The sequence below is a fragment of the Rhipicephalus microplus genome, chromosome X, assembly GCF_043290135.1.
Source record: "Rhipicephalus microplus isolate Deutch F79 chromosome X, USDA_Rmic, whole genome shotgun sequence".
Lineage (NCBI taxonomy): Eukaryota > Metazoa > Arthropoda > Arachnida > Ixodida > Ixodidae > Rhipicephalus > Rhipicephalus microplus.
This window is the reverse complement of record NC_134710.1, coordinates 347,112,503-347,183,210: the sequence shown is the minus strand read 5'-3', so window position 1 is coordinate 347,183,210 and position 70,708 is coordinate 347,112,503. Positions and strand designations below refer to the sequence as shown.

At 44.4% G+C, this 70,708-nt stretch overlaps 1 protein-coding gene across 1 annotated transcript; it reads left to right on the top strand.

Annotated features, from left to right (window-relative positions):
* The first annotated feature begins 18,030 nt into the window (after positions 1-18,030).
* LOC142776334 (cytochrome P450 4V2-like) lies at positions 18,031-68,999 on the top strand. Its single transcript, XM_075879838.1, has 11 exons — positions 18,031-18,580; positions 36,559-36,668; positions 37,410-37,498; positions 38,263-38,462; positions 40,461-40,530; positions 44,467-44,593; positions 44,681-44,869; positions 46,103-46,276; positions 48,943-49,009; positions 63,951-64,130; positions 68,731-68,999. The coding sequence occupies exons 1-11, from the start codon at positions 18,331-18,333 to the stop codon at positions 68,889-68,891; spliced, it is 1,617 nt and encodes a 538-aa protein (XP_075735953.1). The 5' UTR covers positions 18,031-18,330; the 3' UTR covers positions 68,892-68,999.
* Positions 69,000-70,708: the final 1,709 nt, after the last annotated feature.

Sequence of the window (70,708 nt, the reverse complement as noted above, 5' to 3'; positions counted from 1 at the left end):
GGCTTTTAGTACGCCGTAGTACCCGCGTACGCAACGAGCGTGAAGCGTGTTGCGGCTTCTGGTATATCAAAACAGAAGCACGTGTTGTTGACAGCCATTGTGAGCCAATGCAAGTGTTATAGCCAGATTATGGCCATATTTTAAGCCACAGAGCTGGTCGGTGCTTGCCTTCGATGCCGCCATTTTGCAAAACGAAGTCTCGCGCTGTCGCGAACTTGTTCGAGAGCGGCGCGATCAGCTCATACGTACGCACGCACGCATCTCATGCGTGCGTACGTAGCGGCTGCGTACGTAACGCGATACGTGCACGTTGCGGTCTGCGCATGCGCACTACGCTGAACGTGGCGTCCTTACGTACGCAACGCCGCCACGTACGCAGCGTACGCAGTACTAAAACTCTCTATTATTAGGAAAAGCCCTAAGGCAGACACACACACACACACACACACACACACACACACACACACAAAGCGAGCGAACAGACTACCTGGAAGGCATATCAGAGAAAGTCTCCTTCGAAGCATTGCTGGCTCAATAATTATGAGGCCATGTGTACGTTTTGAGCCGATCAGTAGCTCAAATGCAATGAAATAAGCATACACATGCATTAGAGTATATTCAAGCTGTTGGAAACTTACAATCCTTTCATGTAAATAGTTTTTCGTATGCTTGACTGTTTTTTTTTCTCTTTCTTTTGGGAAGTGCAATAAAGTTGTACAGCAACCACAGATTTAAACGACATGATTAAGGCAAAGCCACGCATGCACACACTTTTTATTTTGCCGTCTTCAGTGCGGATTCTATTAGTATAAATTCAAACCGTACCTATCTATGAGGCCCAAAATTATATTAGGAACCAAATTCGCCGCTGCATGAAGTTGTTATTGTGAGCAACAGCGCATACCAATTATTGCTAAAACATCTAGGTCGCCCTTGAAACCGTGAGTACCGTACAGACAGTGCCGCAAGTAAATTCTATTGAGACTCACGATAGGTCTTGTCATTTGCGCACAAGGCAGAAGAAAACTTATCTATTCCGCGAAATAACTGCCCTCGGAATACTGTTTCCACATCATTGCCGGGTAAAGCAACTTTTGACACTTAAGAGTTGCCTCAAAATATTCAGTGAATGAAAGTGCTTTCAAAACTGCTGACGTGTCCATGCGTACCAGTTAGTCCACCAGCGATATCCCGTAACAAATCTTGGTTATCGCGTATGAACCTATTCCATGTTTGCAAACGGTGGTCCCTTCGTAATACTGAGGCACTTGTAGCGGCGTCGTTGCACGCATGCTCTCTGCCCACCCAGCCCAAAGATCACCACCACCCTCTATGATCATGCGAAAACTGTCACGTGACCATAGATGGTGTTGGCGCGCTTTAGGTATGGCGGAGCCGACATGCCGCGACGTCGCTACAAGCGCCTCAGTCTGCAGGACCACTGTTTATCATCATGGAAGAAGTCTATAGACACATCGCCTTTCGGCCGCGTGTCTTTCTGGGTCATTATTCTGTTATATCGTGGGCTATGGAAAGTGGCTGCTCGACCTTTTGTTACAAATAATGCTGAAGCACGATGCCCGCTCTCAACGCAATAATATTTTTCTTCCATTGTTTTCTCCATTTTCTTTTTTCTTACGTCAATACTCAACCCGCTCATATTCCAGTTAGAAGCAGCAATATAATTTTCAAAACAAATAAGAAAAAAAAGGAACCTTGTCGACATTTCAACCTAAACGTTGTGACATGCATGCAGATTGCAGCTGGCTCATTTGTTACTCAAGTTCTATGTATATTGTTTCTAGTGCAGAATTAGCGAAATGCTGATTGAGCAGACACAAAACGGAGAGCCGAGGTCCGCAAGCTTGTGATAACATAGTTTGAATGTAATTAATTACCATGCCCGCGTCCTTGTTCATGCGTCGGTTGTTCTAAAGAAAATAGTGAGCGCCGCTAACGTTTACGCCAACATCAAGAACAATGGCGCAATTGCCTAGTCCAGCAGAACAGCGACTAGAAAATGGGTGTTTATCAACGCATACACACTCTTAGACAGAAAACCAGATAGAAGTGCCCAAGACAAGCGAAAAGCAAGCGTCTGATTTTATATATGAGTCATTTCACAGCAAGTGTACTCGGTCAATCTTCGACCATCTTCGATCATGCTGAAAAAAAGTTGGTCAGATATATGTCGACGTGACATATATTTATTGAAGTGTTATAATGTGCAAAAAAATGTGTTGCCTAGAAGGCACTTCAAACATTTGTCACTCAAGGGAATGTGTGGCACGCTAAATAATTTATATTATCTTTCTGGTTTCAGTAATTGCGGCGAAACAAGTTTTCGTTCATCTAAATGTACTACTCTTTCTTGATTTTAGTTTATTCATTTTGGTTTGAACTTTCTTTGTCGCCTTAGAAAATATTTTCAATAGGCTGCATGTTTGGCGATTTTTACGAAAAACGCAATTTTTTGCCACTAATGTGTTTATATTCTCTGTTTTACATCTTCAATCTTAAATTATTTAAATGCATTAAAAGCAAATGAAGCAAAAACATTGACAAAACATTGTGACTAAGCTGGCAAAAACAGCATTTTGGTTCATATTGTGGCTTAAGTTTCGCAATGTAGTGGCCCAAGTAAAAATATGGCTTATGCACTGTTGCATAGTATATTGTATCAGTAAGACCCCCAGAAAGTTTGAAAAGAGTGGGTTTTGTTGCAAGAAGAGAATTTTGTTTTCATATTAACAACCATGATGTACTACTAAGTTTGCCTTCGCCTAGTCTTCACTGCAGAGAACGCCAGCGTGAGGTTTCAGCGAGGGCTTTTCGGCAGCAAATATTGCATGTACTTCAACTGATCGTAACTTATTTTAGTAATACTTCAGTACAAAACGTCAAAAAAGGGCAATAATGGCAGCTTTCTAGAACGGTATCTTCGCCCTTTGGCCATCAAAGCGCTGGTTATACTGAACCACTGCTTAGCTCTAAGAGGCAGCAATATAATGCAGTCAATGGCCTGCAGTAAAGTATTGGACCGTTGTGTATAGATTCTCAGAATTAGTGCACATGCTTCCAATAGTCAATAATGACGTAATTTAGGTGTTGGTTACTCGGGATTTGTGTATTATATTTCTACTTCGGAACGCCCATGTAAAAGGAATATGTTAACTGACGGAAACACAGAGCGTAGTGCAAGAATTGAATACACGTATGTGAATTTTTTTTTACGTGAGCGCAGACATTATATATTTATGAGCCCAGACTAAATGTCTCTTTGAATGTTTTCAGTATATCTGAAAAAATAGCTTAGATAAGCGGAGCTTAGGCACTGGGCTTATTGAGGTAATGTACCATTGTTCTATTAACCGTCGAATGACCTCAGTACCCGAGTTTATTGCTTCACGAATTTATTCGAAAATTATCCGTATTGCATCGAACACGAGCGGTGTTACAGGGATTTGTCGTGCGCTTTAAACGTTTTCTCATCCAGTACCTGCGAGTGCGCTGGCAGTTGCGTATATCAAGGAATGACACAGGTAAAAGAAGTAACGTCAGCGCGTCATGACATTGAGCATGATTGATGAAATGCGATTGCTCTCCCCTGGTGTGACTTCAGTGCACAAATGTGGCTATTGCGTATTGTTAGCAGAATATAAAGCACGGTGCCGGCACGGTGCGGCACCACGTTAGAAGGAGCGCATCTAATCCAAAATGCGCTCTTGGTTAGGAGGCGCCGGCAGCTGCCGGTATTTAGCAGTGGATTCAAACCGATGTGACACTGAAGCTTTTCACAATTATTGAATACATGTTCGCGTTTCTTAATGAGATTAGACACACATTTGGCTTCGGTTTACAACAGTGCTTATTTCATATGCCACACATTGTGCCTCGCATAATGATGGTTGTGGAAGAGTGCAATGAGTGGTTAAATGCGTCTCGCATTGTGTTGATCAGTGCTTGTTCTCGATTGATTGATATCTGGGGTTTGATGTCCTAAAACCACCGTAAAATATGAGAGACGCCGTATTAGAGGCCTGTGGGAATTTCGAACACTTGGGGTTATTTAACGTGCACCCGAACCTGAGCACATGGGCCTACATCATTTTCGCCTCCATCAAAAATGCAGCCGCCACAGCCGGTAATTCATCCCGCGACCGGTGGGTCAGAAGCCGAGTACAGTGCTTGTTCTCTAACCAGAGGCGGTAAGAGACGTTGCAGCCAAGGCCAATTTGCCGCTGGAGTAACTCCCGCCAAAAGTGTGTCTTCACCTTGGCAAACGAGCTTCTGCAATCATCACATTAAGGCCACAACACCCTGTTGTTGCAAGCGTTTGGCATCGGGAGCTGATTCGACAGCGTGGTTTGCAGCATTCACCAGCCACAGGCACTTGCATTACTGTTCGCAATTTAGCCCAGCTTGATAGGCTACCGGATCATCGGTACGCAGTTGCTGCCGGCCCGTGGCCTCCCCGGTCTGTCCTAGACGCGAAGAAGCTCTTTGACAAGCCTGTGTAACGTTTTCCTTCCGTGAGTCTACTTGAATTAGTCGCAACGTGCTCCCCTCGGCGCAGGTGTTGAAGCGGTGCCAAGGAAGCCTCACCATAGTTGTGCTGAAATCACGCTCCCCTTGCAGGGCGCGCTGACGTCACTCTCTCTGTCGCCGGCGATGAGCTCACCGCAGCTCCCGCGGCTACCGCTACCGCCGCTCGTTACACTATGCCGACCTGTCGGTTCACGCGCAATAAACCTGACACGCCAGCCATCGCTTCAAACGAAGCACAGACCGCAGCACCCGCGTTAGTGCCGTTCGGCCCGTGACGCCGCCCGTGCGCAACGCTGCTGCTTCGCATTTCATCAGGGTTCCCTTTGGGAAGATGGTGTGAATTTTTTGTGTCCAGACTGAACCTTCGGCCCGGTGAATGCGAGCTCACCTACGTTTCCGCTGCTTATGCCCTTCTAGAGTTATCCATTTCATACCCATGCGGAAGGTTTCAGAAGAAACTGATGCGCGCGTGTTGGGCGCCCCGACTGCGGCGGGATGAACGACGTCACTCGCAACGTCACTCGCAGTTTCCGGCGTGCTTGGGTATGACACTGTAAACGGCACAACTGATATGTACACGGCCAATGTAGACAGCTCATGACACCACTGCTGGACTTTTCTTTGTTTATCTTAACCCTATACAGCTTTCCCTGTAAAAGACAATCTGTTTGCTATTGCTGATTGATTGATATGTAGGGTTTGTTTAACGTCCTGAAACCAGCATATGACTTTGAGAGATGCCGTAGTGGAGGGCTCCGGAAATTTCGACCACCTGTGATTCTTTAACGTGGGCTGAAAACCGAGCACAAGGGCCTACAGCATTTTCACCTCCATCAAAAATGCAGCCGGGATTCGCAATCTTAGAACGCAAAAAAAAATGTCCAAATGGGCTGTAGTTCCACATCACATTGAATCAAGATCGCACAAGGACTTCACAGGAGAGGGCAGCAATCCAGGGTTACAAAGTACGGCTCTGGTGGGCGAGGCTGGCTGTTGCGCTCTGGACAACATAAGCATGCTTTGAGCGTGCAAACAGATGGAGAAGCAGCCGGCGTTCTTGCGAGGAATGAACGAGATTTCAATGCCTTGCAGGATCGACAGTTTTGTTGGAGTCGCATTTTTCGTCGTGAGTGATACAAACGCCGTGCATGCAGTTTGCGTGCCCGTTGATCGCGGCTGATTGGGCACTGCTTGTGTTCCTGCAGAGTAGAAGCGGTTGTTTTGTGGTGTTAAGGGAGTTTTCTATGGCGATGGCGCAGATGTTCAGACCGAAAGCGCAATCTTGGACGCTGGTGCAGAAAAGTTCCTTGGCTTTTCTTTTTGAAGATGGCTCAAATGCGGAATTAGTCTTTTCTGTAGCGGTCATTGTGGTGGTGGTGGCGTTGGTCGTTGTTCACGACATTCTTTAGGCCGCAAGTATGCTTACGATGTGTCTTCAGTTCTTCGTTGTCCTTGTTGGTGTGGTCGTTTTAGCTGCTGGGCCTCTTCTTGTTGATTTTGATGGCATTGCTGATGTTGCACTATCTGACGAGGTGAACTTCCTTTAGAAACATGAGCCTGCTTTTCTTTGTAGGTTCATGTCACCAGCAAATAGTTGATACTTGTTAGGGTGTCGCAGTTCATGTCAGGCAATGAAGATAGTGTGCCAAAATTGACAGAAAAATCTGCTGGGGCTCTTGCAACGACATTCCCAATGGGCGTTCCTGGCACAGGGCAGTGCTTGAGAGTTGATCCTGAGGTGAGTGGAAACTCGACGGCTACACTGCGAATGGATTGGTTTGGTCAGATTTTACTTGGGGCTGTTTCTCTGTGTCCGAAACTTTGGAGATAAGCTGTTCTGATGCATGAATGTGGACGGTTGGCCCTGGGCTTGGCTGAGTATATTCGGAGTTCCGCAGCTCTATCCCGACCGTAGTGCGTGTGGGCGGGACGAAATAGCCAAGTGATGGAAAACAAGAAGGTGGGCCAAGTGTGCGAAATGGGGGTAAGCTGCTCCAATGCGTCAAGACCGATTTTCACTCTTCGAGTCGTCATGGTGTTGTTTGGTACTTTCCCCGTGCGTCAGCTGGTCTACCGTGAACAAGGTGTCCTTATGACACAAATAGCGACAGTAAGGAGCACCTGAGGAGCCACATGATAGAAAACCAAGTGGTTGTTCACGTATGAATGGCATCAGGTGAAAGAGCAATGTATCGTTTCTTGTGCTGGAGCGATGACTTTGGAAATGCAGACTTTCGTGCAGAAGAGAGGCGCGCTGGATGGTTGGGTATCTCAACTATGAACTGCCTTAAGATACTTTTTTAATGTAGAGATTCTACTCTTTTGCGTTTTTCAGGAACCCTTCTACATAGTTGTGTGTATTGCCCTTTATTTTCTCTGCCATTTCATCACACTCCATGTGTCGTTGATTCTTTTCATTTTGCACTGATTTCTTTTTATCTGTGTGTTTGTGCTCTACTTATATGATTTTAGTAAAGCTGTATTGTACTGTTCAATTTATTGGTTTATTTTTGCGTGCCCCTTTGGAAACATCTTATGGTTGTTCCTGAGCACGTCAAATAAAGTATTACATTTATTATTAGTAATATTGTTATTATTTGCATATACTGATTTGATATATGGTATAACAATTTTTGCATTTTTCTCGGAGCGCTAGAAAACACGCACCAGCAATTTGCTTCAAAATATTCTAAAAACTGTTGCTGTTGCTAAAAACGTCGGTAGTAAAGTAAGTGGCAACACTCTTTTTTAGGATTCAGGTTTTTACGTGTTTAAGGATTTGATTACAAAAATAGTTGTTCTAAGTTGCAACTGGAGTGATGACTTTAAAGTGCCATATGTTGCACGTTGACCGCTAAAATAAAACAAATATTTACTGCAATTTCTTACCAGGTATGATCAAGCGTGTAGAAGTGCACAAAATCCCAAAATTTTTAATGAAGAGTATTTTCAGCTAGTTCAAAAACGCAAATAAAAAATTACTCTCTGAGCTGTAAAATCACAGGCTGTGGTTTTCTTGTATGTCATATGTGCTCTTGGTCCGTCCTTTGTTCTCCTTCCCTAGTTACTACATCTAAAAAAGCAATGGTAATATTCATTTAGCCTGTTCGCTTGCAAAAAAAAACAAAGATAGTTTTTGTGACATTATGTCTTAGTCTCGCTCTCTCTGTGTCTGAAATAAATCACTTATGATAATAATTCACATGACTCAACTATGTGCCTGAAATAAATCATTTAGTTTGGTGTGTAGCGACACCACGGACCCGAGCTAACGGGGGAGTTTCTACTCCCTCCCACGCCTAGTCGTGCGTGGCTTTGCCGTGTCCGGGGAAAAGGGGATCCTGGGGGTTGAGCCGACGCTGGGTGATTGGACCTTGAAGGCCCCCCGGCAGAGGCAACACACCCCTTTGGCCCCGGCTTCACGTAGACGGCACCCCTGGGCTGACCCACCCAGGGGAAATCGGCAGTCGCCTTTTCCTATCTCTCTCTCCCTACATCTTCGTCTTTTGTTCTCACTTTACATCTTTCCTGTCTTCTCCTCACTTCATTTTACTTCCAATTTTTCCTGGCGGCAAGGGTTAACCTAGTGTAAATATCCAACCTTGGGTAGATATATTAGGTTATAGCGGCCATGTACAGCTGGCGCCTGCGCCTCCTTCGCGTCTCGCAGCGTCCCCTTGTTGGGCTCGGTGGTGGGTGGCTGGCATGGCCACCGAATAAGCTATCAAATTTATGGGAACCCCTAGCCCTCTTACAACTAATCGCCCCTCTAAGAGGTGGCGCACCGATGCAATTTTTGAGTTTGTTCCAAACAAAAAAGACAACTTCCCCAAATACCACATAATTCACTGTGAAAGTACAGAAAAGAAAGCTAGAACTATTTCACCTTTCCTTGTGTCCAAATGTCTCATAGAAACGCTGGGCGCAGGCTACAAGGCCACAAAGACTGCCAGTGGTGACCTGTTACTTGAATTAAAAGACAACGCACAGTACCAGAGACTACATAAACTCACAGCATTTGGGGATCAACCTATCACAATCACACCGCATCGAACCTTGAACACAGTGAAGGGTGTTGTATCAGATGGAGACCTGATGGACCTCTCTGATGATGAACTTTTAATAGGCTGGAAAGAGGAAAACGTCATTCAGGTGCAGCGTATCAAAATAAGAAGAGAAAATAAGGAAATCCCAACGAAGCACATCATACTAACTTTCGCATCTAGCACCCTCCCAACTGAAATAGCAACATGATATCTTAAACTGCCAGTTAGACCATACATACCCAACCCGAGGCGCTGCTTTAAGTGTCAGAGGTTCGGGCATGGCTCCCAGAGCTGCCGAGGACAGATTACCTGCGCGAAATGCGGCACCAAAGGTCATACCGCTGACGATGACTGTCAGCTACAAGTGCACTGCGCAAACTGTGAGGGTGACCATCCTGCATATTCCAGGTCATGCGTGGCCTGGAAAATGGAAAAAGAAATTATTAGTACAAAGTTTAAATTGAACATAAGCTTCCGTGAAGCGCGGCAGCGCGTTTCCCCGCATTTTGCTGGGAACACATCGTATGCCGAAGTGGTGCGAGGGGGGTCAGCACCACTTCGGTTTTCGGCAATACCTTGGACCACGCCCACCGTGCCGAGGCAAACGCCACAAGCCCCCATGGGGGGAGCAGCCTCGGCTGCCCCACCCTCCTTGAATACAGCCCCACCGAAGGCTCCTGTGAACCTTGGCAGCAGCCAGGGCACCACACAAACTAAAGAGGTCCCCTCGACCTCCAGCCCGGTGGGGTTTAAGGCTCCGTCTGTCACGACGAAGCCTACAACAAAAACATTATCTGTCGCCTCTCCTGAGGCGATGGACAGATCAACTGCACCGGCGCAGACTGCGCCAAAGGAGCGGCGGGGTTCCCTCGACCGCTCTAAAAAAGACAAAACGGTAATTACAGGGCCTTCTAAAGGCTCTGTAAGATAAGTCACTTCTCTCTTTAGACACCAGCCACACTCATTTCGTACACACAGCACTTCTTTAGTCCCATAATGGAGACACAAATTATACAATGGAACGTCAGAGGACTACTTCGAAACCTCGACGATGTCCAAGAACTTCTACACAAACATTCTCCAAAAGTGCTGTGTGTACAGGAAACACACTTAAAATCCAAGAATACAAGTTTCTTGCGTCAATATGTTGTCTTCCGAAAGGACAGAGATGATGCTGTGGCGTCATCTGGTGGTGTAGCCATTATAGTTAATCAAGGAGTAGCATGCAGTCATCTACCACTACTAACACCCCTAGAGGCAGTGGCTGTTCGAGCAGTTCTATTGAGTAAGCTCGTCACCATCTGCTCTCTATACATACCGCCGCAACACCGCCTGGAAAAACATGATTTCCAGTCTTTAATAGATGAGTTACCAGTACCTTATTTGGTTCTAGGGGACCTGAATGCGCACAGCGGTTTATGGGGTGACTGTCGATGTGATGCACGAGGTCGTCTCATTGAACAGTTCCTCTTTTCATCAGGTGCTTGTTTGTTGAATAGAAAAGAGGCAACATATTATAACCTTGCAAACAATACTTACTCCTCCATAGATCTCAGTATCGCATCTCCTTCACTTGTACCATTACTTCAGTGGAAAGTCATAAATAATCCATATGGAAGTGATCATTTTCCTTTAGTTTTGAGTACACCAATAACATATGAATATCCTCCACATGTTCCCAAATGGCTGGTGAACAAAGCCGACTGGGAACAATTTGAAAAAATTACACACCTAAGTTGGACCGACATATGCGGATTAGGCATAGATGAAGCTGTGCAGTACTTCACGGCTTTTCTTACTGACGCAGCAGCCAAGTGCATTCCACAAACATCTGGACTGCCCGGCAAAGGACACGTCCCGTGGTGGAACACTGCGTGTCAGAATGCGCGAAAAGAACAGAACAGGGCATGGAGGTTGCTGCGCAACTCGCCGACGGCGGAAAACCTTGAGAGCTTTAAGAAAATAAAATCTCGTGGCAGGAGAACGCGTCGGCAGGCCAGAAGAGAAAGCTGGCAGAAGTTTTTATCAGGGGTTAATTCATACACACAGGAGGCTAAAGTCTGGAACATGGTCGGTAGGATAGCAGGGAAACAAGTACACACACTTCCACTCTTAAACACTCAAGGTGTTACCTTGGAAGATCACGCAAACTTCCTCGGGGCACATTTTGAACGGGTATCCAGCTCGTCCCACTATGCTGACACTTTCCAAAAATACAGAACAAGAATAGAAAAGCAGAAACTCGAACACAAATCCACTAGATACGAGGCATATAACCAAGCTTTCAGTCTAGCGGAGCTCCGAACATCCCTAAACTCCTGCAGTACTTCTGCCCCAGGTTCTGACCGTGTGGTGTATGAAATGTTAAAAAACCTACCAGCCGAAACACGAAAAACCCTACTTTGTTTGTACAATGCTATCTGGTTTTCTGGCACTATCCCTACCTCCTGGAAAGAGGCTATTATTATTCCCATTTTGAAAGAGGGCAAGGACCCTTCTTTAGCTTCAAGCTATAGGCCTATTGCACTTACAAGCTGCTTGTGCAAAGTATTCGAAAAATTGATAAACTGCCGACTTGTACATATCCTTGAAACAAACAATTTGCTCGACCCATTTCAGTGCGGGTTCCGAGAAAGTAGATCCACCACAGACCAACTTGTTCGTATCGAGGCACAGATCAGAGACGCCTTCGTCCATAAACAATATTTTCTCTCTGTGTTCCTCGAAATCAAAAAGGCGTATGATACAACATGGCGTTTCGGAATTCTAAGAGACCTGTCCCACCTTGGTGTGCGAGGAAGAATGTTTCATATAATCGAAAGTTACCTGTCAAACCGGACATTCCGTGTCCGTCTGGGCAGTGTGCTCTCCCAAACATTTGTCCAGGAAACAGGCGTGCTACAAGGTGGCGTGCTTAGTTGCACACTTTTTATTATCAAAATGAATTCTTTGCACTTGTCCATTCCCCGCAATATGTTCTATTGTACATATGTCGACGACGTTCAGCTTGGCTTCAAGTCATGCAACTTGGCCATGTGTGAGCGGCAGGTTCAGCTTGGTTTAAATAAGGTCTCCAAATGGGCAGATGAAAACGGATTTCGGCTTAACCCACAAAAAAGCACGTGTGTCATGTTCTCTCGAAAGAGAGGCATGCACTCGGAACCTGACATTCGACTGAACGGGCAACGTCTGTCCGTCAAAGCCGAGCATAAATTCTTAGGCTTAATCTTGGACAACAAGTTGACCTTCGTACCGTACATCAAGTATTTAAAAACAAAATGTTTAAAAGCCATGAATGTTATAAAAGTGTTGTCACGTACTATGTGGGGTAGTGATAGGCAATGCCTCATGAACCTCTATAGAAGTCTCATTCGCACCCGCTTAGATTATGGGGCCGTTGTCTATCAGTCTGCTACTCAAAGTGCCTTGAAGATGCTGGACCCCGTACACCATTTGGGCATCCGCCTTTCTACGGGTGCTTTTCGCACCAGCCCCGTAGAAAGCCTTTATGTTGAGTCAAATGAGTGGTCGCTTCATCTGCAGAGAACATACATGTCCTTTGTTTATTTCCTTAAGGTGAAAGCAGACAAGAAGCACCCCTCATACTCTACTATTAATGATCTGTCGAGCTACATTCTGTTTCAAAACAGGCCTTCGATGAGGCAGCCCCTCTCAGTTCGCCTGAAGGGTCTAGCTGAAGAAACCGGAGTGTCACTTGAACACAGTTTAATGGCTCCTGTAGCATACCCGCCACCGTGGCAATGGCAGACTATAGACTGCGATGTGTCTTTCCTAGAAGTAACAAAACATGCACCTATTGCCCATATTCGAACATACTTCCTGGAACTTCAACACAAATACACACGTCCTGAGTTCTTTACAGATGCCTCCAAGACTAACTCCTCTGTGTCCTACGCTGCTGTTGGCCCTTCCTTTTCGAATGCTGGCCCTCTACATCCAGGCACAAGTATCTTCACAGCGGAAGCTTACGCGATACTTGTGGCAGCTAAACACATCAAACAATCACAAATACAAAAAGCAGTAATTTATACAGACTCCCTCAGTGTGTTAACGGCTCTGCATAGTCTTAAAAAACATAAAAACCCTGTCCTCGTTTCACTTTACTTCATTTTATGCACACTTTACACACTCAACCGACATGTAGTTGTGTGCTGGGTGCCAGGGCACCGTGAGATTCAAGGCAACATGATGGCGGATCAGATTGCGGCATCTGCCCACGAAAGCACCGCCATTACACCTTCATCAATCCCGGCCCTTGATCTTAAGCCGTCTCTCAAACGAAAACTCAGGGACTACTGGCAGAGCAAGTGGGATACACACACACAAAACAAACTACACGTTATCAAGCCACACCTTGGCCATTGGCCACCAGTATCAAAATCACGTCTAACAGAGGTGACACTAACAAGAGTCAGGATAGGACACACATACACAACACACACACACATCTTTTATCCGGTGGTGATCCACCATTGTGTGATAAATGTGGTGAGACATTAACAGTTCTTCACGTCTTAATTCAATGTAAACAGTTAGACACTCTAAGAAGACAACACTTTCCATTATCCTACCGACAACATATACCTTTACACCCTACAATGTTTGTCGGTAGGGAACCGCTTTTTAGTCACAAATCATTGTTAGCGTTTTTTAAAGAAATTCATAGCTTTCATGTCATATACCCGGGCATACCGTAGCACGACCTCTCCAGACAGGTTTTCGCTGCGGTGGCTACACAAAAAAGCACTTGCCTCACGGCCCTTGAACGCAAGGGTATGAACGAGTGAGGCACTTGTGCTAATGCCATACATATCCACCATTGTTTTTATTATCATTAACTTTTGCCATCTAGTCGCACCACACACACCTTTCACGGCATGGTCATGATTTTAATTATTGTATGTTTTTACCCGCTTTACTGCGAGGAATTTTATGGCCCTTATACAGCCGCTAATCACAATCATTGTCCACATTCCTGTCTTATGAACTGGCGCTCTTTGGCCATCAAATGGCCCTTGCGCCAAAAAACACCATATATCATCAAATAAATCATTTATGTAAGATCACTGTACACGGCTCTGCTAGGCCTAGTCGCACAAGTTCTTCGAGACTTAGACACGCCAGTTTGTATTTCTCGTGAATGTGTACAAAAAGTAACACTAATATTATTAGAGTTACTAATATTACTATATTGTTATTCTTAGTAGTAGTAGTAGTAGTAGTAGTAGTAGTAATATTACAGAACTGGTTAGATGTGTTTATAGGTACATAGTTTTTTTTCGTTTGCACGTGATCACCCTTTTCTGTGTATTTCTACTGCCGCGAGATAAAACCAGAGCCAAAATCTACTGAGATGCATGAAGGTACTTTGAAGTTACAACATGTTTTCAAGAATGTGGTCAATTCAATGCATTCCAAAAGCGTCACTGCGAAGAAATTTCCAGAATGTGTTCGAACAAAGCACTTGGACGATTGAAGTGTACACCGCTGTGGCAATTGTGGATGCTTCTCGCAACTCAGGTTTTCCTTGAACGTCAGTATCTTGTTGGTAGAATTTCACCACCTGTGATACATTTACAACGTGATATTTCCGTGTTTCCACTTGAATCAAAGCGGCCTTTAATCCGACTCAGACGGCCTTCGTATGAGCAAATATAAGCTGTTTATGAAGTTGTCAATGGCATACGTTACCGCCCACCGTCCAGTTATTTAGGTTTTTGCAATGACTTACTGGTTGTCTGAGTCGCATGAAAGTTTTGTTTTTGTGCAAATCTGTAATTCTGTTTGACTTTTTCAATTTCGCTAACATTGTATGTGCAAAATCTTAGCCACATTCATTGCCTAACTCCGCTGAAGCGGCGCATTTCTTTCGCATGTTTTCTGATTTTGGTCTTACACAACTTGATATTTTGCTACACAGTGTTACGAATGCCACATCATTCATTGTAGAGCTTAATTTTGAACTCAAAATTAGATATTGTCATCTCTTTGATCAATGTACCTGGCATCAGCGATCACGTTAATATTCAAGCGCATGCATTACTACCATTCTCAAACATACGTAAGCAGCTTAAAACAATAGGCGATTACAAAAAGTCTGACTGTGACTCAATAAACAATCATTTTCGCACCTTCCTAAAGGAGTTCTTACCCAACAACACCAAAAGATTGGTGCTGTGCAACGGGGACTTATTTAAAGCTAAACTAACCGAGCTAACTATTAAATATATCTCCATGAAAAAGGTTTTTATTACTGGTGCTTGATGGTACAACAGATATGTGAACCATCTTTCTAAACATAAAAAAGTTTTGATCGTGCTGCTGTTAAATTCCTGTCTGATAAACCTTGGCCAATTTACAAATCTGCTGCTGCAATTTATTTATCTACATTGAAAGAAGCTAAGATTTTTTTCAGTCACGCTCTACCAAACATACCTCAAAACAACCCTACACAGGTTTAGAATTTGGTGCGTGGCAGCAATAATTGCGCTAAAGTTTTGCTTACGGCTAATGGGCATCCCGTGTCCGATGTAGAATGCGCATGTGTACTTAACGACACATTCGTAAGCTTTCTTACACCAGCTGACCATCAAACCAAATCACCTTGTCGTCACCCCATTACCTGCCCATGGATGATATTTTCGTAACCTACGAATGTATTCGTGCGTCAATTAAAAACTTGAAACTCATCGTCATGTGCAGTTGAAGGGATCAATACTAAATTCTGGAAAATACGGTTGAACAGTGCTCCAGTCTTTGCAGCACTCTAGCCTTCCGGAAGACTGGCCGGTCGATATGAAAGTACCAGTTAGCAAATCAGGGATAACACACAATGCAATAAAGTTTTGTCCGATATCTTAATAATACTTCTCTTTATTTTGGCATTTGTCAAAATAGTTACATGCCATCGAGATCAGGTCAAAGGGATAAATCAGACAAATCGCTTACATCTGTCCCATGCAAAATACTTGAGCATTTTAGCATATCATTTTCACTCACCGTGTTCACTTTCTCAAACCAAAACAGTTTTTCACACCCTCTCAGCTTGGCTCCCGCAAATTTTTCTCATGTGAAACGCAGCTTTTAGTCTTTACTAACGACCTGCATGTCCTAATATATGTTGGATGTACCATTGACTGCTATTTTATATTATTCTAAGGCATTCGACAAGGTTAGTCATCAGCTATTACTTATTAAGCTAAAACATTTAAATCTAGATCCTAACGTGTTTAACTGAATTCGAGCTTTTCTTTTTAACAGAACACAGTTTGTTTCTACTCAAAGTGTCGGCTCCCGCGTGAAATTGGTGCTCTCGTGTGTTCCTCAAGGCTCTGTTTCAGGACCATTGCTGGTGTTAGTTTTCATGAATGGCTTGCCAATAAACGTCTCAATAAATGTCTGCCTATTCGCTGATGACTGCAAAATTTACCAGATAATACGAAACTAAGACCACGCTACCTCGTTCAAGACGAATCTAAATAACACACCTACCTGGTGCCAATCATGAAACAAGAAAGCGAACATTTCAAAATGCAAAGCAATGCGTGTGTGCCCCACTTCACTAGTTTGTCCACAGTGTCATTTTAACGATACCTACCTCGAGGCTGTTTCATCTTGCAAATATCTAGTTGTTGATATTTCCAATAACCTGTCGTGGAACCATCATCTGAAGTACGTCGTCGCCAAGGCTAACCGTCAAATCGGGTGTTTTCACCTAAACTTTTACATGGCAGCTTCATCCCTTAACAGGCTTCTTAACAGTACCTTCATTCGTACATCACTTTAATACGCATATTCAATCTGAGATCCTGGTGGCACTACATTAAATTTTTTGGTTACTTTTATTTTGTCCATTTATAACCGCATGGCCTATGTTACACTAAGGAAGTCTCCACTCAACCTTTCTGAATCATCATTCTGTGTAAATTAAAACTGTTTAGTCGCTATTGTAAGCTTTATTATCCTAACAATAACTTTCGCGAACACTTTGTCAAACGCCCCTCATTTATATTACCCAGAATGGACCATCTATGAAAAGTTCATGTTCCTCACCACAGAACCGTAACTCATTCGCACGCTTTCATTCCAAGCAGGACGTCTCCGTGAAATCTTCTCCCACAATCAGTTACCACTACCACCAATACAGAACATTTTAAGGTTTTTTCACAAAACATGTTTGGCGCTGCCTAATTGGTGATTTGTGTTATATATATATATATATATATATATATATATATATATATATATATATATATATTGTTTTCTTCTTCAGGTTGTTGCTGTTCTTCACCTGGTTCTTGAATGTACGACCTGCAATATCGCTACTGCTACGCTGTTTTTGTTGACGTAGTTAATATGCAATCTATTTCTGTATAATTCAGTCGATTGTTTAAGTTTAGTTTTTTATTTATTTGTCAAGTTTTTTTTTTCATTTTCGATATGTAACACGCCCCTCCTGTCTGTAATGAAAAAACCCTGGGGGTAAAATAAGTAAATAGATAGCATTTTTCTTACCCTTCTTCAAGCATTAAATTGTGCACCTGCTTAGAGGTATTTTCAAATATTCACAAATAATATTCCTAAACTCAATATGCTCATTATTGTTTTGCCTATGGTGACCCATTAGACGTTGCCCCATTTATGGTGATAATGGTAGGAAGCCTGTGGGATATATTGCGGTTGGGAGTAGCTATTTACTGTTTTGTTATGCCATATTTGGAACGCAACCCTCAAGCTCAACACAACAGCCAGCTCATAATAGCAACACAACGAATGAATCAACAGCGTGGCGCATGCTGTCACGTACGCTGGTACGTGTTGACGCATTTTCAAATAGAATAGTACGAAACGCTTTCTTGTGGAGTGCTTTTTCCTTCTGGGCAATTTAATACAAGCAGAAATAGTGTTGACTGAGCCTGTGCCTGTCATCGCACAGAATAGAACAAATGGCTAGGACAATGGGAAATAGTTAAAGAGGGGAAGAGGGGTTAGGTCAAATTGCTTGATGTGTAGAATGCAGACCATTAACCTTCCCACCTGGCCCTCGTGCAGCGCTGCTGTGACTGTGGCACTAGGAGATCCAAAAGTAATACATGTAGCCTCACACAGCACGTGTACTTTGCCCTTCAATAGACTTGCAACGAACGCGGCTGGCCCGGTCGTGCATGATTTTTTGTTTCGAACAAAGGCCGTTTTTACGTGTGTCATTGCAATTTTCGCTTACGCGGTCGACTACACGCACGAGGTAACCGCTGTCCTGCCCTTTGTGATGGACGGACGCCAAAACGCGAAAGTGTTTGCAAGGCCATGCCTTGTAAACAGCTCGCCATCTTCGTCTCCCTGACGTTGTGATTAACGTCGTCGCGATGCAGTGGGCCATATAAATGCATTCTAGCTCTGTAGCCGAACAGTCGCTATCAACGCCGCAACACCCGGTATTGCAGTTAAGCGAATCTGAAGAACTTTACCGTATCACGGAGTTGAACAGGCTTTTATAAATAACTTTTAGTCAAATGTTTTAATGTTACGAATTCTGAACAGCCATTTCTTTGCTACCATTAGCGTTATAAAAGATAGCCGGCATCGCTCACACTGCCAGTATAGCATAGGCCGGAAACAAGTCCTCCTGAAGAATATGATTTATCAGCAACTCGCCTAGTTGGAAGTAAAGTTGTGTGTAACTGCGGGCTCAGCATAAACGTTTTGTGAACTGCTAATGGCTCTCCAGTGGATCTCCTACGGTCTCGTTTGGACTTGCCAACTGCATGCCTTCTTGGTTGTAATCACTCTCTGCATGCTCGGCGCTTTTGTGTGCTTTATCGTGATACCAGTCGTGGCAGAGTGGATGAAAACGTGGCTGGCTCTGAGGCCGCTAGCGGGACCCTGGGATGGCGTTCCTTTCTGGTTCTCCGCTGTCGCTTATTGGAAAAAGAGCCGAGAGTGCAGCGTCAAGGATGCCACCGCCGGTAAGTATCAAACCACATCTCAAACCAAAGCTTGCTCGCTCAATGCCTTTTTTTCTTCAATATCCCCGTGCGTAGGAACTGATGGAGGGTAGGAAAAGGCAGGCGTTACTTTCCTCTTCCATCACTACACCCGAACGAAACTTCCGGACTTTAAATAGAGTTTATACATTCATTCAACTTAACATAGCGCACTTGTTCACTCGACCACATTTGTCTAGTGCGCTTTAATGTATGTGTATCCCCGATTTCAGACTATTTACGCTATCTCTATTTTCAAGTGGCGACAGTAACCGCCATTAAAATTATGTTTAAGCTGCGGGTTAGTAATCGTCAAAATTAGGTAGGTAGAAAGTGATATGACGTGTGTCCCATTATGCCCAATAGCTTTGAAACATAGATGTCGATAAGTTATTGAAATGCGTTAAGTTTCATGGCATTGATGAAAATAATATGAAACAAGATGACCATAAATTTTATGATTGATTTAAAATAAAACAATATGCTTCTCTTGCGTCTTTAACGAAAGTAAGTAAAGGAGGTAGAGGGGTATTGAGGTTGGTCCTTTAGAGGAGTAACTAACCTGCCACACCCATTGCACCTTTTGCAAGTAACTGCGAAGGAGTAACTATAGTCTTGAGGTTACCGCTCAAAGGAGCAACAGTGATTTTGCGCAAAAAGAAATTCAGGATTTGTTGAATTTAAGCAGCCTTTCTAAGTGAGTGCAGACATTCGAATAGATGTGCAGTCATCGTACAAGCTTCACATTCAAAAAGAAATTTCAGAAAGAAGTGTATCAAATACACGTTATTCATAGTAACGACCACTGAGCTTGCATGCGCGTACACAAACCACTACACTGCACCACGCTATGACGCCGTCTGAAAGGAAAGGCTTGTGTAGACACCGATGGGTAGCTTGCACACGGAGTGAACACCCCAGTAGGTACTTTGAAATACAGGCACTTCAATCCTCCATGCCACACAGCACGTGTGTAATCTTTTGCACACGTGCTGTGTGCAATCTTTTGCGCATATTTGGTCTTTTGCAGGACCAAAGAGCTCTGTAGGGGCGAAGCTCCTTCAAGAGGCACCCATTCGTCCCTCGTAGTAGTGCGTAACCTGTCTTACGCTTTGACCGGCAAAGTAGTGCTTGTGGGAGATTTCTCCTGTGTGTTGTTGAACAATAAAAAATTCACAGCGTGCGCGTTAACTAAAAGCCATATTCTCCTGTCTCCCATTCCCCATTAGCAGCCATTGGCATGTACAGACGGGTCCACTGTTAAAGGGAACACCTGCGTGAGAAGCATGTTTAGAGTTTGCTACCTTACAGAATCATAGTGGCTTAGATATGCATAAGGCTACTGGTGGTGAAAAGTTTCGACTCCCCTTGACAGACTATTGACTTGCATGAAGATTGTTTCTTAATCCACAAGCTCTTCGAGGACCAGGAATATTTATGGTGTGCATTCAACTGTTCCCTTTAACAGTGGACCATACTGTACATTGAGCACTATCTGACAAGAAATGGTTGCTAAGTTATACCTCGCTAGGCGTAACCTCATTGGTTTTAGAAAGGTTTAGTGAGCGTTGGGCAGCAGTGCCATGAATACAGTGAACTAGTATATACCATGAACTCGAGGTAAAAGGTGGGAAGTAGACACGATGCGCAAACCGTAAGAAAGTGTGCGTGTGCCACCTTTCGTTTAGTCCTTGGAATGTCCACTGGATAGCGGTGCTTCTATATGCGGAATGTATGATGAAAAGATGCGAGATGCTGGTACTTGGAGTGTTGACTAGATGGACGAAGAGACACACAGACAGATGCATAGACGGACGCATGGACGGCTGCACGGACAGATGGACGCATGAACGGACGCAGGGGTGGATGCATGGATGAATGCAGGAACGGACGCACGGATGGACATACAGACGCACGAACAGACGCATGCACGGACGGGCGGATGGACGCACGTACGGTCACAAAAACGGACTCATGGACGGATGGAAGCAAGAACGAATGTAACTAAAAGCCGAATTCTCCTGTCTCTCATTCCCCTTTAGCAGCCATCGGCATGGACATTGAGCACTATGTGCCAAAGAACGATTGCTACGTTATACTCGCTAGACATAACCTCCTTGGTTTTAGAAAGGTTCAGTGAGCGTTGGGCCGCAGTGCTATGAATACCGTGCACTAGTATATACGATGAACTCGAGGTGATTAAAGGTGGGAAGTAGACACGAAGCGCAAGCCGTAAGGAAGTGTACGTGTGCCACCTCTCGTTCACTACTTGGAATGTCCGCTGGATGGCGGTGCTTGTGAGTGCGGAATATATGATAAAAAGAGGCGAGATGGTGGTACTTGGTGTGTTGACTAGTTGGACGAGCGGACACACAGACAGATGCATGGACGGACGCACGGATGGCTGCACGAAAGGATGGACGCATGGACGAACGCAGGGACGGACTCACGGATGGACGTGCGGACGCACAAACAGACGCACGCATGGATGGGCAGATGGATGCACGGACGGTCACACAGACGGACGCATGGACGGACAGATGCAAGAACAAATGGATGGACGGATGCTTCGCCCCACTCTTCATCATTCACCCCGTGGATATGCTGCCATTTTTTTATGTAACTGCACAGTTCCACCGGAAATTGTTTAACACTTTACTCACAGCAGTTTGCCTTTCATCAAAACACAAAGGTCATGTAAAAAAATACCTACTTTTTATTCACAACTGAAGTGGTGTGAGAAGATAGCATTAGGCGCAAGCTGTATAGTTAGAGTTATTTTGTGAAACTTGCAATCCATGCTTAAATTTTATTAGACGAACTACTTCATCAATGAAATGCTATTTGCAAGTTCACAATAGATTTTCAGATTGCAAAGTAAGTCTTTTAACGAGAGCACACCCCTAGTGGCTGTCACAAACGAGTGCTCAGAAAGCACACCGCCGAGTTCTGACGGCGGTGATGGTGCCGGGCGCCGGAGGGGCACCTCCAGGTTAACGCTAAAGAAGAAAACAAGCATCCAGAGACTCTCCGGGCGTGCCGTATCTCCCCCCTCGGAAGCGTACTTTCGCCAACCTACCTCCTCACATCGGCCGCCGAGCAAGCCCTGGAAAGATCTGCAAGAAAAGGGGTGTGCTGACGTAAAGTTGCGCCACGTTTCGCGGACAGCCCTCGAAACGTCTGGCTCTTTTCCCAGCCTTGGCTGTGCATTGCGTGGACGAAACGGTGAGAATTTTCTGGAACCTAGCGCGAAACGTATTTAGGTGATTAGCGAAGAAGGAAAATCTGGAGAAGAAAGTTTACGCAAGGGTGCCTAGGGTGTTCCGCCTTGTCGGCGAAGGCTTCTGTTTTATGTGACAAGGCAGGTAATGAAGACAATTTCCACCTGAGCTGTGAAGACTCGTTCTACAAGCAGAAAAGTGTGTTTACCGCCAGCGAGCGAAAACGCGTTGGAAGAGCTGTGCGTGGGAAGCCGACGTGTTACCGGCGAAGAAGTTTGGTGCTTGAAGAGTGACCAATTGAAGGCGCGAGGTTTCCTGGAAGAGAAACTTCGGGGGCAGCGAAACGACAACACGCTGTACATTGAGTGAGTGATTCTTGGAAGAGTATCATTCAGACTTTGTTCCAAGGACTTTGGACTGAATACATTTTCGAACTCCTTAGTATTTAAGTGTCTTGGTTGTTCAATGCATGTGATTGCATTGTAGCGCGTATTGTTGTTTGAGTCCGTTGTTTCGAGTGTAGCTGATCATACTGTGTAGTACGCTGTTCGATTGTTGACATATCGTTTTCAACTATTGTCGAGTGTGCATTTTTGTGTATTGCTTGATCTGCCATATTTGAGAATATAAATTTGTTTTGTTTATCAACTCTTGGCTCTGACTTGTTCTTTGGACCACAGCCGGCGTCCGCTGGAGCACCAAATAGGACCACTTATAAATTGTCCGCGCTCTCGTGGAGCAGTTCGGGGGGCCGATACTCCGGCCCTTAGAATTAGCGCAGTGATCGCCTCCATAATAACGGGACCTGTGACAGTTATTCTAACGTCTGTGACAGGACCATTTTGGTGCACAGTATGTCCAAAGTAGAGATGAAGAGCCTCGAGTTATTGATAGTGCTATCGGAACAATACTTGTGTGTTGCTCAGTGTTCTCGTTAACGAGTGTGCAGAGAGTGTTTCGATAGACTGCGCAGATATTTTGTGCACGCGGCAAGGTTTTATTTGCGAGACACCATGGATATCGAGAAGTTAGTAGCTCTTGGTGAGAAGATGGGTCTTTCTGGCGCCGAACTACGGAAGTGGGTGAGCCAAAAGCAGAAAGAGGCGGCGGAAAGAGAAAGGTTGGCAGCAGAGATAGCCAAGGAAGAAAAAGCAGCTGAGTTGGAGAGAGAGAGGTTGGCAGCTGACAGGTTGAAAAAAGAAAGAGAGGCAAAGGAGCGACAGCTGAAAGAGATAGAGGCAGAGGAGAGACAGCTGAAAGAAGAAAGAGAGGCAAAGAGCGGCAGCTGAAAAAAGACAGAGAAGCAGAGATGGCTGGAAGGGAACGGGAGCAGCAGCACGAGATGGTACTCAAGCGGCTCCGTCTGCAACAGCGAAGTGAAACTCCCGTCTAAGCTAGAGTTGAAAGCAGCGAACGGGAAGATCATGGCTTCAGCAAGCTGCTCGTAGCTTTTGATGAAAGGAAGGATGACCTTGATGCGTACCTTCACAGATTTGAGACAATTGCAAGGAGCCAGAATTGGCCGAACATCAATGGGCAACTGCTATGAGTACCTGCTTGAGTGGCGAAGCGCTCAGTGTGTTTGGTAGGCTGACGCCGACTGATGCAGCAAACATTGCAAAGGTGAAAGCTGCTTTATTGAAGCGATTTATATTTACTGTGGATGGTTTCTGGGAGAGATTTCGGACAGGAAAACCAGCTGATGGTGAGACGGATATGCAGTATGCCGCTCGACTTAGCCATTATTTTGACAGATAGATCAAACTTTCAGGCACCGCGCAGGAATATGATGAGGTTAGAGAGCTCCTTATTTGAGAGCAATTTTTTACCAGTTACCACCCAAACCAGTCGCTTTACTTGAAAGTGAGAAAAGCTGAGCCACTTGAAGACATGCTTGTATTGGCCGACCAATTCTTGGAATCGCGAGGTGGCAAAAATTTGGGCAAGGTCAAGGAGTACGTGTCCCGAAGATTCGAAGAAATTGGCTCCCGAAGAAAAAAAGCGTGCACCTGAGAGAGTTCCGCGATGTTTTCTGTGCAACTGAGTGGGTCATCGCGCTAACAGCTGCCGAACCAACCTTACGAGCCCTATGGTTGTAAAATGTTTCAAGTGTGGTCAGACTGGGCACAAAGTAGACGCATGTCGTAATGGAGGGAGTAAAACCCACCAGGTAGTCTGTGTGCAGGTGGCACCGAACGCCGATGATGATGACGTCAACGACGGATTCGTAGAGTTGAAAATGGGAAAAAACTTCCTATTGTGGGTGCTTTAATGACAAAACAGCCAACCGGTGTTACGAAGAGAATGCCAACGCTGCCTGGAAAAGCTGCGGGCAAGAAGGTTACGGTGTTAAGAGATACCAGTAGCTCCAATGTTATCATGCGGAGAAATTTGGTAAGGGGAAGTGAGTTAACAGGCAAAACAAAACCGGTTTGCCTTATTGACAGTACGGTTCGGATGCTTCCCGAAGCAGAGATTGAGGTTGAAACTCCTTACTTCAGCGGGAAGGTTACGGCCCTATGTATGACGACCCCCCTGTATGACCTCATCATCGGAAACATCTATGGGGCACGAGGGCCGAACGATCAGGAACGTTTGAGGGAAGACCCGAAGATGAAGTCCTCGCCGACACAGGGACTGCGAGATACAGTGCAGAAAAATCCCGTGAAGGATTTCACCCAAACTCAAGGTGAATGAATCCCAGATGCAAGAGACAGTGAATCAGTAGATGATTGTGTTGAACGAGAGAACGTGCCGTGCAGCTGGACTTACCGTGGCACGACCTCAACCTACCAACAGTGAAAAGGTGAGGGAGTCGGCCAGCCAGGCCCAATGTCATGACGTGAACGAGCTGGTGAATAACCAGACAAGACCGGTCAAACTTTATCACCCGTTAACGGTGTCGAAAGTGTCAACAATGGCTGAGACGCCGCCTCAGATACCGTCGATTGGAAAGATTCGCCGGAACAGGACGAGAAAAAATAAGAATAGATCGCGCGAGTACCGCAAGAAAGGGCGCAAGCACAGCACTAAGTGCACAGGATGGTATGTTGGGTTGGATTTCCGTGCGTGTGGCAGTGTTGAGTGCAATATGTTGTGTTAGTATTGTTCTTATCCGGTGTCACATGTGTATGCCGAGCGAGTCAAAATGTTTGTTGCGGTGATGTGATGTATCGGATTGTACGATTGTTGTAAAGGCAGACCTTTGTGCATTTGTACTTTTTAAATTGTGTGATGGAGTGTTGTACTCATGTACCTGTTGTCATATTTCATGTGTTGTGAGATTGAATTGGAATTTGATGTTGTATTAAGTGTTCTATTGTGTATGTGACGTGTCATGATTGACGGACTGTGTAACGGACTCCTCTTGTGTGGTGGCTGTTCGCGCTCATTTGTGTGGTTTAGAATATCTTGTGATAATATTCTTAAAGTGGGGGCAGTGTCACAAACGAGTGCTCAGAAAGGGAGCACACCACCGAATTCTGGCGGCGGTGGCGGTGCCGGGTGCCAGAGGGGCGCCTCAAGGTCAATGCTCAAGAAGAAAACAAGCATCCAAAGACTCCCCGGGTGCGCCGTCTCTCCCCCCTCGGAAGCATAGTTTCGCCGACCAACCTCCTAACATCGGCTGCTGAGGAAGCCCTGGACAGATCTGGAAGGAAAGGGCTGTGCTGATATAGAGTTGCGTCACGTGTCGCGGACGGCTCCTCGAAACGTCTCGCTCTTTCCCCAGCCTTGGCTGTGCATCGCGCGGATGAAACGGTGAGAATTTTCTGGAATATAACACGAAAGGTATTTAAGCCAGCAGCGAAAAGGGGATATCAGGAGAAGAAGAAAGTTTGCGCCAGGGTGCGTAGGGTGTTCCGCCTTGTCGGCGAAGGCTTCTGTCCTCAGTGACAAAGCAGGTAATGAAGAGGATTTCCACCTGAGGGGTGAAGACTTGTGCTGCTAGCAGAAGAGTGTGTATACCACTTGCGAGCGAAGACGCGTTGCAAACAGCTGCGCCTGGGAAGCCGACGTGTTACCGGCGAAGTTTGGTGCTTGGAGAGCGGCCAATTGAATACGCGAGGTTTCCTGGAAGAGAAACTTCGGGGGCAGCGGAACGACAACAGCACTGGACTTTGAGTGAGTGATTCTTGAAAGAGTATCATTCAGATTTTGTTCCAAGGGCTTTGGACTGAATAAGTTTTCGAACTTTTTAGTCTTTCAGTGTCTTCGTTGTTCGATGTATGTGATTGCATTGTAGCGCGTATTGTTGTTTGAGTCTGTTGTTTCGAGTGTAAGTTATCGTGCTGTGTAGTATGTTGTTTGATTGTTGACATAGCGTATTCAACTATTGTCGAGTGTGGATATTTGTGTATCGTTTGATCTGTTATATTCAAGAATATAATTTTGTTTTGTTGATCAACTCTCGGCTCTGACTCGTTCTTTGGACCACAGCTGGTGTGCGCTGGCGCGCCAAATAGGACCACTTCTAAATTGTCCGTGCTTTCGTGGTGCAGTTCGGGGGGGGGGGCTGGTACTCCGGCCTTTGGAATTAGCCCTGCGATCGCCTCCCTAATTAACGGGACTTGTGACGGGGGCTTTATTCCGTGAAAAACTTCTGCTTTATTCATCATAGTGGTACTGTCATGATGACCAGCCATAAAAAAAGTTAGTTTCCGAATGCATTATTCGCGCTTCCAGCCAGACATATTGCTATACATTATATTTGTGAAGGTGAGTCAGCTAAATTGCAAAGATCACTTGTCAACTGCATGGGACCCTGAAAGACTTTTTCAAGCAACTATGGAATGGATTCACTGGAAGAGCTGATTGCCTCCCGAATTCAACGCCGCGAAAATTTTATTAATCTGTTCAGTACGAGCGGAGTTCCAAAGAATCGTCACACTCTGCAATCGCGTTCTCTCTTTTCTCGTCCCTGCAAAATCGCTGGAGGCTAAGCACAAAGAAATGGTAGGAACCAAAACCAAAAAAATGACACGCCATAATTTGACTTGATTTCCTGCCTGCGAGCGTGTAGTCTAGCCAGGATTCGACTAAGAGTGTGCTCTGATATCATGTATGCCCTGACGAAGGTCGGTCCCCGGCCGTAACGTTGGCAATAAAGCATCATTTTTTGTTTCCTCGTCCTCTTCATTTGATGACTTATAACTCGACCGAATCAAGGAAGACTTTCAAGAAATATATATATATATATATATATATATATATATATATATATATATATATATATATATATATATATATATATAAATGATTCAAAAAAGAAATTCTGTGGGTCCGGTGCAAATATAATTAGGAATAAAGGAGCACACTTACGAAAATTTGATAATTGTTTACTCTACGTTTCGGCCGTGGCACGGCCGAAACGTAGAGTAAACAATTATCAAATTTTCGTAAGTGTGCTCCTTTATTCCTAATTATATATATATATATATATACATATATATATATATATATATATATATATATATATATATATATATGTAAGGGAAAGAAGTGTATAAGAAGAAGTGTATAAGTGTTTCTGTGTTTTGGAGCATTGAACGCGTTATTCGATGCCCACGGCAAGTTATCTTTTCATCCACTTTTCTTTCTTAACATTTACTTTACAATTCGGTCTAATAACCTCCCCCATAGTTTCCTTGTCATTATTGTCTGTTGAATTGTTGGATTTCATTATATATATATATGTATATATATATATATATATATATATATATATATATATATATATATATATTTATATATATATATATATATATATGAGATATGGCACAACGGTAGCGTTGTCAACAAGGATAAATATAATTATTTCCCAACAGTTTCGGGAGGGGTCCTCCCTACATCAGGGGATGAGTTATATCTCATACCTTCACGAAGACTAACTGGCCCATTGAAATATTACTCCCACTATATATATATATATATATATATATATATATATATATATATATATATATATATATATATATATATATATATATTATAAGGAGGTTTAATGACTAAAACCAGCTGCCTGGTTCAAGGGGCATCAGTCACGAGCTTAGCTCTTCCTCGTAGTCGTCTTCCAGGGTCTCCGACTAGATACTGTCTCTCTCCCTCTTTCTTTCCCACTACATTTGCCCCAGTGGTGAAGAGGAGCCATCCTGGCGACTCACGGCAAAGCAAGCACAAGGTTGTCATAGTAAGGTTTTAAGCGGCTGATGTGGACTATCTCACGACCACGGCATTGTCTGTAATCGGCAGGTGTCACTGGTTTGACAACGTAGTTGACCGGTGACGTGCATTCAACGATGCGGTACGGACCATTGTACTTGGGTGCAAACTTTCGGGAGAGGCAGGGGGACTGGAATGGAACCAAAAGCTATACAAATGAGTCTACGGGGAAGCTGTGAGCAGGCTTGTCTTGGTCAAGTCGTTCTTTTTGGAGACCTTGTGCGACGGACGTGAATTAACGCACTAATTGGCGGCACTCTTCGACCCACTGAACAAATTCGGAGACTGGGCGGTCTTCTGAAGCATCTGGGTGGTATGTAAGTATCGTGTCAAGCATAGAAGAGGGCTCATGTCCGTACAGTAGAAAAAAAGTGAAAACCCAGTAGTTGCTTGCGTGGCCGTGTTATACGCATACGTCACGAAAGGGAGCATCAAGTCCCAATTAGAATGGTCGGAGGATATGTACATAGAGTACATAGAGAGCATATCACCGAGCGTAGCGGTTAAAGCGCTCCGTCAAACCGTTTGTCTGTGGGTGATAGCTTATAGTGGTGCGATGAATAATATTGCCCTCACTGAGAAGCTCCTGGACGTCTTGCGATAGAAACGCACGCCCATGTTCGCTAAGCAGCTGACGTGGCGCGCCATGGCGAAGTACAAAGCTACGCAAGATGAACAAGGCGACATCACGAGCAGCAGCGGCTGGCAAAGCAGCGGTTTCAGCGTAACGGGTTAGGTGGTCAACGGCCACAATAATTCAGCGATTTCCAGCAGGAGTACAAGGCAGTGGCCCGTAGAGGTCGATGCTGATTCTATCAAACGGCCGAGCTGGACACGGCAATGGTTGTAATTCGCCAGAGGCATGACCAGTTGTTTTTCGTCGCTGACACTCAGTGCAGGAGCGTGTGTACTTGCGAACGTACGAGTACATTCCACGCCAGAAAAATCGCTGACGAAGCCGATCGTATGTTTTCAAAACGCCAGCGTGTGCGTTTTGAGGCTCTGCGTGGAAGTACGCGCACATGTTGGAGCACCAATGGCGAGGTATAACAAGAAGCCATTTCTTACCATCCGGCTGATAGTTGCGACGGTACAACCTGGCATCCTGTATCGCATAATGGGGAATTCGCCGACATAGTGCACGAGGTAGACGCTGGCGTGGTGTCACCGAAGGCGAGAGAACGTCGATGATCGAGGCTATCCAAGGGTCCTTGCGTTGTTCCGATGGCATGTCAGCGGTATCGATGCTGTCGATGGTAGCTTCGGCAAAGGAAACATGTGCAACGGCTGAAGGAAGGGGCGAACGAGAAAGAGCATCTGCGTCGGTATGCTTGCAGCCTGAGGGGTAAATGACGTGAATATCAAATTCCTATAAACGTAGCGCCCAATGTCCAAGCCGGCCCGAAGGATCCTTCAATGAAGTGAGCCAACAGAGTGAATGGTGATCTGTAACTACATCAGATGGGCGTCCATATAAATAAGGACAAAATTTTTGTATTGCCCAAACATTAGCCAAGCATTCCTTTTCGGAAACGCAGTATTTGTGCTCTGCCTTGGTTAGTGTGCGACTGGCATACGCAACTACATACTCCGAGAAGCCAGGCTTGCGTTGAGCAAGGAAAGCACCAAGTCCTATGCCACTGGCATCCGCGTGCACCTTGGTTGGAGCAGTAGGGTCGAAGTGGTGTAAATTAGGTGGTGAAGTAAGGAGATGGTGTAATGTTGCAAAAGCATCATCGCATGCTGGCGACCAATCAGAGAGGTGTCCATCGCCAGTGATCAGCTGTGTCAGTGGTGTGATTATCGAAGCAAAGTTCTTCACAAAGCGGCGAAAGTACGAGCACAGTCCTATGAAGCTGCAAAGCGCTTTCACAGTCGTAGGCTTCGGGAACTCGGCGACACCACGAAGCTTCTCGGGGTCTGGGAGCACGCCATGTTTTGAGACAACGTGGCCAAGTATTGTGAGCTTCCGAACTCCAAAGTGGCAATTCTTGATGTTTAGTTGAAGGCCTGTCCTCGTGAGGCAGCTCAAGACTTCGCTGAGACGATGGAGGTGGCTGTCGAAATCGGAGGAGAAAACATCGACATCATCCAAAGCAAAGGCATGTCTTCCATTTTAGCCCACGCAAGACGCTATTCATCATCCTTTTGAATGTGGCTGGCGCATTACAAAGGCCGAAGGGCATTACATTAAATTCTTATAGCCCATCGGGCGTCACAAAAGCAGTTTTTGGACGATCTGATGGTGCCATGGGGACCTGCCAATAACCGGACCGTAGGTCTAGTGATGAGAAGAATTCGGCGCCTTGCAAGCAGTCCAGGGCATCATCGATGCGCGGCAAAGGGTATAAGTCTTTAAGTGTGACTTTGTTTAAACGGCGGTAATCGACGCAAAAGCGAATCGAGCCGTCTTTTTTTCTCACATGTACCACAGGTGAAGACCAGGGACTGCTGGACGGCCGAATGACGCCATGTTGAAGCATGTCCGCCATTTTCTTGGTGATCACACGACGCTCAACATGAGATACCCGGTAGGGACGCTGTAGCAGAGGCGCTTGGGATCCGGTGGTAATGTGATGCACAATGGCGTGCGTTCGGCCTAAGGACGTCTGCTGGCAATCGAACAAGCCGCAAAACTGGTGAAGAAGTTCTAGAAGCTTTTCACGGTGTGGTTCTTCAAGTTCGCCATCAATTGAGGGGCCAAACAAATTAATGTTTTTGTGCACAGGTGAACGGGTAGGCAGATGGCGTCAGTTCATTAAGATGCAAATCACTTTCACCGTCAAGGCCTAAGATGGAGGAAACATTTAAGTCTTGGATTGTTCCAATACATTCTCCACGACGCAAGGTTGTGGGAGACAGCAAGGGATTTGTGACAAACAAATTGGTAGCGCCCACCAAAATATCTAGAACTGCAAAAGGCAACGCAAGGCTCTTGCGACTTTTGAAAGTTTGGGAAGGCGTAAACAACACTGCAGGCTTAGACACATCGGCACAAGACACGGGAACAAAGGCTGCGCTAGTCGGTGGTATGTCGATGTCGTCAGCGACAAACAGCTTGTTCAACGGAAATTCCGGAGACGAGGCACACAACGCAGAGAAGGCCACTTCAGCACGAGCACAATCGATAACCGCATGATTACGAGACAGAAAATCCCAGCCGAGGATCACATCGTGAGAACACGCCTGTAGCACACGAAATTCAACGGTATACAAAATATCTTGGAAGATAACGCGGGCGGTACAGGCAGCTGATGGTCGAATATGGTGAGCACTGACAGTATGGAGGGACAATCCCTTTGGCGTCGTTGTAACCTTCCCAAGCAGGCGGCAAAGTTTTAAATCAATTACTGAAACGGCAGCACCAGTGTCCACAAGCGCAAGGGTACGGTAACCATCCGCAAAAACGCAGATGAGGTTTGCCGGAGAAATGCGAGGACTTGATTCTTTCGACTACGACGCAGTTCGTGCCTCCGAAACTGCGGCATCTAGTTTTCCGCGCCTGAAGTGCAGGGTCGACGGCGCATACGTGACAGGGAGCGACGTCGGGGAGATGGAGATCGGTGACTGACTGAGAGAGGGCGGTCGGGTGAAGATGATCCTTGTTGACGTGCCGTGTTGTTAAAGCGCCGAGAATCGTGCGATGATCGTTGCATGGTGTCGCTGTGAACGAGAGGGCAGCGGCGGCACAAGCGAGCCACATGCCCTGCGTAACCGCAAGAATAGCAAATCGGGCGGTTGTCTGCGGTGCGCCACGGATTCGGAAACGCCACAATAGGCCGGCTGAACGGAACTGGTGATGACCAAACAGAGACCGGTGAGGTAGCATAAGTGGGCTGTCGAGGTGCTCTGGCTGCAACGACTTGCGCATACGTCAAGCGTGCGGCCTCCAGAGGTTGTGAATGAGCGAAAGGCAAAGCGCAAATTATAAGGAGGTTTAATGACTAAAACCAACTGCCTGGTTCAAGGGGCGTCAGTCACTGTCACGAGCTTAGCTCTTCGTCGTAGTCGTCTTCCAGGCTCTCCGACTAGATACTGACTCTCTCCCTTTTCCCCACTACAATATATATATATATATATATATATATATATATATATATATATATATATATATATATATATATATATATCCTATTGAATAAACATCACGTATTAGTATGAGCTAGTCTTTGCGAACCATTCGTTTCTTTCTTGGTGTTTCGAGTGCACAGTTTTCGTTATATACCCATAATTTCCAGTTAGGGCCACCCTGAGAGCACAGGGCATTTTGTGCGGCTGATTGTGTGCCCTGTGAGCCTCATAAGTGAATGGCCGCCTTCATTAGACAAATTGTGCGATAGACTAAATTGTACAAATTGCAATATTCACCTTAAATTTTATGTTTTGAACTTTTTTACTAACCACTTGCACTAGTAATTCTGACAATTGCCGAATACTATGAACACATTAAGACCACTGTATATTGCAAGGTGAAAAACACATGAGGAACGTTTAGCCAAAAGTATGGGTTCTTTAGTTAAAGTGCGATTAATAAACTCGTTCAGGCCCCGAAACATCTTTCGTCAATTGTGATCAACAAACCTTTACGGCTCCCGAAATGTCTCTTAAGTATTTTCTTGTGGAATTTGTCAGTCCCCACAGCATCTTGATCATCCTATTATCTGAGCAGAGAAACTTTCATTGAACTCGACTATATGCTGAGTGCCAGTATCATTTAACGAACAAATATGAGTAAGGAAAAAGCCTTACCCTCCTAGAAGTCCACCGCTGTAGTGTAGTGGTTAGAGGGCTTAGCTCCTGACACGAAGGTCGCAAGTTTGATCCCGGCTGTGGCATATGCATTTTAATGAAGGCGAAGCTCTTGAGGCCCATGTTCTTAGTGATGTAGGCAGACGTAAATGTACACCAGATAGTCAAAACTTCCGTAGCCCTCCAGTGCATTATTTCTTGTAATCCTATTGTGGTTTTGGGCGTTAAGCACCAGACGATATTGTCTTAAATAAATAATAACGTATCAGCGTCTTCGTTTCTTTTTAAATTACTGACTTCAGAACCTTCCAAAGCATCATTCTACTAGGATGCCGTAAAGTTTGGTGAAACAGAAGCCTCAATATTTCCACCCATCCTTGATACAAACGTGGCCGTGGCGTTCGCGTTTCAATAGAAGCTAAATAGTAGAGGCCCGTGTACTGTGCGATGTCAGTGCACGTTAATGAACACCGGATGTCCAAATTTCCGTAGCTTTCCACTGAGGCATCTCTCAGAATCATATATTGTTTTTGTAACGTGAAAACCCAGATATTAACGCGGAGGTGTTCAAGAGCTCGTTTTTTAAAGATACCGGCATCGGCGTGATTGGTTGTAAGCGAAAGATAATGCTTGCGGGACCAAAAGTTTGAGAAACATGCAAAAATAAAGTAAACAATATACAAGTCTGGGTCTTAGTGGGGATTGAACCAGGGTCGTTTGCGTGGCAAGTTTGTGTGACAAACACACGTGTCCTGTACAGACGGTTCACAGTACATTAAATATTACCACATTAATGCGTAGTACAAGCGTACCATGCGATCGCATGTTCGAACATGGGGTTATCACGACTTCATAGTTTGAAGACCATCACAAACTACAAAAGGCACACACGATACTGCGCCCTTAGGGACACATAGCAGTGGCATAGTGAGTTCGAAACAATTTCATACACTAAGCATCTGAACTTTGAAGTACTTACTAGGAAAGGATATCGCTATTGCGTTAAACTCTTAAAGTTCAAGCTTAAGGTTCCTCCACGTTTTTATTGTGATTGTTGTTGTTGGTGGTGGTGGAGATGGTGGGGATGGTGGGGTTGTTGACGTGCTAATATTGTTTTTTGCTTAGATAGCTTCTGCATTTTCACAATGTCCCTTGGCCTCAGATTTATACAGCTCAAACATTACTGTGCATTTTATTTTGACTTGTGTAAGCTAACAAGTTGTACACAGACACTCGTGTCATCAGCGAACATAGAAAAAAATGGCAATCGCTCCATCTCCTCAGCAGGAGAAGAAGAACGGAGCCACGCGTCCGCTTGGCGATGCTTTTACCATTTTGTATAGGAGACCACGTCACTAGTACAACAGTTTTCTTTATTTGCACACCACTTATTGACACCTACAAGAGAGCCGGCTACTGCATTTGGTCCGTCGAACAGGTGCATTTGAAAAATAGATAGTCAAATTGAACTACGAAACAAGAGAGAGGTTTTAAAAGGGCAGGAAGCTTCGGCCTAAAGCCTTGTCAAATAACTGTAGTAAAATGAGCTCGCGAGAGAAATCACATAAAAGAACTCACAGGCTCCCTTACGCATTCGCCTGAGACAACTCGAAAACAAAAGTCAGCTTACGTTCCAGACTTATTCGTTCTCGCTTGCTGCCCTTCCAAAACTCTCTGACCTAACATCGTTTTGTACGGCCTCCACGATCGAAGCCACTGATCTCTTTCTGTGCCTCCCCTAATTTCGCACTGCCTCCGTGATCGGCGCACCCTTGATCAAATGAAAATGTCATGTGATGACTTTAAGTGACGTTGAAACGTTTGGGGTTCTCTGGCATTACGACGACGTCGCACAGTGGCCATATGGTGATGTCATTACGTAAAACTTTTTTCATCCTGTGCACACCACCAATGCATCGGGTAAATTTTCGCGTTTAATGAGACATCTAAGGGTGGAATCGCCAATCTACAGCCCGCTCGTTAAATTAGGTGGCCCGAGGAAAGAGTACTAACCCTCCATTCCCCTTCTAGTCTTGTCACAAATGCCTATCTGAAAGCGTTTCGCAAATCGAGTGGAGTCAGGCAGAGACAAAAATGTTTGGAAGAATTAGCAACAGCCATGATTGAAGTTTTTGGCTTTACATATAAGTACAGCCAATGATACGTATACGCTTGCAAAAAGAGTACCTCGAGAACGATGTTCGATTGACCGACACGTGGGATTGAACGTCCCAAAGCCACCATATGTATATGATAGACACCGTAGTGGAGGGCTCGGGTAATTCCGACCACCTGGGGTTCTTTAACGTTCACCAATACTGAGCACATGCACCTACACCATTTTCGCATCTATCGAAAATGCAGCCGCCGCCAACGGCAGGATTCTATCCCACGACTTGTGGGTCAGCAGACGAGTACCCTTCAGTCATTAGACCACCGCGGCAGGGGGAACGAGATTCATAAATGGAAAATTGAGCTCCCAAACAATCGATGCATTTCTCCACGACTATCGGCGTCCTTCAGTTAGCTACCTGTGCGACTTGCATAGTTACGTTCAGTATGGAAAGTCGCATTGAAATAGCCGAAGCGAGAAATAACTTTCAATTCAGCAAGAGACACACTTGGCGAGGGGTGGGGAGCTTACTCCACATAGATGATGGCCAAGAGCCCTTGTGCTCTGGAAATTTTTCTTGTCCTCGTTACTATGTTTTTAAATTTCTACCCTCCGACATGCGCCCGGAAAATACCCGCAACTTTTATTCCAGTTTTTAACGTCATTGTACCCCTCGAATTTTTTCTCGTTGCCTGCAAATTCTACCCCCCTTTTCCTTTTATGATGACCGGCCGCAAGCATAGCTGCTTCATACACCTCGGCCCTTTGCCTCAATGGGGTCGCCAACCCATGATCTAAGGCTTTTCTCCTAACACACTGAGCGCACAAGGTCATAGAAACCATAAATACTATTAATCGTACTTATTTCACATAAAAATCTTGAACACAAAAACAGCTAAAATAGATACAAAAATGTACCTAAGTATGCAAAGTCTGAAGTCAAGTCAAAGTGATGTGGATCGATACCGCCACAAAATTAGAGAAAAAGAGACATTTTTAACACCACCTTGGAGTTTCTATTACACATTTTTCAAAAGAAAATATTGTTGTTGCCGATAATTGGTTGGTATAGAAGCGCTTATAAAAATATATATTCACATAGTTCTTTTCAATGATAAAGCGCTTATTGTTTGAATTTCTCAAAGATATGTCTAGGTAAAACACTATTTTGTTAGGTATCTACTTGTAGAATGCGCTAGCTTCTCGTATTCTTTATGACAACCGTGTAGGTGATCTAATTCTGGATGTCAAACCAGTCTGCCGAGCAGTATAGGAACTACTATCTTCGTGACAGATAAGAAGTCTGAGAAATCAAGTAACACATACCTGCTTCAGGATACACTAGGAGATTTTAGCGGCAGAGACAATGTTCTCGACTGTTTAGGATACCCACCGTTAGCCAGTTATTAACCTTTCCGCTCAAATTCATCGTTATTTTCGCTGAGCTGTGAACAACAACAAAAAAGAGAAATTTTATTGTTCCAAATAAACCAAACCACATTTCTGCAGCATTTCTCCTTCAAGATAAAAATAGAACAAACGCTAAATAACTTGCTTTTGCTATACTCCGCTAAATTCTTCTACTTTATGAAATAATATTGCTATAAGAGTAAGACGTTATTATTTTAAAAGTGTACGTGGTCCCGTTTTTTTTTCAGGTTTCTTTAGGGTAATATGTGAACTATGCGAGACTTACCAAGGAAAGACATTCAAGACCTATATCGGGATGCTACCTATTGTAGTTCTGCACACCCCTGAAGCAGTCGAGGTAAGCACCGCACGTCAGCGGGTCGTGTGCTAAAACACTCTTCCATTTGACGATTATGGGTAGCGCCCCTGTTTCACGTACGACGTTCCAAGCTTTCCGCATCTATCAGCCCGGCCCTTTCTTAGTGAGTCAGTAATGTCATTGTAAGTCCTTTTGTAATTTAGGCTGCTCTACTTTGAGAACAGAAGTGATACAGCGATCCATTCCAATGCGGTCGTCTTTCTTGCGCTCAAGTTTCGTCTGAAGCTTGCAACTCCAGTACCCCACCCACATATGAAGGCAAAATTACTAGAAAGTAATGTGGAGGCTAGCTATGAACACACTTGTTAGCATGTTGCACTTTCGCTTTCTCAAAGCGAAACTCGCGCTAACTTTTCCAAGTGCGTGCTCTAATAAAAAAATTAAAACAGGAGCAGCATTCACAAATCAATTTGGTTGTCAAAGTTATATATCACAAGTCAACCTCAAACCGCATGTATGCAATATTCCACTTTTTAGGCATCTACTCTTGTGAACAGCTGTAGGGTAAATCTTTTTTTGCATATGCACCATTATCCAATATAATGGAATACTCTAGAAATTATGTGAAACGAGCAGTCACAGAATGAAATCTGTGGATTTTTTTTACCTATAGGTCTGCTGTCCATGCATCCGTCCATCCGTGTGCTCCACCCCACTCGTCACCATTCACCTCGTGGATATGCTGCAGTTTTTTTACTAAAAAAATTGTTTCTTTCGCAGCCCCTTCTCTCCAGCAAAAACAACTTGGCTAAGCCGGATGTGTACAACTTCATAGCTGCGTGGCTTGGACCTAACAATCTCCTCACGAGGTTAGCAACACAGCTGACTGTTCTTCCTGTCTTTTGATTTCTTTTACTCTCAACGTTGAGGTATTTCTGAGCATCTACCCTGAGCAGACAGATAAGTCCCGAATCTTATGCATGTATAGATATTACTTGTTGCAGTGTTTTATTACACGACAAATATTTGTTTTATAGACATATGTTATCTTTTTACATAAATATGTAGTTATGAATCAGTGTGCGTGCGTGTGCGTGTGCGTGTTAACAGAGCCACCGAAGTACTTCCAAATGGGCTGTATTCAAGAGAAAATTTCGTGCATCCCCAATTTCAAACATGCAAAAAATTACCACACAAGTCTACTCGTTACGAAAAAAACAGCCGTTTCATCAGCCACATCTTCAACAAGCTCGCAGTATTTGGCGCATTCAGCAGGAAGCTTTATAATAATTTGTGCAATATAAATTGCGTGCAAGCAAACGCATTTTTCATCTAATATCTTCACTGCACATTGTCGTTTAAAATATAAAATAATAATATTCGTAGCGTGTAGTGAAATGGCCTTCTAGTGCTACGGTAGAGCGTGAGTGCAATGAACCATATCACTAGCCTTTGCAGCTGAACAGAAGCACCACATCTGCTCAGTTTCCTAACGCTATAGCACACCTGCGTTGTCCGAGGTACTGGGCGAACTCGCCACTTCTGAGACTATAGAATTTCATTTTCTCTCAAATGAATTGCCGAGAAAGTTTCTGAACGTAAGTTTTATGTGGTTTGTCGTCTTTCCTAACAGTCGAGGTGAAACTTGGAGGCAGAAGCGCAAAATGTTTACGCCCGCGTTCCACGCACGTGTACTCGACATCTACATGGACATTTTCCACAGCAACAGTGATGCCTTTGTTGACCAAATAGAGCGATTCATGGAAACCTCACCAGAAGAACCTTTCTGCTGCTTTAAAGGACTTCAGAAATGCTTTGTAGACATCATGGCACGTACGTATTGTATGGAAGCTACTCATTAAATAATCTCCATGTGTAGGGTGGCTGAAAAAAAGAGGCAGTGTCGCGGCACAACAAGATGCCGAATTCGTGAAGGTAAATATTGCAGGTTATTTTTTCCTGCGCGAAAGTGACCATGAAAAGCCATATTTTAGCAATATTGCATCACACCTATAACATAGGTGAATTTCTGTGGCTTTTAATAAAGTCGATGTAGCAGCTCATTGCGAACAAATATCTCATATTCATGTTTGTATAAAAGACTTGCTACAAATATGCTCTGCTTTCAATGACTAAATAAATTTCACGTTTCCCAATATTGTGACGCTCTATATAACTTCAAAAAGTCCTTGTTTTTACGTCACCTTGAAAGAACAGCCAGTATTCTAGAGGTTCTTTTTAAAGGTTTGAAGAACAGCTGATATTCTCTTAAGATGAAGTACTGTTGAATTCCACGCATTGATTATTGAGGCAATCTTTCGCACTACGTTTTTCCGTGCGCAACATGTAATACTTGTGTTGCGCCTAACGTCTTGGCACTTCCACACCCCTTTGGCAAGCCTCGCCATCTAGCGTCGCCACCGCGATGTAGGCTAATCTTTAAATGCGTATACAGTGTGGCACCTCCGAATTAATGTTATGTTTCCATCGTGAACGACAAAAGTTTTATGAGATTTTCTTTTTGTCCCCGACCAGTGGCATGTGTGCACATAATTTCCGACCTTGATAACGAAGAGGATAAATACATACATAGGCTTGCAACCTTCATAAAGATCATAAAGAAATGTCTTCTGACTGATAATAGGAGTGCTCACACGTATGTCTTAAAGGGCCCCTAAACCACTCTGAGTTTAAAACGGAGACAGACCTCCTTTCCTCGCCTTCAACACCATTCCTGCAAGTGCTATCTCCTCCTCGTCACATATTTATTCATAAAACACGTGGAATGTCCGCACTCCGCGTTGAGCTAGACAGGATGCCGCTCTTCTCGACTACGCGATATTATTCCTGCTTGCCCTGCTGGACATGCAGCAAATGAAGTGAAATCAGTTTATCGTGCACAATAGTCATCGGAGACGAGGCAAATTGTGCGTGTGACTGCACGAAAAACAGGGGAGGCGACAATTCATAACAGATTTATTTTGCATATCGACAAATCAAGGCGTGCATTGATTCTGACATCACGTAAACGAACAGTGGCGTCACTAATTGTGCTGCGAAGACAGGAAATGCTTCGAGAGAACAACGGCCTTCTTTTTCTTTTTTTTTCGCATTTTCGAAAGTTGTGTAGCGGCCCTTCAACATCCGCGCGTGGGCCAAACGTAGCTGCGTCTTTTGGACTTTCTATACTCCAGGTCTGGTTCCTTTCCACTTGTATCTCGCCAGTGACGTCGCTAATGTAGCTTTTGAGCGTAATAGCGGCGGTGATATTGTGAACCCGGCATTTTACTGCTGCGGCTCACTTGCTTCGAGGCGACAAAGAAGCGGCCGGAACTTTCGCGTCCTCTGAGTTTGAATAATGACATAGTTTGCAGACGGTGTACTGATAACATTCGCGTGACATCATGAACTTCACTTTCCGACGTGCTGGTGCTGCCACATGAAAGGTTCGGTGACGTTAATGCAAGACATTCGTACGAATACTGAATAGACGGCAGGCCAAAACTTCGGAAGCCCTGAAAGTGTCTTTTTGTTTCTTCAGGCGGTCATTATTCTATTGTTAATTGGCTTCATCTACGTTTTCAGACACTTGCGTACAGAGCCCTTGACCTGCCTATCTACACTCACAATTTGCTGTTGTTCAATTTTTTTATAAACAACTACTTGTTTGCCTAGAGATTCCGAAAGTTGTAACGTTCTTCTAAGTATTATTTACTGAATAATTAAGGATGCGAGAAGTTACTGAATCGTTTACTGCATACTAACTATTCTTATATATATATACTGAAAATTACAATTTCACACAGAACGTTTTATTATTGTGACATGCAGGAGTATGTATGGGAGTGGAGCTACATACGCAAAAAGACGAACGAAACTTCTTTGGCAACTGCTTCAACCGGTGAGAAAAAACTTGTATACTGACGCTAAAGTTATCTGCGATTATTTGTTGTCACTTTCTAATTTGTTATTGGTGTCATGTTCTAGTACAAGTTAAACTTTTTGCTCCTAAAGGAAATCAGAAGGCTGGTCAACGATGCGAAAAGCCTTTCGGAGTGGTCTGCTTTTCGCTACATGTACTCAAATAAATCGAATAAAAATACAGGTGCGGCCATAGCTTTAACAAATGAACAAGAAATTGCCGCTGAAAGTGATAAAGAAATTGTAGGATTGCATGTGACATGCGCATCTATAAAATGTTGCGTTATGTTTCAATGTCAAACACTTTGAGACGAAATGTGAGCCTGCCAAAATACTGCTTTTGCACTTTGCGGCACTGTATAGCTGATTTGCTACGAATGCGCGAGTGCATTGCAAGAAGAATGCTACTGCAGGTGTATGATGGAAGAAAGATTGACGGCTTACATTGGATGTCAAATATGTGCGAGCTGAAGTGTATAAAAAAGTGCAAGGTTTTCTATGCCTGGGTACGCTGTCTGATTTTGGGATTTTTTATATTGCAACAAAAGTGTGCGAGACCAACACAATTATTTTAATCTGCTTGCTGCACGCCAAATATGGAATGAAATGTGCCCTTTTCGCTATACCCAAAAACTCCCGTCGCTACCGTTGCGAATGACAAACTGAAACACATCATTTTCTTATGTGCACCACCACTTCTAATTCGATAATAGGAAGGATAGCTTGTAGCCCAAGACGCACTTGTCTTGCCTGTATAATGTTATATCTTTTGACTCAATGCTACTTTACTCCTTCTTTCTGAGGAGTTACGAGGACATATCCTCGCTGGCAGTCCTGCTGGAGTATCAGCAACTCAGTGCCCATTTTCACCTTGGATCTTTAGATTGGGGTCGAAAATGCTAGGAGGCCCGTTGCATTTTTGAGTGAATGAGTAGCGCTTTCATCAGCTTCTTTCTGAGATCAGTAGTCGATGCGGTGCACGCGTATGACAAATCAGGCTAGAATTCTGGGACGGTGGCGGTGTGACTGCGGTTTCAGGAGCAAATGCAATTACAGCATAATGCCAATTTTTATAGCAAACGGAGAAATTGGGCTAGATTCAGCGAACCACTCGTGTCTTCGAAGTGGCACCCCGAATAGTTCAAATATGTATTGAACCATAAACGCTCACGTTCACAGGAATCAAATGACAGAAATTTTACGAAGGGAGCGACTTTGCCACCATCATTTTAGTCGTTTTAATAATAATATTATTTTTTATTATCTATCAAAATGTTTTGTGGTTCTGAAGACAGGAAACTACACAAAAATAACAGTGAAATAAGCGCGGCAATAAACCAGAGGGACATAGCAAGGGAACAAAATTAGAAAATTTTCATAATATTGGCTATAACGTGGTATACAAAACTGCAGAATATACAATTTAAGCGTGTCATGCAATCATCCGGAAGTTTTATACACCCAGAAAATCATCCTCACATTCGGTACTTGCTACAATAAGGTGCAATCCATCTTCTTCAGTAGTGGAGAATCAGTTGAGAAGCACATAGTTATGACTTAGGAAGACACTGAGGGGCTATAGTTGTTACTGATGTCTAGCTTCTCTAAGCGCGAGAGACAAGTTTATCACTTGTCCTCTATAGTGGCACTAAAAGCACGTAACACGAACGAAGAATATATTCTTTGTTCATATTACCTGCTTTTCGTGCTCACAGAAGCTGTAGTTGGGATGACGAAATCATTTCGGACAAGCACTTGCTATATGCGCCCTAAGAAAACATAAAGAGCACGTGTTAGTCATCCTGGTGAACCCTGACTAGTTCTATCATAACTCTCTTTATAGATGTACATCAACTTTCGGGTTTTGAAACAGCCACACTTGTCATCATCTCCAAAGATAGTATAATTGGCTAAATATGTACGGTGCACCTTTAAAGATAGTTACTCATGTGAGAAGTCACAACTCATCAAAAAGGGTAAAATTACTTTTCTTTCTTTTCAGAGTGTGTGCTGCATCTGGAAAAAGTCTTGTGCAGTGTTGCACGACACTCCAAATAATTTTCTTGCCTTCCCCCTTACCCAGTACAGGGTAGTGCACAAGTTCAGCCCTGGTTATTCTAGCAGCCTTTCTTGCATACATCTGCACATCTTCAACGCGCTCTCATTTCCAAGCCCTGGACTATGTTTCTACTGCACTGCATATTGCTCCTCCGTGCCTTTCGTTTTAATAACTAATCTGCATAAGAACGTACGCCACAATTCAGTTAACACATGTGCCATTTTTTTTCATAACTATACTCAGTTTCATAAGTTTCCTTCATCACTGTGGAGGCTACAGGACCCCTCTGCCAATAAGAAAATCGATTAGCCCCTTCACATGTATTCCATCGCGACGTGTCGTCTGCTTACTGTCTTCACGGTACCTGCAAGCGAAATTGTGTATACGCGCTCATTGCAGTTGATACGGCAAGTTCATTAGCTGAAAAATACACTAAAACTACGAAACAAGCAACTACAACGGGTCAACAGTTTTGTATTATTCAAAAGCTTTGATAACTTTGAGATGTAACATTGCGGAGACACCGTCTATGCAACTTGTGTGGTGTACATGTGTCAGGCTGGTCACTGGATCGTAAGTATTATAAACAGGTGCAATTGTTTGAAATGAGGAGAAACAATACTTGAATTGGAACGCTCAGCTCGTTAAATAGGGAATACGGATGGTCACTGTTTCACGCCAAGCGCTGTTCGTGGCTCTGGTATAACTGCTTCTTCGTCGACGCCTTCCTTCTAGTCTGCCACTGCAACATTCCCTTGCTCCATTTTCTGTTTCCACCACCATAGTTTTTAACGAAGGAGGACTCCACGCACGCGGAATGCTGTGCGAGCTTGCATGTCCGATTTTTGGAGAAGGAGTGTTCTTGGTTTGATGACGCAGCCCGAGCACTGCCTGGATGCGTTGGGTCTTGCAGGTGCGGATAAGCAAATAGCATATCTCGCTAATGACAACAAAACGTACCTGAAGCTTTATCTTCAAAGTGGAATGAAACAAATCGAAGGCTGATTTCACCATTTCATTTTTTTTTCTGTCAGCGCAGTGGGCGTGTAGCAAGAGCAGGTTCGGATCGAAGCGGTTGGTTGCTCCTGCATGGGTGCTGTCATGTTAATTTGTAACCACGTTTACCAGTGGTAAGAGACTCAGATTACTAAGTGCGCACAAAATAAAGACAGAGAACTAAACATATCACGCACCTATTTGGCGAAACACGTACAGACTGAAAAAATGCAAATTTTAGCAGACCCTGTCAATTTTGGGACTATGTTTTGCTGCGCAAGCGTGTGGCTTCCTTACACCTCATAGCTTTGGTACTGCTGAACCACAGTGGTGAAGCAGAGTATAGAGGAGTATCCAGTGAGAACTCTTTAGTGGGCTACTCATTGCAGCGTGCGCTAATTGAGTAGCACTTAAAAACTGGTGGTGACGATTGGTCACGGTGCGCTTGCTCTTGAGCTGTATAGCCAACCAACACGGGGTGTAACGGAAAAGCGTGTTGATTTTGACAATGTGCTGCCCTTGACGTAGTCTGCTGTACTTGATGGGTAATTGAATCACCCAAGGGAATTCGTAGTGAGTTTTTTTACACATTCATATTAGGCACATTATATTTCGAATCATAATCTGCTCAACAAGAACACCAACCGAAAAGTTTGGTTCACAACCAACATTCTCTTTACGGGCACGCTTCTTTAATAACCCTGTTACTCACTGACACTGATATTTCTATTGCACAGATGTATTCAGAGCACTTTTCCGTTCTTCTTTCTGTTTTTGTGTTAAGGAGGCTATGTTTATGCTCACGTTTCTGATCTAATTATTGCCGATAACATTAAAAACAACCTGTCATCCCCATCCCAGGCTTTCGTACTTGACTGCTGTTCGTGGCTGCCGGCCATGGCTATGGGTGCAACAGGTCTACGACATGACCAAGGAGGGGAAAGTGTTCAAGAGTACCGTTCAAAAAATGCAGAAGTTCAGTTACTCGGTCAGTCTACAACATCGGATTTTCTTTTTTCGCATGTGAGGTGCAAAAGTTCAGCGACGTGTCTTTATGTCGTCTCTCACTTCGCAGGTACTCAGAGATAGGAAAGAATGGCTTCTCAAAAACCACTCGACTAACACTGAAATTGGCATAAAGAAACATTCCACAACATTTGAGTCTCCTTCATTGTTCTTGGATTGCCTGCTATCATGCAACATCAGAAATCCCTCATATTCAATCGAGGAAATCAAGAACGATGTTGACTCTATCATATTCGCGGTAAGTTCTCATCACCATCTCACGGATTTGGCTTTCACTCAACATGGTCTTGCCGAGTCTAACACCACAAATGCCTTTTACAAAGAACAAGCCCATTCGGGGTGTGCTACCTCAATAGTTCTTTTTTATTGAAAAAACTAAGAGTGAAGATGCGGATATGTGATTACATAGGTGACCTATATATTTCGTAAATTAAGGCAAAGATATTAATAGATCGCAATGAATATTGCACCTAATTGGCCACATGTAATCATCATTTTTTCTTAGTTACTCCTACCAATATACATTTAGATGATATGAATGTAGTTTGAACGGCGTTTTTTTTTTTTACAAAAGGTGGAAGCTGTTTGATAGGTTTTCCAAACGCGCTTCTTATCTAAGACAGTTTTTTAGCCTCAATGCTTATATATTGCTCTTATTTTTTACTGTTTTTCAGTAAATTTTTGCTATTTATTTATTTTACATAAGTGATTGGCGCTTACCTTCCGCACAGCTCTCGCGAACGAAATAGTGTTCTTCTCGCCTTTAAAAAATAAATCCTAAATACTAGGTAATACATTTTGCTTAAAACACTAAGCGAATTGACCAGGATTAATCAAGTACCGAGTAAAAATATGCAGCGAAAACTAGTATTCGCTGAGACGATCTTACATTTCAAACATAACCGAAGGACGAAACTACATGTCGGTCTTTGCCGGACGCCGTATAGATGTTTCTAGTTGCATGGTAACTATATCTTGAAAAAATTGTCCTTTGTGATTACTTAGGTAGCACAACCAAATCATAAAATGCTTCAGGGTAGCATAACAATCACGTGCGTCTTCATCTATATTTTAAAAGAAAGACGAGTGCCTCGAGCGATTGAATTAAGTAGGTGTAATTTATGTCGCAGAATATTTCAAGTGTGGTCACGCTTGTCCCGCGCCTCATGCTTCTGCTTTAATACTTGCTGGGGGAAAACTAACAAAGCTGAAAATTCGCTCATAAAAACTGTGACACGTGTTATATATTTGTCTTTTCTTTTTCCCCGACGTATCGAGTACAACCGGTAGGTGTGCTAACAGAAGATACTATTTCTTATTCGTGGAGCCTTTGCACTTCTGTACCGTGCAATTATTATACTAAAGGTGTTAATGTCGGCACGGAATGTCGGCTAAACAACTTTCTCCTTTTCCTTTTTCTGTTTCTTCACAATTGGTCACGGAGCTCCACCACGCCCTAAAAACTGAGCAGGGCACCGACTCGACTGCGTCAGGAGTCAGCTGGACCCTATATTTGCTTGGTCTTTACCCGTCTAAGTTGGCCAGAGCTCACGAGGAGCTTGACCAAGTTATCGGACACAACCCGGATGGCATCATTAGCAGCGAAGACCTCGTGCAACTTAATTACCTCGAGTGCTGCCTCAAGGTGAGTGAACCATAAATATCGAATATGATAAATATGTTTCCGCAAGTATAGATATTTTCAATTATTTTTCGCAGCAATTTCAAAAAGAAGGAACGAGGGAGTTTCACGTTTATATATATGCTGTTTATCTGTTGCGATTGCAATGAAGGTTGGCTATTTCTTTTTGAAGTGGCCTAGCAACAGAATCTTAAGTAGTAATGGAATTGATGCACTAAAGAAGCTCCTTCCTTCAAGAAGTCACCTCGGCAAAAAACTTTAGAATTTTTTCAGTACGAGTGGAGTTAAAAAATTTTTCGCTCGCTACAATTGCACCCTTTTTTCTCTCGTCCCGACGAAAGCGCTAGAAACTTATCCAGAGATTTTAGACAGGGAGAGATGTCACATAGAAAAAAAATACGTCACGCGCACTTCGTGAACCTAAAACACCTCTTTTCTTCTAATACGCGTTTTTATTTATTAATTTCATATTACCGACCTTAAGTTCCCAGCAGGTGGGCAGTCAACATCACAAGTGACGTAACAAACTCTTTGGCGCAACAAATCTCACTTCACAAAATAAAAAAAACAACAGCACAATCATTTTCACTATTCGAGCCAAGATAATATATAAATACATATGCATATATTAATAAAAACGGTACACACGAGAAAAAACACTGCAATAAAAAATCTGAAACTTGTATTTGCAACTTGAGTTTCAGTGCGATCACACGCACATGCGTCGACAAGTCCCAGCCTCCCACGGCGGTCCCTGTAATGACCAAGTGTTTCAAGCCCAAATCAGCCAATGGCTGATAGATGATAGATGGCTTTCTACGCGTGATTTTTTAGCGTTTCTGGTCATTTGGCGAGAGAAGAGAAAGCAATGTTTAGCTGAATCTGACGATACACTATGAATTCCAGGCTGCACGCTGCGCTAGTATATTAGCTCGCGTGTTCTAGGGAGCAACTACCGGTCGGCAGTTTTCTCGCCATGCTCATAAAGTGTTGCAGGGCCCCTTTAAGAACTTCACGTCAGCACTCTTATCCACGACATTGCTTAAAATACCACGCTTAACTTTCTCGTGGCATTAGGTTCGTCAGAAGTGATTGTGCCCCCCCCCCCCCCGGAACGAACCATAAGATTTTCAATTTTCGATCTTACTACAACGGTGACCTAAAGGGGCCCTGCAACACTTTTTTAGCATGGTCAGAAAACACAGCACATCGATAGTAGAGCCTCCCGAGAACACGCGAGCCAAATTTTATAGCGCAGCACGTGGCCTGAAATTCACAATAAAGCATCAATGTCAGCTAAAAATTGCCTTCTCTTCTATCGAGAAATGACGGAAAACGTTCAGTGATAATGATGATGATTTGTGACTTAGCCCTATGTATTGGGTGAACAAAGCTTGCGCGCAGAAGGCCATCTATTGGCCATTAGCCGATTTGAACATAGCACGCTCGCTTGTTACAGAGATCACCATGAGAGGCCGTGAGTTGTCCACGCGTGCGTGCACAATCACACCGAAAAAAAGTCCTGTATTCGAAAAAAAAACTGGGAAAGGTACTCAAGGTCACGAGACACGCGTGTCGTTTTTGTTTGCCCCTCCAATCTCTGCCTGCTTAGCTTCCAGCGCTTTCGTCGGGACGAGAGGAGAGAATGCCATATCAGCATGCGACAAATTTTTGTAGCTCCACTTTCACGGGACGGATTCTTAAACTTTTTGCGGCATTGAATTCGTGAGGCAATACGCTCCCCCGGGAAATTCATTCCATTATCACTAAAAAAGTCGTTCAGGGACCCTTTAAAAATGCAAACGTTTATTTCTTGATCAATAAATTAATCAATAAATTAAGAATTTGTGAAACCACCTTTCTACCCATACGGGCATGCTTGTTAGGAGAGAAAGTATGAAAAAGGAAAATAAAGTTGGCAGTGATACCTTGAAGTTCCCTAATGATATTTCACAGTATACATCGTGGGTTTCGATGCGGTCTGCCAGTGGCTACGTAATCCTTCACCGGTAAAAATAAACTGCCTTTTTACCGGGAGGCCTATAGTAAACATACGTTTCGGGAAGCTTTATCAGCCACGCACCATGACCGAACTACAAAAAAAAAGTTTGAAACTTGTAACATCAGGCTGACAATCAGTTGTTAAGTATCAACGCGAACTTCAATAATGGAACGTTGGCCTTCACTTAATCTAACAATACTGATATTATAAAGCCAAAATAATCGCAGTAGAGGATTCAATGAATAACGTATTATTTTAAGCTTAAGAATTCATTCAATGGAGTATGCATTTTTCAAGCTCCCCATTTCATGTAATGTTAGCCTGACACTCCTCGTAATAACTGCTAAAGCCTAATGAACGTCTCGGAGCTGTGAGTTAGACACACTTCAACACTGCCAGTTAGTAAAATGTGATTGCTTGTTTCTGGTGTATCAACCATTCTGTAGCGCAGAATCAGTAAATGCTGTCAAGCCCATTAAACGGCTGCTCCACACCTAGTATTAAACAAAATGTTTGCCACAATCTGTTCATCATGCTGCCAAAACGTGCTGGTTAGGGTGATGCTAGACACTCTTGCCGTTTTTTATACCTAATTATTATTGTTCCAAAGGGAAAAACTTGGAACGCTGATTCTATGTCTTTAATTGTTTTAATTCTTGTATTGTAGGAATCGCTCCGCCTTTATCCACCATTTCCACTTTTTGGAAGGAAATTAGAACACGACATGATTATCGGTAAGAACAACTAATTTTGTTCTCATAATTTCATTGCTAGGGGCTTTTACATTATACAACAGTGTTCACTGGTTCCGCCGCTGAGCTCTAAATGTGCAGTTTAATTAAGTCTAAAAAAATTTCGTACACTGGAAATCCTCCTTTTTGAGAAATCCTAGTGAGTTTCCTTTGTGGTGTTTTGTCACAGACGGGGTGATTGAAGTTTTCTTTTTTCATGGCACGTAAGTAGCTATCGAAATCTTGGTGACCACGGCAGCGCAAGACAAACAGCTCCGCGATGCCTTCTCACGGCTATCAGATGCTGGAGAACGCCAACTGCGAACGCGCGTCCTTTCCTTCCTGTCAGTCACACATCGGACCACCCAAAAAATACGAGGTGTCACTTTTGCGCGCCGCCAAAGCTCTGAGCGATGATATCGCCACAAAAATATGTAAGTCGGTGACAGTGCGCCTTGGTTCCAGACGCTCCACCGCGGCGAAAACACGCACATTGCGCCAATGTTCTTTTTTTTGATCAACACATGTCATAAGATTACCGAGCAGGGCTGCTCTCGCCAAGCATGCCATACCTTCGTTTTGGGACGTTAAACCCCACATATCAATCAATCAATGCCATACCTTCGTGTAAGTATGGAACGTACGCAAAGTACCGGCGCGCACCCAGTGCTGCAACTATATTTTTGTTAAGATATCATGGAAAAGTGCTTCCGCGCGACTGCAAAAGTGACACCTTGCGGTTTTTCTGGCATTTTGGTGTGCGCGCAGTTCAGGGGAGCGAAAGCGCGGGCTGTCAGGTTGAAAAAGAATCGCGTGCGCAGTGCCCGCTCTGGAGCTTCTCTAATAGCCATCAGAAGGCGCCGCGTTGCTGTTCGCCACGTGTTCTCGTGGTCTCCAAAATTTTGATCCCCACTGTACACCGGCGCACTCACATCTATGCCTACGATTCTTTGACTCTTAACTAGCTGCCATGGTTAGGCACATGGGCCATGGATAGCTACCTTAACAATAGCCCCGTCACAACAACAGCGCCCGTACTTGACTCTCGGCCTTCATCGCAAACTATTTTTTTTTTCGTTCATCAGCGATCCCAGAATTGCTGGTCTACTTGCGCCATTTTAAAGAAATACAGCTCCTCAATCCCTCCTATTAGCTTGGAATCTGGACTCTCAAGGACAAATTCGGCCGAAGAATAGAAAACCATGAAGCAGTTGACTAAAATCATATCACTCTGTCCTCAGAGGCTGTGCGGTATATACATAGGACTGAGGCAATGTGGGTGGGGAGAAGGAGACCATCACTTTTATAACTCCATCGTACGAAAGGGCGACAGATATCATTCAAGTCCGGGGGAAAACCATATGCTACGTGCGCACAAGCGAGACAGGCAGACCCCACAAGCCAAGAGAACGCTGCATTGTCATACGGTGCGGCCGCCGCACGTGTGTGATAACATCATCATCATCATCATCATCATCATCATCAGTCTGACTACGTCCACTGCAGGACAAAGGCCTCTCCCATGTTCCGCCAGGTAACCCGGTCCTGTGCTTGCTGCTGCCAATTTATACCCGCAAACTTCTTAATCTCATCTGCCCACCTAACCTTCTGTCTCTCCCTAACCCGCTTTCCTTCTCTGGGAACCCAGTTAGTTACCTTTAACGACCAGTGGTTATCCTGTCTACGCGCTACATGCCCGGCCCATGTCCATTTTTTTTTCTTGATTTCAGCTATGATATCCTTAACCCCCGCTTGTTCCCTAATCCACTCTGCTCTCTTCTTGTCTCTTAAGGTTACACCTACCATTTTTCTTTCCATTGCTTGCTGCGTCGTCCTCAATTTAAGCTGAACCATCTTTGTAAGTCTCCAGGTTTCTGCTCCGTAGCTAAGTACCGGCATGATACAGCTGTTATATACCTTTCTCTTGAGGAATAGTGGCAATCTACCTGTCATAATTTGAGAGTGCTTGCCAAATGTGCTCCACCCCATTCTTATTCTTCTAGTTACTTCAATCTCGTGGTTCGGCTCCGCGGTTATTACCTGCCCTAAGTAGACATAGTCTTTTACAACTTGAAGTGCACTATTACCTATCTCGAAGCGCTGCTCTTTTCCGAGGTTGTTGTACATTACTTTCGTTTTTTGCAGATTCATTTTAAGACCTACCTTTCTGCTCTCGTTGTCTAACTTCGTAATCATGAGTTGCAATTTGTCCCCTGGGTTACTAGCAATGCAATGTCATCGGCGAAGCGCAGGTTCCTAAGGTACTCTCCATTAACTCTTATCCCTAACGGTTCCCATTCTAGGCTTCTGAAAACCTCCTGTAACCACGCGGTAAATAGCATTGGAGAGATTGTGTCTCCCTGTCTTACACCCTTCTTGATTGGTATTCTGTTGCTTTCTTTATGAAGCATTGTGATAACTGTAATAACAGTTGCCTCCTTACTATTGTGCAGTTAGAGGGACGGGCCCTACCACTGCTGTGAATGCCTGTAAAAAATGACAACAAAAGTGCCAACTAATCTGCCCATTAGGCACATGATGGAATGAAAGCCTCTTGACCTTTTAAAAAGCGTTTGTGAATAGAAAGGAAAGAGTGCATTACTCTTTCCTTGCTTTTCTCGTCTTTCTCGCGCACTTTGTGATGCAAGGACAGTTATTCGCGTGACGTCATTACAACACATACACTCGACTGACCCACATACGTGACATATCAGTTCTGAATAGTCCCCTACACTGCTTTGCCATGCAGCCGCCAACCAGTGTCACGCGTGTTTATCGCGCGATTGTACGATTTAATGTCTTTGTGTTTGTTTCTGACTGCGCCGGCAGAGATAACAGCGTGCCCGCGCGTAGTGCGAAATTCTGTGGCCCAACGTTTAGAGTGGACAATGCTCACGCGTTTTATGACGAAATAAGTGGCACGCAGGAGATAGAGCTTGCGAGAAAGGTTGTGAAGACGACGAAGAAACCTCTGTGTATTTTTTTTTCTTTTTTACCTAAGAGCGGTTCAGGGTTATTTTAACACAAATCACTTATTGGGTTAGTAAACTGAGTTCTATTTTTTCTCTGTCATTGTGATTTGAGATAATTGATCATAATATACTTAGGATTGTTGTAAATATTGCCGCATACACGAGCAAGGCTATCAATAGAACAACACGACATTGTGCAAAGTTACCGAACACAAAATAAACAGTCACTATTTAGGTAGTGATATTTGCAAACTCAATTATTAGCGCATTTATATTTTTAGGAGTGTTGTTTTTACGTTAAACTTAGGCATATAGGTCGTTATTTACGCTAACCTAACCCCTTTTTGTAAGTCTGGTATTTATCAAGCGATCTCATAGCTCAGTCGAAAACACATGTACGGAACTCACCAAAATGAGTCAAATTAGTAAACACTTCGGATAGTTCATTGTGCTACTTTTATTAAACCATTTTTTTTTTCATTTTTGTCGCAAATGTTTTCCACAAGTTGGCTTCACAGTACTGCATGCTTTACAATGTAATCAGCATGCCTCATGGCAACAGGCTTTTTTTTTTGTTCTAATGGTTTGGCACACGATTTATAGCTGAAAATGCGGGGCTATGTACAGCGGCGTATCACACGGGCGAAATTGCGGTAGATATGGAAACAGTGTCTCAACATTTTTGAAAATAGGCGTACTTACTCAGAAGTCATCAACACGTATCATCCGCTTTGGCCCTAATGTCGCTGTTGTTTTCATTAGCATGATTCTTGGGATGTTTTACGCAACCGTGACATTAAGCTCGTTTGCACCCTATTTCAACCATACTGATTATCACAGCCTAACGGAGAACATTAGGTTTTTCTGTCGGTTTGTCCACTGCGGTGGATCAGTCGCTAAGGGGCTAAGCTGCTCACCCAAAGGTCACGAGCTCATCCTCCTCGCATTTTAATTGGGGCGAAAAGAAAGAGGCACGCTAAACAACACGAGATGATTAAATTCTCCGGAGCCCTCCTCTACGGCACCTCTCATATTCATATCGTGGTTTTGAGCCGTGAAACCCCGTATGACATTACTACTATCTTTTTTGATTTCGGACTAACGCTGGAAACTATTTCCGATTCAGGTAGCTCTGCACAGGTTCTGAAGCGCACGTGGCTTGTTTTCGTCTCAGCATAGCTGTCTGCCTCGGTGGCGCTGTATGCACTGATGATGTTGCACTGCCGCGCCGACGGATGTCTCATTTGGGCGCGGCCCGTATCGCCTGCACCAGTGCTGCAGAGTGCACAACCTGTTTGAATAGAGCTAAAAAAGGAGCCGAGGTCCACTGATAAAACTCATTCAACTAAAATATTCACTATTCACAAGTTAGTTTCACTGAAAAAAAAATTGCATAGAATGCACAGGAAGCCTACCGGGCATTGTAATAAAGTTTTGAAGGGTCAACTTGTCGACTAGTTGGTTGAACATATCACTACAATGCTTAAATTTTGTCATCCAGAAATATTTCTTGCACTGACATTAGTAGAAGTGAGAGTTTATAGTCAAGTTCGACAGCATTGCACTTGCAATACCCTACAATTTCAACGTAAATGACGTAAAAGACGCGAACGAAGTCCGCAACTCCGCTCACCCATAAAGCATATACATGCTAGTGTTCGGGCACATGAAACAACGGTTCGGATGTCAGAATTATATCATAATAATGCCGAAAACTTTTATTCGCACCGAATAGGTCAAACGACTACATTTAAAGTATCTTACTGCTCAGTGAATGTTTAGCACAAGCCGCAGCATTTGACAATGAGTGAAATGCTTAGCAACCTTTTTTTTTTCCATAGAAAGTCAATAGATAACAAAGGGAGCTCTTTAGTTACTCCCTACGTAATAAACTTATATTCCAAACGCCTAACTACTAATTTTATTAGTGTAGTCTCAACGCACAAAGTCTGTTTCTTATGCTGAGAATGCAATGAAAAATGTAACATTTTTAACCGTGACAACCATCATACTTGAAGTAGAGGATGTGTTGGCAAAAAAAATAATAAGACCGTCATCATTGGGCAGTTACAGTTGTTCAAGCAACCACGTCCGCTGCGGTGGTGTAGTGGTTATGGTACTCGGCTGCTGACCCGAAGGTTTGATCCCAGCCGCGGCAGTAGCATTTCCATGGAGGCAAAAAGATAGGGGCCCATGTACACGGCGATGTCAGTGCACGTTAAAGAAGCTCAAATGGTCCGAATTTCTAGAGGCCTTTATGACGGCGTCCCTCATATTCATAATATAGTTTCAGGACCTAAAATCCCAGTTATTATTATTATACTGTGAACGACGCGCGTGAAAAGTGTGTGGGAAAAAGTGAAACAAAAGAAAGAAAGAAAGAAAGAAAGAAAGAAAGAAAGAAAGAAAATGGGCTGAGCATCGTACGCTGATGAACTGCGGCCTCACTGTGCTGACTAAATTAGAGAGAGACAGATAGAATAAAATGGCAGAAAAACATGGAGGCTCACAAGAAATAGGAGCATCAGATTTGCTACCCTGCACTAAGGGGATTGGGAAGAAAGATGAGAAGGAAAGTAAAATCAAAATAGACGCGCAAATACATCTTTAAAATAGAAAAGGGGATAGTATAGAGAGAAATGGTGCACGGGTGGTCGTATCTCGAAAGCACCCTGCCGTCAAACACCATGGAATTGGAGAACCAGTGGTTCCCTGACGGTGGTGAGCGGGTAGTGGTAGTTCGTATGCTACATCTCGAGTAATGTGGTAAATGCGAGTATAGTAGTAGTAAACCAGTAGTTCCCCAATGGCCTCACCTAGCGTCAATTGTGTGTCGCAGAAAATGATTGCCTATCTTCAATTGAATGCTGCTTCAATAGTATCGAATGTCAATACGTTTTTTTTGTGGCAATAAATTGTGCACTACTTTTTGTTACAACATTCACGACTGAGATAAATTCACCATCCTTTCCTCGCTCTATCATCACGTGCCTGGTACTTCGAAAGTCATGAAGGGCATGCGTGTTCACAGCGTCGCATATCATATCTGTAGAAAAGAGGCGAAGGCCCCATTTTTAAGAAAAGAGACACAGGCTAGCCAGATGATGCCTAATGTATAGGGAAAAAACGACACTTTTTTTATGCGCTCTTTTATTGTACATCTTAGTGTGAAAGGGAAATTTACCTACGTAACCGCGCGTGTTTTTGACGAAATTATGTACACCCTACCACCAACACAATATCATCGTTTTGAAATCCTTATGAAAACACGGGATAGTCACTGTCACTTTACAAAGATATCTCACATCCTGCAAGTACAAACCCAGAATATGCCTCACTCTGCGGATTGACCGTTATTGTCAGTCAAGGTTGTTCCTAACGTTTATAATATCAAAGTCTTTGCGCTGCATCAACGCGACCAAAAATTGTGTACACATTGCCCTCCGGATGGCTGAAAGGTCATGCGAATAAGTTCTCCCAATGTTTCTTAAGCCTATATAAGCGCCTTAATAAAGTGCTTTGTTCTACGCGCATCGCGTGTCGTCACAGAGCTGGTCACTGTGCTTCAGCGAAGTGGTAAGCCACGTACCTGCGCGTTAAACACGTTGCAGATTAACGGGAGAGGACTGTCGACAAGATTCCAGAGTTATCCAACATAAATTGTCGTGTTCCAGTAAGCCAGGTGTGCAGTAAATTGAACCTGCCAACCTGTGGTCTCACCTCTTTCAAAAGCAGGCAAATGCGAGCTATCGCTTTAGCAACATGCTTTAACAGTGTTAAATGTATCAGATCACAACTGTTATGAGATTACAACTCAGGTCACGCGCAGGTGCATGCTGTCCGTGGCCGCCGCCTCCGGTGTCCGTAACCACATAGCGCGAAATTAAAAAAAAATTGCCCGCAGCTTCCCTCGGGGGAACACTGAGGAGGATGCGGAGCATATAATTGGTTAACGGGGTGTTAAAGTGCGACTTACTTGGGTCGATGGCTAAATTGGTTAACGTGGTTGTGAAATGGGGTATTAAATTGCGACTTACTTGGGTCGATGGCTAAATTGGTTAACGTGGTTGTAGGAGGGGGTGTTAAATGAGTGAACACGTACACACGTATGCGAAAGGGCGGCGCTGGTCGAAGGGACGTCGATCATTGTGTTTGTGGATTCGTTGGCATTCATTTCACGGCGACTTCGGACGTCGACGCGCCGTACAAACCAACGGACGAGCGGCAACTGAGCGAGCGAGCGCCGACCTTGAGTATATATACAGCGCGACGGCGCATGCGCTGTCAGCTGTCGAATGTTCTCGAAGGAGAAGCGCGCGCGCGGCACAGATGGCGACGGCGCGACGGCGCATGCGCTGTCAGCTGTCGAATGTTCTCGAAGGAGAAGCGCGCGCGGCACAGATGGTGGGCGACGGCGCGACGGCGCATGCGCGCGCGTCAGCTGTCGAATGTTCGAGAAGCGGTGCGGACGGCGCGGACGGCGCACTACAAGGCGCGAGTATAAGATGCTTCCGCATCTAAAATCATGCACTAATGACACAGTAGGGCTTAAACCAGGGTCCGCTGGGTGCCAGCTTAATCATCTACCACTGAGTTTTTTCTACCGCCACTCCCCTGGGCTCCGCAAAGCGCTCATGTTGCCCCCAAAGGCTACTATGGCTAAATTTAGTCGTGATGTGCACAGTTAGCTGTAACTTCCCGTGTATTCAATGCAGCAACCCGCACTCACACTCTCGCGACATAACGCTGGGCGACGCTGACACGAGCTCACGCAAGGGAGGCAACAACTGAGGACTAGTGCTCGTGTCTCAGTACGGACGCGACGACCCGTCTCGTATGAATAGGCATCCTACTCGCAATGCAGCAGTGACAACTTCAGTTATCTATGCATTCACGAACACCGTGGGATACATATAACATGTGTTGCAGCAAAAAAGGCATATTACACGTACAGTGCCAATCGATGATATGAGAAGCACGATTGAGAAAGGTTGATATGTTTATTTAAAATAGACACAACGCTACGAGGCAGACGTAAATTATGCCCTGCAAGTCTTCCATGTGATGCATATCACATGGACCTGTCAGTTTCTTTCGTCGACCGTTTGCGTCACGTAATGCCTACTTTGGTATAAGTGAAGCTAGCGAAACGGATTGATTGATTGATATGTGGGGTTTAACGTCCCAAAACCACTATATGATTATGAGAGACGCCGTAGTGGAGGGCTCCGGAAATTCAGACCACCTGGGGTTCTTTAACGTGCACCCAAATGTGAGCACACGGGCCTACAACATTTCCGCCTCCATCGGAAATGCAGCCGCCGCAGCAAGCTAGCGAAACGGCCACGAGCGCATTATGAGCATGCGACGTGGTGATGTTACATGAGAAGCAATTCGTTATTATCAAGTTTGCACAAGTCACACACTTTCGCAATCCATTCACGTCCCGTAATACCAAATTCGTTATATGTGATGTCTGCGAAACGGCCACGAGCGCATCATGAGCGTGGCATGTAGTCATGATTTTAATGACATGCCTTTCATAATTTCCACGTTAGTGTTTGTCACTTAGTCTCCCAACACGGTGGTCTAGTGGCTGAGGTACTCGGCTGCTGACCCACAGTTCGCGAGATTGAATCCCGACTGTCCCTGCTGAATTTTCGATGGAGGCGAAAATTCTGGGGGCCCGTGTGCTCAGATTTGTGTGCACGTTAAAGAACCCCAGGTGGTCGAAATTTCAGGAGCCCACCACTACGGCGTCTCTCCTAATCATATGGTGGTTTTTGGTTGTTAAACCTCACATATCAATCAAATATGCCAAGGGTCTATAACTTATGTTCCCCATGCATTCATGTCATTACGATACGAGTTTTGCAATATGTCATGAGAACAAACCACCTCAAGAGCAGCAATACTATAAAATGTAAGTCATGACGTTCATGACATACATGTGGTTATTTTCATGTTATTACTGGTCACTTGTACTTGTCGTACAATCATACTATGCCATACCACTTTTAGTATGAATACCATAATCAAAACGACCATGAGAGCTAATGTTTGTAGGCGGCTAGATTGATAGATACGCTCAAAGTCACCGAAGTTAACTAAGAAATGTTTCGCATTTCAAACAGTGAACTATATATGCCGTACTTACCAATCCAATACAAAACGAACTGGCGGGCTCACAGACTTGTCGCTTCACTTAAGCCAGCCAGAGTTGTATTGGGCTTGGGCTCACTGGGAAGTGGAACATTCACACACCTTTATATAATGACTATAGTGCACAGCGTTATGTCGCATCCAGACGTTCTCAGGCCTCACCAGCAGCGTTTCACACGCTACCGAAACGTTCAGGACCCTACTGTCGATCTTTACAAGGAACTGGGATTAGAAGCAGTGCGGGCACCAAGATGTCACAATAGCGCGGCGTCGCTGTCTGGCAACATTGTGTTTTGGTGAGTGGCACTTCGTTGGCTGCATGTATTGGGTCAAAGAGTGACACCAGCTTAAAACGCTCCGTCACGTGGGCTCCCTCGAAAGGTGGTGACTCCATGTTGGTGCCGCTTCCCCCGGGATGAGGGTGGTAACACTCAATGTCGAAGAGGCCATCATATTGGGTCGAAATTCTTCACGCAGGCACCGCCTCCTACTGTCACATTGAAATATAATATTAAGCACAAGCATGAAACTCCAGAAATAATAAGCAGTAATGGCCAAAACCTACCTGAGATATTATATTACCCGCAACTGCAATATTGCGCGTGCGCGAGCAGAGAGCACCCTGAACCATCTGTACATAAATATTGTTTCTAATAAACACAGATATCTTCACTCTATAAAAAATTCACAGCTTTGTCGCAAAGGCGATGCAGTGAATGCGACACAACAAATTGGAAGGTCACGCGCATACTGGCAAGCAGATCGAAATGTGCCCCGCGTTTTTCGCGCACAAATGACGCACAAAACGTACTGATAAGTGCATATGAACACGAATAAAGGTCTTAGTTGTTACTAAGCTGTGCCTGAAAAGCGTGCTTTTTGCAAATGGAGGCTGTGCAACCATTGCAGTGACCTTTGTGCGCCCCGTAACTACAACAGAATTGTTCCAGTGTAAGCCCAACGCCAGCCTAGACGTAAGATCCACCCCACCGGGAGATAAGGGCGCGCGCTCGAGCGCACACCCCCTTAATCTCTACGCGGGCCAAAGTACGCGTGAGAGATGAGAGCCGCCACGTTCTGACTGCGCAACCTTGCTGACAATGCTCATAACACGATAGTTTCCCCACAATATGCCCGCCAACAGCGGTAAGTGGTAGATATAAATGGCTTGCCGTTTGAACGTTGAAGGAGGTACCCCTCGGTGGCTCAGTGGTTAATTGCCTGGCATTCACAAACCAGAGGTCCCACATTCGATTTCGTGCGCTGGAGTCTTTTCAGGATTTTTTTTCTTGCGTTTTCGTATATTTAGATAAGTATACATGTATGGTGCATAACATCGACGCCGACGCCCACGTCAACGCTGACGCTGACGCCTGCGGTGAAATCCAGCCGAGAGTGTCCATAACTCTGCTATCGCAATAAAAGATCGCCTGAAGCCGCTTTCTCGAGCTTCTGTTTGTAGTATCCATCATCATCGGTAATACATCGTTTTCGCGCGGTCCCGTTTAGTCACTCCGTTCAGAGTCCTAGACAATGAGCATGACAAGGCACTTGAACGACTACGCCTTTTAAGTGCGAAGCATTTTTCAGTAAAATTCGGCAACTTTAACCGTATCTATCTATCTATCTATCTATCTATCTATCTATCTATCTATCTATCTATATATCTATCTATCTATCTATTTATCTATCTATATATCTATCTATCTCTATCTATCTATCTATCTATCTATCTATCTATCTATCTATCTATCTATCTATCTATCTATCTAGACGCCAACGACTTTTTGCTCTCCTGGCCGTTTCGATATCGGGATCTATATTAGAATTGGTATGGCAAAATATGACTGTATTGCGAGCATAAGTGGCAAGTCATAACATGAAAATCATGACATGTATGCCATGCATGTCTTGGTTTACATTTCATAGGCTTGCTGCTCTTGCGACGGTTTCATTCGGCTGACATAATGCTAAACTAGTATGGTTTGACATGATTGCATAGCGAGCTTAAGTGACAGACCCTAGCCTGGAAATCATAACGTGCATGTCATGTAAAGGCATGAGTACACAAAATGATTATAGCCTGCTCGTGGTCTTTTCGCTCCTCCACATATACCAAATTTGGTATTACGTGACGTGAATATACGACGAAGGTAAATGACACGTCCAGAGATGATAATCAAGATATGCGTGTCATGCAAAACAAGGCGATGTGCTACGCTCAAAGGGTGCTCGCGGCTGTTTTGGTAGCTTCACTCGTACAAAATTTGGCATTACGTGACGTGAATAGACGACACACACAAATGCCAGGCGCAAGCATCGTATAAGTACCGTGCGCTAACCAATTGCGCCACTGGGGAACACAAGGCGCAAGCATGACAACAATGATATTGTCATGAGACTTCGGAAGTGCAAGGGTCTTTTATGGTGTCATCTATCAGTGCATTCAAAGTGACCCATGAACTCTGCGCCGGAGCACTCCACTGTGGCGGAGGCGAACAAAAGTGAATCTACTAATAAAACACCTGCACTCACTCTGTAGCAAATCGCAGGGTCAGAATAAACGGCGATGCGCACTTCTTTCTTTTTGCTTGAGTGGGAATGCTGGGAGAGCCACGCTATGCTTGCAAAATGTCAGCTCTGATGCGAGGTGCAAGTGAAGCAACCGGCCTTCATTGGTGCGCCCAAAGTTGGCACCGTTTAAATGCATGGGGCGCTTGCAACTTTCGGTCGAATCTACCAATTTTTCCAGAGCAGAAAAAGTTGCCCCGTAAAGTGGATTGCGTAATTGAGCTTCTCCAGATCTGCCAATGAAACATACAGGCAGCACTCGCAACCCGTCAATGACATGGAGTTGCTCCGCATGGAGCATGAGAAAGTATTACCGGAAGTGCTCCGAATATGTCAATGGATGACACCTATTATTAACCAAGATCTAGCCACCTCTGGAAAAGCGCGTTCATCGCGGCTGGCTCTCGAGTGAAGACGAAGCACGCGATTTTTTTTTGTTTTGAGGGCAAGAGCCGCTCTTGCTCTGAACTCATTACATGCAGGCGGCATTATCGCCCCTTCCGAAAGAAGCAAACAAGACAAAACGAACAAGAGCGAAGAAGAAAAAGACATAACACCACCCCGATGCTATAACAGAGGCGCGTGAAGAAAAAAAAGAAATAGAAAAGCCACATAAAAGGAAAGTAAAAAATAAAGAGAGTAACAATTATAAAAAGTTAATGAACTAACAAGCAAGTTCACCTCAATAAATAGAAAACACAAATACTGGTGAATGATCAAAAAAGAAAGTCATGAACGCGCAGTGAACGGTTTTATGCGCACAACATGAACTATGTCCGGGCTTGGTCATGTCCTGGTCCGTGTCTGGGGTGTTGTGTTCGGGCCCACTTCTTAGTTCACGTCACTGGCACGGTGTAGAACTTTGTACGGGCCGCAATACCACCTAAGTAACTTTGCACTGAGGCCTCGGTGGTGAACGGGCGTCCACACCCATACTTGGTGTCCGGGGTTGTACACCACTTCTCTGTAACACATATATAGCGCTGTTCGTCTGCATGCCTGCTGCTGCTGGCCGATGTGCAGTCATTCTAGCGTTCAAGCTTTTCAGCACGCTGTGCTAATTCCACGGAGTCAGTTGCCAACTTGTCGTCTCCGCACGGTAGCATGGAGTCGAGCATTGTCAGCACTTCACGGCCGTAGAGAAGCCGAAATGGCTTGAATCGCATGGTTTCTTGCATGGCGTTGTTATACGCGAAGGTCAAGTAAGGAAAGATCTGATCCCATGTTTTGTGCTGTACGTCGATGTAAATTGCCATCATGTCTGCAAGCGTCTTATTCACCCGCTTGGAAGGCCCGTTGGTTTGCGAATGGTACGCGGTTGTCCTTTGGTGCTTGGTGTTGCTTATTTCAAAAACTTCGTCCATAAGCTGTGCCGTGAATGCTGTGCCTCTGACCGCTATTACGCTCGAAGGTGCATCGCGACGCAACACGATGTGGCGCAAGAAAAATTGCGCTACTTCAGAGGTCATGGCTCATGGGACCGCCTGTGTCTCCACGTAGCGTGTTGAATAGTCGGTGGCTACGATCATCCATTTGTTTCCGTCAGCAGACAGGTGAAATGGTCCAAGAATGTGCTTGCCGACTTGGTCGTACGGCGTGTAGAGTTTTTCATTTGGATGAAGTAAGCCAGTCGGCTTAACAGATGATTCCTTTGGGCGCTGGTATTCCCGGCAGCCTTTGACGTACTGTTTGACGCTTGCCGAAAGTCCGAGCCAATAGTAAGTACTTCTTGCCCACTCTGGCATGTGTTGAGTGAGTAGTCTAGGTGGACAGACGTAGGCTATTCATGGCAAATTAAAAAGACGTCATCTCGCATGTCCCGAGGAACCACTAGAATGGATTGATTGATTTGTGGGGTTTAACGTCCCAAAACCACCATATGATTATGAGAGACGCGGTAGTGGAGGGCTACAGAAATTTCGACCACCTGGGGTTCTTTAACGTGAGCCCTAATCTGAGCATACAAGCTTACAGCATTTTTGCTTCCATCGGAAATGCAGCCGCCAAAGCCGGGATTTGATCCCATGACCTGCAGGTCAGCAGCCGAGTACCTTAGCCACTAGACCACCGCGGCGGGGCGAACCACAAGAACGTAAGCACGGAAGTTTGAACGGACGTTCTTCTTGTATAGCACGCAATTTTGCAGGCAAAACTACGTCAACAAGCGGGACAAACTGCGTAGTATGGTTATCACTTGGCCCTCTGAATGATCGACGATTGGTCGAATTTTTCCGACTTCGCGTTGTCATCTACTTAAGTCCAACGAGCTAATAGCTCCCAGGAAGCCTTCGTCGCCCTCTGCTCCCTGACTGATAAAGTCAAGGGGTGTGCGTGAATGTGTGTCAGTGTCTTCATGCTTACGGCCGAACTTATAAATGGTGGTGACGTCAAATTTCTGCAGTCACAAGCTGCACCATGCTAATAACCCTAAAGGATCGGGCATGTTTGTCAACCAACAAAGGGCATGGGGGTCCATCTCTATCTTGAAAGGACGACTATAAACCTACGGGCAAAACTTGGTGATTGCCTACAGTATATTCTGCGAGACATTCTTTTTCTCCATAGTGGAGTGATTCGCCTCGGCACGGGAAAGGGAGCGGCAGGCGTATGCTATGACTCTTTAGATACCATCTTGCAGTTAAACGAGCACTGCACCGAGACCAATGTTACTAGTGACAGTATGCACCTCCGTGTCAGTATGGAAGTCATGTACGGCATAATTTACGTCCACCTCGTGACGTTGTGCTGATTTTAAAGTTACATATGAACCTTCCTCAGTCATGCTTTTCGTATCATCGATTCCCACTGTATGTGGCGCTTGCCTTTTTTTAAGCGAAGGTTTAATAACTATCAAACTTCGGGCTTGGTGCGTGATAAACTTGGTGTCTGTGAGCGTGCAGAAATACGACATTTGAAGATGCATCGTTCACATGTGCATTTTCATTAACCGTTTTTGGAGTATTATTTATCTACTGGTCAAGGCTTGTCAGTAAACAGACATGATCTGATACAGTAATTCAATCTTTTATCCAAGCCGCTTTACATTGTCAAATTACACGTTGCTTAGAGATGAATTCATAACTTCAATTGAGGCCTGTAGCAACCGCAGTACTGCGCTGCTATGCGCGTACATGATGGTATAATACCGGGCATGGCAGGAGCAAACGACATCATGTTTGCACAGTCCAAGATTTTCTGGACGAAGCAAAAATACCTGAACTTTTTTTATTTTTCTGCAGATGGCTACCATCTTCCTAAAGGCCTGACATGCTTCGTAAACCTCTACAGCCTGCACAGAGACCCGAAACATTTCCGGCAGCCGGACAGCTTCCTCCCCGAGCGTTTCCTGAGCGAGGAATTCACGCAGCGGCACCCATACTCCTACGTTCCTTTCTCTGCCGGACCCAAGAACTGCCTAGGTAAGACCCCCTTCTTTCCCTTGTGAAGGTTTACATCTTTGTCTCTGAGCAGTTTTTTCATGTGAATGAAGTGTGCATTGGCTATAGATTGTTTTGACGGCTGCAAATTCAATAGAAGCTATACATATATTGAGCATGGGTTTTGGCCTCCTGTTGTTTCTGAACTTCGAGAATGATATCAGGTGAAGAGTTCTTAGACTTTGCTTAGTGAATATGCCAGGTCTCATGTACACATGCGGTATGCAGACTTCGTGGAAATTATATAAACTAGAAACATTAGCACACCGATAAATTTCTTTGGTCACTAACGAGCCTGCATGGTCAGAAAAATTATCCTCTTGCGGCAGTTGACGTGCGACAGCCATGATTTGATTCCTAGGCAAAATAAAATTGATAACTCCAGATTCTTTATTCTCATGTACAGCTTTTCGACTGGCCCCTAAATATATATACATGAGTATCGTACATTTTATACGCATAGTGGCCGGAAAATGAAATTGCGTTCTGGATCTCACAAGGTCAATATCTTGACCTGTATGCTACTCCGGCTGCTGGTAATGAAGGTCTGAAAATTACGGGAGATGATTGAACGCTATAAAAACATAAACACCAAAGCCGATTTGGCTCAGAGATTTTTAGAATGAAGATACGTGCCCCCGCGGAGACGTATAAGCACCATGTATCTATAATAGAGCTTTTCGAAATGCGATAACAACGCAAAAGTCTACAGCTTAGCGAACCGAAACATACAAATGGCCGTTTAGAACATACCTGCTTGTCAGAGCCACCGCCACAGGCGTCTTGCCCTTCACGATAGCTGTACTGTTCAGAACGAGAAACCGCAGAGTCGACGCGGACGACGTTGTGCAGCTCGCACGCTCACAAGCTCACAAGATTTGGGTGCACGTTAAAGAACCCCAGGTGGTCAAAATTTCCGGAGCCCTCCACTACGGCGTCTCTCATAATCATATGGTGATTTTGGGACGTCAAACCCCACATGTCTATCAATCGAGAACTATAAGAATAAAATAAATATATAATAGAAATTTCCCTATCCAACCCGGGTCGTTTCGGTGGAAAGCAGGTGTTCTACCAAACAGCCAAACCCCCTCTTGAAAATACAGTGAAAAAACGTTTCTCTGCTTGGAAATGTAGGGAAAGTAAATCTCATGTTTCACAAACACACGCGTGCTGTATAGAAGCTTCACAATACAACATGTTATATCACAGTATAATTACGTGCTACAAGCACACATTGCCATTGGGCGTGAGAACACGTGGTTATCATACTGATTTCATGGTTCAACTCCTGCCACTAGCAACAAAAGACACACACGGTACTGTGCATGTTCCCTTAAACTACGTAGTGGGCGCATAGCAAGTTGGAAAAGATTTCACATGCATTATTCCCGTGGTTTACAGCATGCTATTCATTACACAGAATTCAGCCATAGGAAAAAGCTTCACTGACACAAGCCGCTTTCGACTCTATATATTACATTGTCGTAATCTGCAATTTAAACTTCTCGATTAACATAATACAATAAAACAGTATGCATTAGGTAGTTGAAGTAGGGACTATGCATAGGATATCGCTATCACGGTCAACCCTTAAAAATGGCGCCTAAAGGCCCCAAATTTTTTTCTTTCCATTCAGAGGTTTTCATTTTAGCGCAAAACTTCCGCAAGATGGCAAAAGTCATTCACAACCTATCACAGTAGCGGCCCCGTGTGCAACATAAAAATCTACAAAATGGACTGTAGATGAACTGTCAGCAATAAAACTAAGTATTTTAAAGCTAAAGGAATGAATAAAGCTACAATAGAGTGCCACAGACAATATTTTGTAATTGCAAGCAGCCCTCTTGCATCACAGTGGCACAAAAACATACAACTGTTGCTACCGTGCAAATTTCCATTCATTGGTGTCAGCTCAATTATGCAAGTCTCAAGCGTGTGCCACATTCAGATTTAAATTGTACAGAAAAGCTGTGAGAAGACGCGAGAAGGCACCTGTGTTTGATGGAATGCAAACACATGCAATTTTTTAGGAAAATCGCGTTGTGAGCATCGGTATATCAGGCAGAAAAATATTCCTACTGTCACAATATAACACGGTACGTCGATCGACCTTTGACGCCTAACGCCACGTACACTTGTGGTGCAACATTCCTAAGGGAGTGAAACCTGTGGCCGTAGCTGGGAGCTTAACACAAATCAAAACTTTTCCTAAATACATGCGCTGGTGGAAAAAGATTTCGCTGCGGAAAGACAACGCGAATACGTGACGACGGAAGATAAGACGATCTCTCGTATCACGCTCCTTCGCCCTGTGTTCGCACTATTTTGCCATTTTAATATACGTTGCAATTAATTCACCTGAGGTACAGAGCACGCCTTTCGCACTCCTACACGTCACCTTTCGGAAGGCGTTTTGAAAACGCGAGTAACGTGAGCTTTCAGAACGAGTGATGAAACACTTGTTGGATTTTCGACATACTTCACCATTCGTTTTCACCGTGCTATCGCCAACTGATAGCACGAGTTTCTACAGAAATATATCGCTGAGTGGCATAAAAAGCGTCATGAACCTTTTGTAAGTTTCTGTCAGCGTGCTGGATTGCTGGCTACGCCCGCTTATCAGTTCTGTGGCATATGGCTGTGTGTACCTTTCTGTGTTTTTCCCTTTTTCCGTGGTGTAACATTGCATAGACAAAGCAAATGAAAAGACATGCCGAATGTCACCTGACACAGAACCGCTGCTGCTATAATAGACTTTCGCACCAGAAGCGTTTTGTTAAAACAATGTAGGCCTGAAAAATCGGCTACAGTTTCCGGTCAGTTTCAGAGAAAAAAAATTGCCAGCAGCTTCCCTCGGGGGAACACTGAGGAGGATGCGGACCATATAATTGGTTAACGGGGTGTTAAAGTGCGACTTACTTGGGTCGATGGCTAAATTGGTTAACGTGGTTGTGAAATGGGGTGTTAAATTGCGACTTACTTGGGTCGATGGCTAAATTGGTTAACGTGGTTGTAGGAGGGGGTGTTAAATGAGTGAGCACGTACACACGTATGCGAAAGGGCGGCGCTGGTCGAAGGGACGTCGATCATTGTGTTTGTGGATTCGTTGGAATTCATTTCACCGCGACCTTGGACGTCGACGCGCCGTACAAACCAACCGACGAGCGGCAACTGAGCGAGCGAGCGCCGACCTTGAGTATATATACAGCACGACGGCGCATGCACTGTCAGCTGTTGAATGTTCTCGAAGCGCGACGCCACATGCGCGTCCACTGGAGAATCAGGAGAATTGTAGATGTCGAACGCGGTGTGTAGAGGAGGAAGGGTGCACAGATGGTGGAGGAGTGAAGCGCGCGCGGTGTGTAGAGGAGGAAGGGATGCACAGATGGTGGAAGAGTGGGCGACGGCGCGACGGCGCATGCGCGCGCGTCAGCTGTCGAATGTTCGAGAAGCGGTGCGGACGGCGCGGACGGCGCGGACGGCGCACTACAAGGCGCGAGTATAAGATGCTCCGCATCTAAAAAATTGTCCCGTGATTCAAGCTACTGCGATACACTTCTGGGCGGCAAATGGACAGTGCGATATTTTATCTTTGACATAACAGTACGTGAACCTTGGCGCAATCACAGAAAGTATTTTGAAAAGAGATTCAGTACCGTAGCTCAGTAGGGTAATAATTCGCTTGAAACATTTGCTAACATTAATAATAATATATCTGACGTTCTGCGTCCCTAAACCACCATAGGGTTATCAGAGACGCCATTGTGGAGGGCCTAGAAATTTCACTCATCTGGTGCACTTTAACATGTACTAACATCACACAGTACATGGACATCTACCGTTTCACCTCCACCGAAATGCAACCGATGTGGCGATTTGTCAATAATAGTATGAGTAACCACCTGATAACTCAGTTTGACTCACGCAATGAAAGTGAGAGACTAAAGACAAGAAGAGGAGGGGACATTTGTACTTAATCTAAATCCTGAAGCCATCAGCACCTCAGGATATGTGACCTCGAAATGTGCCACACCATACACAGGCCCTAACATATATGTGCAAAGTGTGCACTTCACTATTTCGCAGGATGACTCATGTCGTGGGCAGTTCACAGCTTTACTTGCACTCGGCATTTGAAAGCGGCTCATGTGAGGTTACAGACGTTAGTTTCCTCGCAGCACTATTGAACGAGAAGTGAAATCTAGCCCGTGAATAAGGATGCTATAAAAGCGGGGTCCATTTAGCACTGCATTGTAGAAGTGATCTCCAAGTTTTCTTTTATTATTTGGGATGTCAACACACACTTTTGCTTTAATTTCTGTGAAATGCAAAACTCTCTACTAAAACTTCTTTTTATTCTTTTTACTAACGCGTGAGCGCATTTGCTCCGTCCACGTATTTTTTATACCTGTTGTATTTTCTATTTATTGTAAAGTTACGGTGGTGCTTTATTGCGTGTGCTTTATTGCGTGTTATTGCTGACTTCATGTTCGCACTGTTTTTATATAAAAAGGCTAGGAAATGCTCCGCTAACGTTGGTTGCATTGCGGAAATGAACATGTAGCAATTTACTGTGCAGGTCAACGGTTCTTCATGCAGGAAGCAAAGCTGCTCCTTGCAAAGGTTTTATCGAAGTTCACCTTGGAGTCAACGAAACCCGTTGAAGACCTCAAGATTACATACGAAGTCGTGCTGAAAGCCAGGGGTGGTCTACGTGTCTGGTTTCGCAAGAGGAGTTAGGCAGATGCGAAGCAGTCGTCACAAAACGTAATCGTAGTGTCAACTTACACATGTTTGCCTGTTCAGTGTAATTAGATATAAAGTAATAAAAAATGTGCTATGCGTATAGGCGGAAGCCCCATTAGTGAAGAGAAGTTCTTAACGAAACCGTTTGCAGCATTACTGAGGAAGTAGTTGCTTCTCTATGGGGTAATAGTATTTACTACTCTCTCAAAAATTATTTGGGTGCACGTTAAAGAACCCCGGGTGGTCAGAATTGGCGAAGCCCTCCACTATGAAGAGTGGCAGCTTGGGCTGCCACTCTTCATGATGATAGTTTTAGCGGGAGAACAGGACGATGACACAGAGACAACACAGAGTCCTTTCTGTCCTTCTTGTCTCTGTGTCGTCGTTCTGTTCTCGTGCTATAACTATCGTCACCCGCACTACGGCGTCTCTCGTAATCATATGGTGGATTTGGGACAATAAAGCCCACATATCAATCAATTATCTCTTGAAAATCATAAGGAGTAGTGTTATGTTTAATAATGTCAAAACTACAAATTGGCCATCTCGAAAAAGCGACTTAACGAACGTGGGTAGCCGCATTTTAGAGGCAGTTGATTATATTTATTAGATTCGAAGTATCTCATACCTGGTGCTGGATTTCTCCCTGCCTCACTTAGCATGCGTGTCCCCTTCCATCACTCGCCTGTCCCACACTCCCCACTCTCTCTCCTCCTTTGGCGTCCACATCCCCAAGGTGCATGCACGTTCTCTCCCCCTGTTTTAAGCTCCCCCTCTCTTCCGAGTCGGCGGTGAAGGCAGCGAGACGCATTCTCAGTAGACACAATCAATTCGTAGCCGTTGGTCGTCAGTCTTGCCCTGTCACTGTTCTAGGTTTCCATGAGACAGACTGCGTCTGCTTTGGTTAGTGCAGAATCATGTTTGATGTCCCTGGTATGTGCGTTGAGAGACTAGCCGTTTAGCAGTGCTAAACATGTTAACCAGCCGCGTTGGTCACTGGAAGCGGTCACTGCAGCAGTCACCGGCATCAAGCCATAGTCCCTGGCGCCGTTAGTCAGGTAGAGCCTCTGAATGTTGGTGCACCTGCTTAAGGCGACCTATACGAGCTTCTGTGAGAGTCGTTCACACCTCCCCGCTGCTTCGCATCCACACATAGTTTTCTTTAGCGGGACATGGCGTAATTCTTATTACGTACTGCAAACGCTTAACTCTTAGCAGGTGGGCGGTTTCAATATGATAGAAATATAGACATGAGTGTTTGATATTGGTCTGAATAGCCGGCGCAATAAGCAGCAAGAACAAAGGCACATGAATTAAAATTTGTTTGTATGGCCAATATAGAGTAACGCCCATTCCTAACGAAAACCTGCTGGGCAGAAAGCAAGAAAAGAATTTTACCGAGCAGTCTTCAGACGAAGCACCTTGGGAATAATGACAACCTTTTTTCACTTTCATGCGTAAGGACAGCACAACAAATTAATTAATACGTACGGTTTAACGTCCCAAAACCACCATATCTATGTGAGAGACGCCCTAGTGGAGGGCTCCGGAAATTTGTACCACATGGGATTCTTTAACGTGCATCTGAATCTGAACAAACGGGCGTACAGCGTTTTCGCCTCCATCGAAAATGCAGTCGCCACCGTCGGGATTCAATCCCGCTACCTGCGGGTCAGCAGTCAAGTAGCTTAACCACTACTGGTCTTTTCGCTCACTTTAATCTAAGTGCCAGTCTAAATAATTCACACGCCATTGAAATGATCAGAGTGCAAAGCCATTTATTCCATGTTCCAAACAATAAGTCGAAGCGC

Bases quoted from the DNA above. Each gene is read 5' to 3' on its own strand.
- LOC142776334 (XM_075879838.1), top strand. From the start codon at position 18,331: ATGGCTCTCCAGTGGATCTCCTACGGTCTCGTTTGGACTTGCCAACTG. The intron at 49,010-63,950 runs GTAAGAACAACT...ATTTTTCTGCAG, and splicing joins AGAACACGACATGATTATCG to ATGGCTACCATCTTCCTAAA. The intron at 64,131-68,730 runs GTAAGACCCCCT...TTTACTGTGCAG, and splicing joins CGGACCCAAGAACTGCCTAG to GTCAACGGTTCTTCATGCAG.